Source organism: Oreochromis niloticus, linkage group LG7, assembly GCF_001858045.2.
Source record: "Oreochromis niloticus isolate F11D_XX linkage group LG7, O_niloticus_UMD_NMBU, whole genome shotgun sequence".
Classification (NCBI taxonomy): domain Eukaryota; kingdom Metazoa; phylum Chordata; class Actinopteri; order Cichliformes; family Cichlidae; genus Oreochromis; species Oreochromis niloticus.
In genome coordinates this window covers 51368918-51439758 of record NC_031972.2, presented here as the reverse complement: position 1 = coordinate 51439758, position 70841 = coordinate 51368918, and the positions used below count along the sequence as shown (strand labels likewise).

At 41.2% G+C, this 70841-nt stretch overlaps 3 protein-coding genes across 6 annotated transcripts; all 3 read left to right on the top strand.

The window, feature by feature from the left end:
* Positions 1–16703: 16703 nt before the first annotated feature.
* Positions 16704–23842, top strand: skor1b (SKI family transcriptional corepressor 1b). 2 transcript variants are annotated; one of them, XM_005470659.3, is made up of 8 exons: positions 16704–17092; positions 17482–19226; positions 19562–19661; positions 19747–19851; positions 19964–20023; positions 20616–20690; positions 22377–22451; positions 23056–23842. In XM_005470659.3, the coding sequence occupies exons 2-8, from the start codon at positions 17499–17501 to the stop codon at positions 23148–23150; spliced, it is 2238 nt and encodes a 745-aa protein (XP_005470716.1). In that variant the 5' UTR covers positions 16704–17092; positions 17482–17498; the 3' UTR covers positions 23151–23842. The 2 variants fall into 2 exon arrangements, with proteins under 2 accessions (XP_005470716.1, XP_003440374.1); XM_003440326.4 differs by having other exon boundaries at positions 23053–23842.
* A 735-nt stretch (positions 23843–24577) lies between these two features.
* On the top strand, positions 24578–35816 carry pias1b (protein inhibitor of activated STAT, 1b). 2 transcript variants are annotated; one of them, XM_003440327.4, is made up of 14 exons: positions 24578–24695; positions 26911–27343; positions 27501–27585; positions 27755–27802; positions 28839–28929; positions 29033–29167; positions 29284–29389; positions 30213–30286; positions 30528–30688; positions 31379–31512; positions 31594–31765; positions 31881–32020; positions 32852–32889; positions 33725–35816. In XM_003440327.4, exons 1-14 carry the CDS (start codon positions 24672–24674, stop codon positions 34070–34072), a joined length of 1989 nt encoding a protein of 662 aa, XP_003440375.1. In that variant the 5' UTR covers positions 24578–24671; the 3' UTR covers positions 34073–35816. The 2 variants fall into 2 exon arrangements, with proteins under 2 accessions (XP_003440375.1, XP_005470715.1); XM_005470658.3 differs by having other exon boundaries at positions 24651–24695; positions 27025–27343.
* A 2259-nt stretch (positions 35817–38075) lies between these two features.
* Positions 38076–46031, top strand: morf4l1 (mortality factor 4 like 1). 2 transcript variants are annotated; one of them, XM_005470657.4, is made up of 12 exons: positions 38076–38248; positions 40027–40073; positions 40159–40226; positions 40320–40406; positions 40931–41008; positions 41103–41128; positions 41238–41329; positions 42492–42593; positions 42706–42794; positions 42949–43121; positions 44784–44868; positions 44950–46031. In XM_005470657.4, the coding sequence occupies exons 5-12, from the start codon at positions 40953–40955 to the stop codon at positions 45032–45034; spliced, it is 708 nt and encodes a 235-aa protein (XP_005470714.1). In that variant the 5' UTR covers positions 38076–38248; positions 40027–40073; positions 40159–40226; positions 40320–40406; positions 40931–40952; the 3' UTR covers positions 45035–46031. The 2 variants fall into 2 exon arrangements, with proteins under 2 accessions (XP_005470714.1, XP_003440502.1); XM_003440454.5 differs by lacking the exon at positions 38076–38248 and adding an exon at positions 38316–38465.
* Positions 46032–70841: the final 24810 nt, after the last annotated feature.

Here is a 70841-nt window from a genome sequence, read left to right as displayed (position 1 = left end):
TCTTCTGATGTCATATTTTTCTAATCTACACTTGAAGATCAAGAAGATTTTTTAGGATTTACATATACATATATTAAAAATGCTAATATTTATAACATAACAGGCTTCAACTAGATAATAATTGCCACTGCAACATGTTTATTATAAAAAATAATTGCTGGTTGACTCTGTTTTAGGTCATGTGTTTAAATAAAAAATAATAACAATTTTTTCTGCTGATTGTATCATCTACTCCCTTTTCCTTCTCTTTGGTAAATCGCCTTAAATAACGTTCGTGTGTTTGTTGTTTTTATCATTTTCTAACTTCTTCTTTTGAGATATTTTGGCTGAGCCACCCTCCCGTTTTCATTTTGCCAGAGGAGTCATCTCTGTGGTGTAAGACAGGTTCCCGTGTTATTGGATGGAGTTTAATGGATCTGTTGGCCTTTGCATTTGCTTTGCTCCTGAAACATGTGCTCAGCTGAGACTTGGGCAGAACACCATCCATTTACACCTAATGGCCAATGCCTTTGGATGTGTTGAGTTGTGAACAAACCTCTCACTGTGCGTGTGTGTGTGTGTGTGTGTGTGTGTGTGTGTGTGTGCGTGTGTGAAAAGCTACAAGGACAAATGCATTCTGCATTTAATGAGTGTGGGCCAAAGGGAACCTGGGTAGTTAAAACTGAGAGTTGGCGAGACTATTTTGTCCCTTGTTACCTGACTCTTCTGTTGCACCTTTAAACTGCAACATGCCACTAAACTACTCTGATGGTCTCGCAGGACAGATGTAGAGGCTGCAATCCTGTGCGAATGGGATTGATGGACCACATTAAACTCTGAGCTTCATCCTGCTTAAATGCTTTTGCACTCTAAATCTTTTCTGCTATATCGCACTGTGGGAAGAGCACAGACTGTAAAAGGTTTATCCGAGAGATTGCTGGACTGTCATTTGAACTGTATATGTGGTTGATATGTGTGCCTATTTATTTTCTTAAATGCATGGGTAGAAACAAAGATGAGATTTCTTTGTTTATCTTGGCACATCTCCCAAAAGCCTTTTAAATGTCCGCCGTTCTCCTCAAATCCTCCTTACTCCTAAGATGTGATTGTTTTAATGCACAGAAATATGGATGTTGTAATTACTATTTGCGCAAACAAGACAGCAGCTTCATTGATATGCTGCCACTGATAAGACAAGCGCTTGGCAGTGAGACAATGGTTGAGGCCACCAGGGGCTCGCAAGCACCAGGGACGTAGGACCGTCCTGCCTCCTTCGTCAATGCAGACAACCAACAAAAGCGGCCTGTCATTCACGGCACACGAGCGTTTTTAATTAATTTTCACTCAGCTCTCCTCGGAGTGCTTATGTGGTGATGCTGACCCCCAGATCTGAATGTAGATCTGAATGTAGCTTTCTCTTCGTCTCTGCCCGTCAGAAGGTCAGCAGTGCAGTCTCCCTAAACAGAAGCCCCATTTTCTATAGTCCTGGACTCAGGAGGTTGTTAACATTGTCCTAACCAGGGATGTGTTAGAGGTCAGTGAGAAAAATTGTAAGAAGGCTTGTGTAAGAGCATGCAAAACATGATAAACAGTATGGACCCGAATCGACGATCTGTGTAGAATTCAGTGATGTTGCGACCTGTAAAATACTGCCAGTGCAATCTACCTATTAACCTTTACAACAACGTAATGCATTGTCACATCCTTATGTGGCATTAAGACTACACAGAGAAGGGTTTTAATGCTGCTCTCGCCCGCCATGCATGAGTGCAAATCTGGGTGGCCTGTGGATAAGCCGGATCAGGGTTGATCAAATTGCTATTGTCTTAAAGCCATTCTGATTCGGATTAGTTCACAGGAGTGGTCACACCCGCTTGGTCTGTAAATCTATAGGTCCTTATGTTTCCACCTTGCACTCCCACCAGGCTTTGTGATCTGCCAGGGCTTTGGAGGATGAAAGGAAGCGGGATCTTGTTATTCTTTTTTGAACGTACCAACTGTGTTCAAGGGAGCTTTTGAAATAAGTGCCCTTGACCTATCCTTAGGTTTATCTCTCCGTGTCTTTGCCGTCCCTCTTTTGTCTCTGCAGGGGGCTGAATTTAGTCTGATTAACTAATGACGACAATGCTGTTAGAAATTAAGGTTTTGGGGTGACCGCAGGGTTTTCTTCAAAGTCCTGTCATCCTGCAGGTGGCTCTTCACCTTGGCTTTCCATGAGGAGATTAAACTTGCAGTTCACCTGATCTGCTTACTTACATCTCACCCATGGCTGTAAAAGCAGTGTTTTGATCATACCCTCTTGACTTTTATCATTTTAATTCCATGTTCTTGCCCCCTCCCACTGCTGCACCCCTATGCAATAAAACCAAATTCAAAGGAAGAAGCTACTGAAAATATCTTTAGAGTAGCTTTAATGCCATTCTTTGAAAAATATTTAACCATTTTCTGATGAGTGTTTTTTTTTGGAGGCTAATCAAGGGTAGCATTATTTTAGCCAGCTTTTGAGTGTGGCCCGGGTGGCTGGGTAAGATGTCCTCTGGTCTCTGAAAGGTTTAGAACTAATAGTGGACCATTTTGCTCACAATTAATAGAGCTCCCCATGAGACCAGAAGCCTATAGACTTGTGGAAATACTGTAGCAGCCTTCAGGCAGCTAGCTAGATGTGGCTTTCTTCCCCGTCACTCACATTTGTCGTAATGGCACGAGAGCCTCACTGGCTATTCCCCAATGCTGTGTGTATGCATGAGTGTGTGTGGAGCCCACTGCCCCAAGCATGTCTCATTTCAAAGTGCTGTCACTCCCTGCTTCCTGGCATCTATTAACACCCACCATTATCATGCTAATCTACATTGTATGATTACATAAAGTAATTTATGCACAGCTCTATCCCATGTCTGCACAGAGAGGCATGCTGCTATTGTTGAATGTTTTAAAAAATAACATTTCACGATCGTCGCATTCACTTTATTTCCTCGCTCTTTGAATCTTCTCGCACTTTTCACTCTAGTCGTCTTACTTTATCAACAAAATCCTTAAACGCTCTCACGAAGGTTTGAAGGCCTCTACCTACTGGGAAAATAATAGCTAAAACCACTAAGTGAACCACGCTGCTTTGTTCATGAAGAGGGGATGAGTTTAGATCAGTTTCCTCGCAGTCCTCTTTAGCTCCATATCGGAAATGGCAAGAATGTGTTTTGTGTTGAAAGCAGAGGGCAAGAGATGAGCTCTCTTCCTCATTTATTCACAGCTAGTGGAGTAATTAGGAATGCAGAAGGCTGTTAAATTAAAACTGAATTGCACTTATTAACATTTTAACTACCAACCCCACCCTCTTTAGACACTAAACAAGGACAGTTTCAGCTCTAATATGCCTGAAGAATCCCGCTGAGGGGACTTTTTATGTATCTCTAAAACAAAGACGTTCTTTAAAGTAAGATCTCCCTTTTGTTTAAACAACCAAGCATTTAACATTCAGTGTAATATGCCCAGGCTTCCTCCATGCTGTCAGGAGACACACCACCAGAGCTTCTCAAACTCTCTGCTTAATGGAACACTATTTGTGGTCAGATTGGATAGCTAATGGTGCTCCCTTTGAGGGTAACTCTCCAAATTAAATAGCATGGATTCACATCTGTCAGACAAAACCAGGAGGCTCTTTGTAATCAATGACCCAAACCAAGAGAGGCTCCACGGGGGGCACCTCCGCTATGATGGCAGAAAGCATAAGGAGCCACCAGGGAAGGAGGCAGCTCACCTGCTCTAACAACCACTGTGCTGGGCTTGTGGAGAGCACGCTAGAACCTGGAAGGGAGCATCGGCAGGGTTAATGTACATTTATAGAACAGGTCAAACTACTTAAGCCAGGCACTGATTTATAATGCAGGAGTGCAATGTGACTAAACTGTAAAGGGAATTCTTGTTTTTCTGTGCAAACATTGCCGTCGGTGTTGTGTTAAAATGTTGAACCCCATTAATTTTATCACTCCCCCTCTCTTGTTTCTCTACGTCTCTAAATTTTGTTTGGAGGAGAGACTAGCAAGGCCTCCCGCTGTTGCGGAGAATTTCCTCTCGTTGTTAATTTTCCCTGCTCCATATGGCGCCACAGACACTTCACCTGCAGGCTGTAGCAGGCCGTGCAGCAGCCAGCAGACATCCTCGGGCTCAGGCTGTCATTTACACAGGCCTGTGCATCTGTCTGAGCAGAACAGAGCGCAGCAGAACGGAAACAGCTCTTCCGTTCTCACCTCACTGCCTGAGACCAGCACCAGCTACCTGACGAAATCAGATTCTCTTTATGAAATACGCTGAAATGCAATGAGGAGGCGGCGGCAGGTTAAGACAAGACGCCGTCTGTGTAGCAGGCTCATGCCCTGAACCGGCACTTTGGAAAAGTCCACCTGGAAAAAAGCCAGCGAGATCATGCCAGACGTCTGCATGAGAGTCTGTCGGTCTGTCTTTGAGCACGTGCATGCATGTGTGTTCACAGTATGTTTGTGTGTGTGTGTGTGTGTGTGTTTTCAGGGGACTTGAAGTTTGCCTATGGCAGAGCCATGGAAGAGAGCATTTCATCCTGGTTTGTCATTGATTAGAGAAGGGTCTTTAATTCCTTCCCACCCCATGTTGTGATTCATTTGCATTTGTGTCAGGAGGTAATGGAGTTTTGCTCCACGGTTTGCTCTGAAAATCTTGAAGATGTGGTCTAATGTGCATGCAGCCGCTAGCAAAGAGCTTTCTGATTTATTAGGTCTCTTGTGTTGGCTCATTTTTTCCCATCTTCCTTATCTTTGAGTAGGACTCTGTGCTTCTCAAACACAGAGGAGCGAATACTGTAAAAAAAAAAAAGAAAGAAAGAAAGAAACTCTCAATATGCTTGTAATGATTATTATTTTACAGAAGAAATTTGCATCCAAAACAGACACACAATTTTGTAATAGAACTGTAGTTTTCTATTCCGCTTACATTAATTTAAAACATTATATGATGTATATGTTTTATTTACTGCAAAATCTAAACCATTATAAGCTCTCAGTGACATAAATTTGAAAAAATATATATATAAAAAGAGGAAAACCTACAGCCCATATCATAAATATGTCAGCAAAAGTATAAAATGCTCATAACAAGCACTGTGAATTTACAGTCTTTGTTTTTTTTTCTAAAAATGATTTTAGAAAAGTGTAAACATCCGTTTTTTTAAATGATGTGACAGTTTGTTAATTAGTGTCTGATAATTCTTCGAGTCTTTTGCACTAATTTACTGCAGTGAAAGCCGTGAGATGTCCCTCATCATCCCAGCACATGCCCTCATTTCCCATGAATCTTAAAGGGTTCCTGTTCACAGAGGTCTGATTTTCCCATTATGTCGGAGATGAGATATGAGGTTAGGGGAAGCGCCTGGATTGGCAAGTTGGTCTGGTTTTCTGTGCAAAGTTGGGAAAATGTGGTGATAAAATTTGTCAGCCTCTGGGGGAGGCCGTGTTCAGGGTCACGGCTAAATCTGTGTGCCACGGGCAAAAGGCTAGCCCATAATTCCAGCACAGACGAGCGGAGAGCTGACCTTACTACAGCTGAGGCCAAGCCACACTGATTTCAGCCCACCTGCTGGATAGTCAGTGGGATAACAATGGAGGCGAGGGGAGAGACAGGGGTCTCTCACTCTCTCTTCTTTTCTCCTTTTCTTCTCGGCCAGTCTGTGGAGAAACCTAAATGTCCTTGCACATCGGCAGACTCGCAGCTTTTTCTTCATTTCCTCCTCAAAAGAATGCAGCTGTTCACATAACAGTGCAGTGCTTTTCAAGTAGCAAATGGAATTTTCAAGGAATCCCTCCACATACTCGGTCTATCAAAGAAAGAACTCAATAAACATCAAAAACGGCAGAACTCGCACTCTTACAGTTGCTGTTTATGTTAATCCACATATTGATTTTCCATTATATCAAAGTGTTGCATCAACATGCAATCACATTAATACATCTTACCTATTGTGAGTCATGGCTCATTCAACTGATAAATATGTAAATTAAGATGTTTTATAGTTGATGGCCAACATTAATCTCATTTGGATGTCTTAAACCAAATTAAATGAGAAAGAGTAGCTCATAGCAGTTTGGAAAGAGTGTTGCAAATTCATCTCTGAATTAAAAAGGAAATGAGCAGGGGACAGAGCTCGCTTTTTTTATTACAAATGTTAATGAAAAATGTTATTGACTTGAACAAATGGAAAATACACCTGGAAATGTATATTAAAACCCCCTTTCCAATTTCTCTCTCTGTGTAGTTTGCAATTATAGTTATTTCAGCAATAGTGGGGGAATTAATTTTGCGTGCAGACTGATAATGTTAGCAGTGTAAAAAGAATGGATATTGTGTTGGATAGGGGGTCTCTAGGTATTTAGAAGGAGGGGAGAGAGCAAAGCTTTATTTAATTGAGAGAATGAATCAATAACAGCTGCGGCGCTTTGTCAGAGAAGGCCTTGCGAAATGAGCAAGTAATTTAATGTGGACAATCCAAGGCCAGGTGGTTGGTTGATTGAAGGAGTGTATTTGTGGTGGAAGACCATCAGCTGTAGCTAGATGCAGGTGGGCATCTTAAAAACTTAACAAGTTACAAGGACAAGCACTTCCATTGACGCTACGTTTTTTTTTAGTGGCTGAGGAGTATAGCTGTTCTTTCTCCTCGCTAGATGATGACAAGATCACTGGCTGCTTCTTTGTCTCTTAACATATCTTGACCAAATATCCTTAAATCCACAATTAAGAATGTGAAGTTTCAAAGTATCCATCCAAGTGATCCTTTTGTGATGCCGCTTTAATGGTAAATAACAATCCTCCTCTTCATCCTCATAGGGATATTTTTTTCTTCTTGTTCTAAGTTTCTGGAAACTCTTTTTCTCTGTTAGAACAGTTCTTACTGTTTATAAGTAGAAAGAAAAATAGTTTTTCTTCACTAGTTACATCTTACAGTTCAGTTTCATTGTTGCTGGATGCTGGCAAATGTTTTTTTTTTTCTTCAGATCTCACGTATGCATCATTGCTCTCAGGCCATCACTGAAATCCTTTCTAGAAAAATCAATCTTTAAGGTAAATTAGTCTCCCTGCACACTGGCAGGCATCCCAGTATGTAAATTCATGTGCTAATTCACAACATGATTTCATTTCAACTTCCAAGCAAATGAGATTTTAATTGAAAATGAGATCTTCCATAGAGTTTCTCACTGGAGATGTGCGGCAGGGGAATGGTACTTTTCGCAGATTGTTTTAAGAGGCACGAACACTTTTGTTTTTAATCTTCCGAGCCATTTTGCACACAAACCCCCCCCCCCACACACACACACACACACACAAAAGACATTGCACGTTTCTCAGCATTTCCTCCACAACCTGCAGGTTGGCGAAAAGGCAATGTGAAATTAACATTGCACTTCAGCTCCTTGTCCGTATGAAAAGGTGGGCTATTAGCGTATGTGTGTGTTTTCATTATGTTAATGGTGTTAACACATGGCCGCAGATTGCCACCAGTGGTGCAGTAATTTTGTCTTGCTGATCATAAAGTGTCCGAGTGGGTCATTTTGATTATGACACGCTAATTACATATTGCTTTGCCTCTTTGTGTATTCTTCCCCTCAAACTCAGAGCGACCTACAGTCTTTAATGGTAAGCTTTTATGCGTTGGAGGGAAGAAAATAGCAGGAAAAGATCTCTGTCTATGTTCCTGACGGCTATGCTGCATGCATGCTTCACTGCTTCCCTTTAAACTTCCTAAATTGTGTTTCACAATAAATAGATGCCCAAGCCCTTAACTGCCAGTATTAGATTAGATACCATTAGATGTAATAGAAAATTCTCTCCCTGTAATATTTTCATAAGAGTTTGAGGCATTTGATTAATCTGACCACATTTTATTGCATTAATGATTTTTTTTCCTTCCCACTCTGCTGTAAAGACATTGTATACAGGCTAATGCTGTTTTCTCTCTCCCCACTCTGCTCGCTCTCATTCATCCTCAGCCGTTATTGCAATGCATTGTTGATGAGGTGAGTCGGCGTCTTATGTGCTTTCACTCCTAAAGTCATTCCTAATGGAGTGGAAACCTTATATTTTGTTTCCTAATGAAGCACAGGAGTGGCAGACAGCTCCGCTTGGGCTGTCCTTTGGCTGCCTGCAGGTTGAAGCCACCGGGCCGAGCCTCGCTGCTCTGAGGGAGACAGCGGGAGATGCTGGGCCGGGGCAGCAGACAGCTTATGCATGAACTTATACACAGGATGCGGGAAGTCTTAAAGAAAAAAATCTTTTAAAATACTCCATTGGAAGTAGAGGTGCGGATTTAGAATTTAACTTAAGTAAACATATGAACTTCAACACTCTGGTACAGTGGTTAGCAGCGTGGCCTCACAGGAAAAGGGTCCTGGGTTTGAATTCACCCAAAAGCTAGGGGCTTTCTGTGTGGAGTTTGTATGCTCTCCCTGTTTATGGGAATGGGTTCCCTCCAAGTTCTCCGGCTTCCTCTCATAATCCAAAGACATACATGTAGTGTTAACTGGTTATTCTAAAACGTCATTGGGTGTGAATGTGAGCATGAATGGTTGCCTTTCCAAGGTATACTGTGCCTTTTGCCCTATGATAGCTAGGATAAGGTCTAGGCCTCGTGACACTTAACTCCTATGACCCTAAACTGGGTCATACTTGGTTGGCTGGATGAAAGTGTGAGAGTAGCATCAGCAAAATATGCGTTAATTATGAGTAGTTAAAGAAACCATTAAATAGCAGATATTTTTTATGAGTGTCATGTTTTAATGCCATAATTGGATGATCAGATGTTAATCAGATTTTGTAAACGAATCTGTGGTTTTGTGTCATATCTGTCTATTACATACATAATGAAGGTACAGCCAACATGATTTTACTTTAATTGAACTCAAACGCTGGGTAAACAGCTAACCTTGCGTTGGAGAACAGCATCTCTAATTTAATTGGCACTAAAACTGAAGTGTAAAAATAAGTTGGCGCACTCACACGTGTTCTTTGTTCATGCTAAGCTAAGCAAACTAGCTGCTCAGTCTAGCTGCAAGTGCCTTAATTAACTCTCTGATAACTTGTAGCTGCATCTGTCAGATGCTGTAACATCTCCATTTTAAACAGTGTAGCAAAGTAGAAGCGGTTTAACACAGAAGAACTCAAGTGAAGTACAACTCACTTTAAATCGATATACTTTCAGGTATCAGAAACATCTGCAGTTTATAAAGGAAAGAAAATACAAGAAAAACTGAACCACTGAGGGGGTCGCTGTTTTTTTTTTTTTCTTTGTCTCTGCAAATTAATGCAAAGTTATTCTGAGTGATCACCTGCTTCCTAAAATTATACATTTATATTAAGACATGGGGGTCTGTCAGAATGAGTGGTCCCTGACTGGCTTTACATTGTATTTAACACAGATTACATCCTCTGGGAGATAACGGATACCACTCTCCACAACAATTATCCAAACACCCAGTGAAGTATCCTGAATACTTCACATAGTGGACCAACACCTCACTAACTAACTTTATGTTGTTTTTTCCCCCTTTTTTGTCACCTCTCTGTGCATCGCGGCGTTAACACATCGGATTATTCATTCAGATCTGCATCAGAAATCGAGGATTTCATGACCCCAGTCACTGCTTTAATGCTGTGTTCAGCCAGAACTGAAGCAATGATGGCTCTGCGCACTCAGAGTCTGTGGAAAATCTGAGCTATTCTGAGCTGAGGTTTCACAGCAAGGTCACTTTTAAAACAAAATGTCTCCCCTGCTATCTAGGTCACAGCACATTCTGTTACTTTCTCCGAAACTTCCTCCCTTCCTTCCTGCAGCTTATAATTAAACACACACAATTATCCCAAATTTAATGGGATTTCAGAACCAGGCTTTTATTTAAGAGGTAATGAATAATATTTTAATTGCATATGTAACTGTGAGATCGAAATGTGCTCCTCTCATCACGTGTAATTACTATGCCACATTTTTCTCGTGTAATATTCTATGAATGCGATCAATAACTGATGAACATCTTTTTTTCCTTTTTCTTTTTCTTTTTTTTTTTTGCTGTGTTTTTAAGGTCATTTTGTATCAGTTATTAATTGTGAAATGTTCCAGGAGGATGAAAAAGAAGAGGCATAGGCGCACTGAAAACATATGGACTGAGTCCTTTTGTTTATTGATCTCTGTAATTAATGATATAATGCATGTCACTAAAGTAGTTTGACCTCTGAACCGATCATTATTCGGAGTGTAGCAGCATCACTCAATGCGCTTTTCTCAGATCTATTTCTGAACACCCCCTCAGGGACAGACAAAGCACCCACTGTATCCTCATTTCTATTCAGCTGACCGTGGCCTTAGTATGAATGATTTAGACATCTGTACATCAGACAGCGACAGGATGAGAAGCAGTAATGTGAGATTTTACAAGCCGCTGCTGAAGTTCATAAAGAATACAGTGTTTGCTTCGCTGCCTCAAACTCCCAGAGAAGAAGAAAAAATCATTTCCTTTATAGGACTTTGGTGTATTTACTGATTTGTTTTTCTCTCTGTTCCACCTCGGAAACAACATGTATTTACTCGTCTTGGCGAGATGTTGTTTTTGTGTCCAGTAATGACAGGCTCAGTGGTGTTATTCGCCCTCTTCACATCATAATGACTATATGAATGTTTGCCTTTTGGATAGAGTGGCGGCCAGATTGTTTGGGCTATCCAGAAAAAGCGACATGCATCACCGCCCAGCCTGGGGTCTAGAGGTGGTGTGGTGTTTATGTCCCACTCCAGCAAGCGTCCCAGGCTCTCCTTGGGACGGGTGTATTAGAATAAGTCATTCCGCTGTTAATTTAAATGGCTTAATACATCACTCTAAGGTGGCAGAGAGATGTGAGCGGCAGAGGGAAGGAATATGAGAGAGAGAAGCCAAGGGGTGTTTCTTCAATATCAAATGAAATTGAATCCTGTGTTACCTCACTTTTGCTGTTTCTCAAGCAGCTCCCAGGCTATTAATGGAAAGCTGGAACAGGATTGGTTCAGTCTTGCGGTTCTTTAATTTCACCACAGCTCCCAGATGTTAGGTCTTTGTCTCATTGCTGATCCCTTGCTGATCTATGCTGTTGTCTTTATCCTGCCTCCAGTCCGCTGTGGCTGTGTGTTGTGTTATTGGGTCAGGTGAATCTATCAAGGACGGAGAGTTGGGCAGTTCACACACCAGGGGGATAATTACAGGGTGATTGGTGTCCTCACGCTCTCTGCTCTCACTATCTTTGTCTCCTCCCTGCTAGCCTCACCCTTACATAAACGCACACAGCATGCCTAGTATTGGAAGTCAACCAAAAAAAGGAAAAAAAAGAAAAGCTGCTTAGTCCCGGGATCCCGGCCCTCTTACCTTCTAGATCTCCGGGGCCCAGTTTGAACCAGCTGTGTTTGTTTGACAGAAAACATGTGCGTCATTGTTTACAGATGTTTTGCACTTATTTACACCACCTCATTGTGCAGAACACAAGAGACAGCACACTGGATTTCTGCACTACCACCACATCTGCTGCTATTATTACCCTAACCTCCTCCCATGGATAATTCATCACCCTTACCTTCCAACCACATTCTCTTTCTGTCTTACTCAGCCTTGATTCCTCACATCTGCACGTCCTTTCACGGTCATAATGACACACTGCTCAAGTTGAATTAATTACTTTGTAAAACCCATTCCAGTTTTCACCCTTTAAGGAATAGTTTGTCATTTTGGAGGATACCCACATTTGCGGCCCTGGTGAGAGTTAGCGACTTAGCTTAGAAAGACCAATGCCGCTCTTCTGTCTGTCCTTCAGACTTCAAGCTAGAGTCTAGAGTTATAGCTTAGCTTAGCATAAAGATCAATAGTAGCTGGCCTGGTTGTCTCCAAAGATAAAGCAAATATATGCTGTGAGTGTGTTTCTAGTCAGGACACTTTCATCTGTTACCATGTGGAAGGTCAAAGACTCATGAGGAATTTTCAGTTGAGTCACCAGCATGCTCACTTTTAACTCAGGGAAAAAGTGAAGAAACTTAAAAAAAAAGACTGATAGCTTAATAAAGCCATACAATAATTATTTGTTTTTATTTCAGTGTGAAAATGAAGACTCTTTAATACACAAGCCTAACCTCTTTACAAAGTATACTGGGTCAAAAAACCCCACCAGATAATGAAGTCGAAGCATCCCAGTGCAATTAAATATCTCCTCTGACTATCAACTACAATACAAATATTGTGAGGTCAAATAATCCCACCACCAGCTTGTATATGTGTGTGTGTGTGTGTGTGTGTGTGTATTGTATTTTGTTTTCTTTTTTAAAAAATGTTTAACAAATACTTAGCTAACCGTGGTTAGGACCCCTGTCAGTCACGTGACCAGGCAGAGTCTCTGATTTCTACCAGCTGCTTCCTCACCTTTGCTGTGCCGGTTTTAGAGTGACAAGAATGTAAATCATGCACTTAAAAAAATGTTGTCCTGTGCCTTTAAGCAGCACCTCTTTACTCTCCTGCATGTTGGATGCACCTTGTATTTCATTGTATATTTATTCGTGCGTTTTTCAAAGTTTGTAACCTTGAAAACACGCTTTCTTTGGCGAGGGGAGGGAGGCTTTTATATTTTTGTGTTAGACATGTTGCTGACAAGTATGTTGCACGCCCTCTCACCTGCATGTGATCTTGATGGAAATCTCTGGTTTTCTGTTCACGCATACGCGCGCACACACTTTGCACTTCCCGACTTTGAAAACTGTCAGTAGAGCAACAGCAGGCTGTTTCAGCACTCTGGACAGTTCCTCCACAGAGACCCGCGGGGATGTTTGAACCGGAGGCTCTCCTCAGCACCACCACCACCCCATCCAAGTAAGACTGGGGACACCAAGGCTGAGTCCAGCACTGAGATTTGCCACTTCCTGATCCTGATTGTGTGTGCGCGCACGCACAGATGACTCCACTGGAGTCACACAACCCTTCCCCCACATACGCATATCATCCACCCAGAGCTATTCTATCTGTATGGAAATTTGGGCTCCACAGCTGGAATCCCACAAAGCACTGTCATCTACTAATAGTTATTATCGCTTTGGCCTGCTCCCTCACAAAAACCCTGCAATACAAGCACATCGCATCTTTATGGTAATGCCCTACAATAACAGCCCCAAGCTATGGTGCATAGACCTTTGTTATCATTACGATAATTCCCATTCTCACTTGACTCCTCATTACACTATTGAAACTGCTCGGGGTTGGATATAGACAAATTCCTGTATCTTCCTTTATTACACTGTAGCATACAGTGATAGTGCACAGAACTTAAGGTCCCTAAATACTCAAGCAGTCTCTATAATGGCAATTTAAGAGTTGTTCTTATGAATTAGCAGCAGAGAGATCTGTGTGCTATAGCATTAAGGCGCTTTTGAACTTGGTTCTTGTTGGGGATGAACAGTGTAAAGTTTTAATGCAGATTGGATTATGTTATATTATGTTTGACAAAACTCTATTTATTTTTATTATATTGTAGAAAAGAAATTGCAAAATTATTTTGAGGTCCTTTTTTCTTTGTCAACTGCTTTCTTCGAGGTCAATTTTACTTCACACATTTAAAAAAAACTTCTATGGTTAAAAATGAATTAATGCATATTAGGTTGTTTCCAATGTAATTTAACACATATTTGCTACGCTGTTAATATCTAGAATATATTAGTATATTATTGTGATTTTTTTGTCAGCCTTATTTTTCGGTACTGGTGGTAAATATAGCTTTACATATCTGATCTCCAAGTTAAGTTAAATGCTGCTACGACCGTTTGATTTCTTTGTGTATTTTTATTTTTCTTCCTTTGATTTTTATTTTATTTTATTTATTTTTTTGTCCAGTGTCGACCAAAATCTTCATTCGCTGCCATCAAGATCGTGAACTCTTTGCTCTGAACTCTGCATCTTCAATCATGAAGCTCATTGCCTTTAGTGACTGCTTTAGCTGCACGCTCGATCTAATTGTATTACACATATTAGTATGGGCAAAATGCATCTTTGAATCAGTGTGATGTTTGCTCTCTGATGGGTGCAGAGTTCATCATGAGAAAAAAAAGGATTTGAATTTGCCAGGAGGTTTTTTTCTCTCTCTCTTTTTGGCCTGTTTTTTCCATAACAGACGAGTCTGTGATTTACGACACACGCCTTCTACGATGCGCTTCAGGTCAGCTCTATATTGCAAGCAAGGCTCAGAGAGACATGGCAGCTTGTGTCCTTGCATCTCTCCATGAATGCCCGCACAAGGCCTCTGGATTGCACAAAAAGTAATTGCGGAGTGATGGGCACAGCTTGTCCCGTGCAGCCTGTGTCCCACACTTGAAGGCTCTCCTCGGAGCACCCTCATTGTCACATAGCCTTTTAGCACCTTTGTTCCTTCCTTCCCTCAGGACCTCACAGCTCACCATTGGCAGATGAGTCCCTGTCTGTGACAAAAGGGTCCCTGCGCTCAGCCTCATTTGATGCTGTGATGAACTCCCCCCCTCACTCACACTCAACACACACACACTGCACACCTCCTCCTGCGAGAAGAAATGTTCCGTTTAGCGGTGGAGGATGTGGGGGTCAGGACCCAGGGGTGGGCTTTTAGGAGACAAATAAACATCAGAGCAGGAGAGGGGTGATGACTTGTTTACACATTAGCGAGCATTTAGCAAGTCTCACTGTTTCCAGCGCGTCTCTCCGGTGGCCTCTCAAACAGCTGATCTTTCTCTTTTGTTGTCCTTCCAGCTCACGATCAGCACCGGTGGAATCATGTTGAACAGTCTCAACTTGATCTTGATGAGGAGCCGTGCTGGCGTACCTGATCAGTCCTGGATCACGTGTCTTTTATCCATGAATTACTGCGCGTCGCCCTCTCAGAGAGAGCAAAACCGGGAAGATCCAGAATAATTAGCCTGCAGCACTTTTGCCGGTGATTGCCATCAAACAGTCTCTTGCACATTTTGCGCTGCTCTTACCCTTCCAGTGTTTTTTTTTAACCTAATCAGGCAAACACACACATACACGCATTTGCACACACTAACTCACAAACTGCATCTTTCTAATACCATCTAATGAGGTGATGACCAACCACTTGTTATAATTGCTTCAGTCTCCTTTTAATTTTCAAGCTTATTAATCATATGTAGAGTTATTTAAGAATGCATAAATTAATCTTAGATTAAAAAGCCTATCAAAGCTTCAAAACAATTAAAGAGTAAGGTAAGATTTCCCCTGGGCTGGCACTTTTATTTTAATAGAGTGTTCAGGTGATTATCATACTTTGATGCAGCACTGTGATTAATGCAGACACACTTTTAAACGAGCTGTTCTGGCTTGCACACATAAAAAAGGTAGAATAAGCACGAAGCTGACGATGACCTCACTGACTTTTTTTTTTTTTTTTTTTTTTTTTTTTGGAGGGTGGGCTACTTTTCTCATTTCCTCGCCTGTAGGTGTGGTTGAAAATCGCTTTTTACACACCACTTCCTGCAGAGAGGGAGTCCTGCGAAATAAGTCTGTAGCATTAATAGGAGAAGAGGGTCGTTGGCAGTCTTTTGAATACTTGAAAGCATGCTCATTTGGAGTGGTTCAGTCTGTCAACACAACTTTTGATTCATCTGAATGTAACACCGGCTGTTAAGGAGGTTTACGCTGCTGCTTCAGTGATCAACGGATATTGCCATTCAATCTGAATCTGGTTACTCATTTGAGATGAACAACACCATCTTCTTCCCCTTTTTAGCAAAAATAAAAGAATATTTTTTTATCATACAACGTGGACATTAATCCCATTAATTTGCATTCGGCGAATATAAATGTTTCCACTTCCACATTTAACTCTGACCGGACAGAAATCTGCATTAAATTCATAATTGTGATATCAGTAATATGCATTTTTATTTGCATTTTGCAACTGTTTTATTATTATTATTATTATTATTATTATTATTATTATTATTATTATTATTCGCGTGGCATCACATGGTACACCTCTCAGAATAAGTGAACAATTACGGACAAGTTGTCATTACCGCTCTGCCCCACTGAAGTCGATGGGGCCAACGGGATCGCGTCCTGTTACCTTCATCAATATTACATGACTGCCTGTCGCAGCACTTGTGCCAGATGAAAACAATTAATCCAAACCTTTATTGGCTTTTAAAGGGTAAATGTTGGTCGTTTATGGCACGAGGTTTCCTCTCGTGGATGCCTTTCTTTCAAAAAAGAGGGAAGGACCCAAGCGAGAGATCACCAAAGTGACCTTATAGAGCAGCTGGTGATTGTCACAGCGCGTGTTTAGGCCGGGGAGCTGGTAAACGGCGTGTCCGTGGGAACCTAGCACATGATGAAGGCCTGCGCGCCGTATTCATAGGCGGACGCGCACAACAATGTGTTTGGGGGGTCCCTGCTGTTTTTAGCGGAATGCCTGATCCCACTGCAGCCTCCTCCGTGCATAATGCCAAATAACCCTGAGTTTCTCAACAGGAAGGAGCAAAAAACATGAAACGCGTGTGACCGACATATCATGACGGAATTATGATAAAATATTAATATTTTTATATAAATGTATTTTTTTTTATCATATTTAAAATATAAGAAAACCGTTTGCTTTCAAAAAACAACGATTTTTATTTATTTATTTAATGTATCTTTTGTAAACACTTTACCCAATAAACCTCCAGGCTTCTTTAAGACTAAGCACTCAGATCAGCTCATCTTCATTGGTCATGAATCCATAGTTAATTCAGACTGCCTGTGTGAGTGGGAGTGTCTTGCCATAAGTTTTGCCGTCAGTTGATTGCTATCGTTGTCGTGGAGTGGGGAGGGGAGGGGGGCTGTACCACAGTCTGCCTGCCATGTGGACTCTGCTGCTGCTGGTGGCGCAACACAAACCATCCGCACACACTGAGAGGGGAGCAGAGAGGCGGGAGGGAGGCGGTGCTGCACGGACAACTGCGTCCCACTCCTAAAGCAAACATCTTCAAGTCCTCCAGCGCGGAGTTGTCATTGCTCCGACATTCACTTGATCACAGCTTTGTCGTTCACGGCGGAGGGGAGCTGCGCGAGCGTCTGAGGTGAGTTTGGGAACAGACTTTGGGCAGCAGATGCACTGAGTGTTTTGGGGGTGTTCCTTATTATTTACGCGCAGTCTCTTTGATATAATCGTGTTCTTACACTGAAGAGGTTTAAGATATTTAAGCAAATATAATTCCGTGAACTTTAAGCGTGGAATAGCTTATATGATTTCCCTACAATGTCCTAAACACGAGTGTCTGCTTTAAAGACTAATTTCTAAAAATAAAGCGTCAGCTTCGTGTGTCTTAAATTAAAAACGCAGGCCTGCAAATGACTTGTCCTCGACCTAAAAACGCTGCAGTGAAGGCTAATTATAAAGCTGGAGTTTTGGCGTTCGTTTAACTCACGTGTTCATATCAATTCTTGCTTTTCTTTTTTTCCCCTGCAGCTTCTAGGCCTCCAAGGATGGACTCGATACCTGCGGGGCGAGACTCCACTTCCTCGCCAAACTCCAAACAAGAACTTTCCTACCCGAGCACTAACTTGAAACCCAACCAGGTCGGAGAGACGGTGCTGTACGGAATACCGATCGTGTCTTTGGTAATAGACGGCCAGGAGAGACTGTGCCTCGCACAAATATCCAACACCTTATTGAAGAATTATAGCTATAACGAGATACACAACAGGCGTGTGGCGCTGGGGATCACTTGCGTCCAGTGCACCCCTGTCCAGCTGGAGATCCTGCGGAGAGCAGGGGCGATGCCCATCTCCTCCAGGCGCTGCGGGATGATCACTAAACGGGAGGCGGAGAGACTCTGTAAGTCCTTTCTAGGAGCTCACTCGCCCCCTAAACTTCCGGAGAATTTTGCCTTTGATGTGTCCCACGAGTGCGCCTGGGGGAGTCGAGGCAGCTTCATACCGGCCAGATACAACAGCTCCAGGGCCAAGTGCATCAAGTGCTCCTATTGCAACATGTACTTCTCCCCAAATAAATTCATATTTCACTCCCACCGCACGCCGGAGTCCAAGTACACGCAGCCAGACGCAGCTAATTTCAATTCTTGGCGGCGGCATCTAAAACTAACAGATAAAGGCAGTCCCACGGAGATTTTACACGCGTGGGAAGACGTGAAGGCCATGTTCAACGGGGGGAGTCGCAAGAGGACGCTGCCAGGCAGTGGGTCCGAGTCTAGCTCTCCTTTGAAATCACACGAGCCCAGCCGTCCACAAAGCTCCCCGGAGATCCCCGCAAAGATCCTGAGCTGCGAGGGCAGCCGGGGTGCTATGACGAGCACGCGCAGCTACCCGGTCATCCCGGTGCCCAGCAAGGGCTTCGGGATAATGCAAAAGATCCCACCGCCCCTCTTCCCTCACCCATACGGGTTCCCGGCTTTTGGCCTGTGCCAGAAGAAAGACGACGGTATGATGGGCGAGCAAAGCAAAGCCGGCCTCCCGGGTGTCCTGTGGCCTGCCACCAAGGACAGCGCCTACCACTCCTTCCCCATGTTCTGGCCCGCGGCCGGCGCGCTGCCCATGCCCCCGTATCCCCAAACACAGCACAAACCCCCTCCAGAGCTGCTGTGTCCGCCTAGGCAGACTGACATGGACATGTCCGAGCACAGTGATCGCAGCACCAACACATCGAAAGACAGCGCGGTCGATAACGACCGATGCTCCAGCACTCAGTCTCTGCGCAATGAAGACGACAAGTCAGGGGACGAGGGGAGGCCGGCGGAGGGGGTGCCGCTCCAGCCCCGGAAAATCAGCTACGTGTCGGCGTTCAGACCTGTCATCAAAGACGCCGACTGCATCGCCAAGCTGTACGGCAACAGGAGCGCGTACAACGGCTGTCGCACCGGTTACTTATCGCCCGACTTTTTAAGCGAGAGTTCGAGCTACCGCTCTGTGTCCCCGTGCGTGGACAGCGAGGGCGAGCCAGACGTGGACGTGGAGACAAACAAAACGCAGGACGAGGAAGAGGAGGAGGGCTCCCGGCCTCTGTCTTCGGTGTGTCCTCGAACTCCCCCAGCTTTGACACACACCGTTTCACCACACGATTCTGACTCTAAAGGCCTGCAGGAGAGCAGCCTGGTCGATTCCCAGAAAACGAGCCTGCACGTGGCCCAGTCCTCTGAAAGAGAACTGCAGACCAAGCAGTTATCAGAGAGCCACATAGCTGCACCTTTCACCGAAGTGAGTGACTTCAAACACGGGCGATAATTCAGAGCTGTAATTTTCCCCTGAAGATCGGGTTCTGTTCTTTTTGCCTGTATGTGTACGTTTCAGCAGAGAAATGTGTGCTTGTGGGGGAATTTTCTGTCTATGTTAAAAGAGTGTAACAGTAACAACAAAAGGCATGTCCACATCAATTAGGAGGGGGAATAAAATCCTTTATCGTTTCTCTAATAAAATATCTATACATTAATTAAAGGTTTTCATTATTCATTTTTTTTAATGTTTTACTCCATTACAAATATTATTTTTTTTTTTACCAAACTTCAAAGAAGTGGTAATTCTTTTTCCTTTAGGTTTACACACCGGAGAGGAGTGAGCTGCAACAAAGGAGCAGTCCGTATCAATTCAGAGCTGCGAATTACCCGCCTGGAGTAGGCCTACTTACAACAAACGGTTAGACTTTTATTTTCCTGCCTTTGTTTAAAAAAAAAAGTTGAAAAAAGGGAGGAAAATTGATATCGACTTATTTTGTCTTAAGATGAGAGTGCAAGTAAAGAAGAGCCGTCTTCCACAGTGGAGGAGATCGAAACGAAATCTTTTAATGAACAAAGCAGCGAGGAGCACCAGCGAGAGCCGGATGAAGGTAAGTTACACCGAGGTCAGAAAAAAGGGATTTCAACAAAAAAAAAAAAAAGCTCAGGAGATGTGGGACTACATTTTTGCCGAAGAACTTAATTTATATTATGTGTACTCAGGCGAGGACGCGCCACCCAGAGCTCTACCAACACAAAGGGACATACAAAGTCTGGCAAAAGGTAAGCTATCTACTGCTGCTATTATCATCATTATTATTATTATTACTATTATTATTATTATTACATAAAATTATTTACATTTGACCTAGCCTACTTTATTGTGTTTTTCTCCATCACATACATTTATAAATATAAAAAAGCTAATGAGAGGTTGTAGATAAGCGGGACTAAATTTAATAAATCAAGCAAAACTTGAGTCAGTTTCAACGTCCTGTCGCTCATCTGCACCTTCAGAGTCCACCTGGAGCCTTTGTATTTCCGAGTTGGAGCGACCTTTAATTAACAAATTAGAAACACGGAAGTTAAAGTTAATAAGACAACACCTCAGACTTTCCACTTTCATCTTTTGTTACATGAATGTGGGGTTTGGCGGGGGGGTTCGTTCGCCTGCAGTCCAGGAAGACCTGCTCTGAATTTTCAGTGTAGATGATGATAATAATGTGCTCGTCACTGTCATTAAAAATAGCAAAGTGTCCTACATGGAAGCTGATGGAAAAGCCCGCATCTTTTCTCCTTCAACACCCGTCGTTTTTGTTTGATTTCTATGTATTTATTTCTTTTTCTGTGTTTATTTATTTGTTTATTTTTGCAGAAGAGCTACAAAAGCAGCTCTTGGAGCAAGTGGAGCTGAGGAAAAAGCTGGAACGTGAATTTCAACATTTAAAAGGTAAGCTAATCTCTGCCACGGTGCATGTAAAGGCAAATGTTCCTCCTCTCTGTGACTGAGGCCAAAACACAAGCCTTAATATATCAAATCCACCTCAGCAGTAGTTCCCATGTGCTGCAGCGGAACTGAATAACTGCTATTTTTAATCTGATCTACCTTTTGCCCTTTTTCATGTTGATATACTAAGTTTATATATATATATTAAAATATATGTGGACAGCAGAAAAAAACAAAGGGTAACTTTAAAAAGTCAGTGTTTGATTTTTACGAAACACTAACTGAAAAATATCTATACTAATATATTTAGATATAAAACTGTTGCCCATCCACCACAATGAAAAATGTTACAGAACATTCCCATCTGCAGTCCATACATTAAGACCATCTGGATATGACACTAACAGCTTCACACTGACAATGTAAAGATCATGATTTTGAAAATGAAACTAACCATGTCCTCAAGAAGCAGCTGCATTCAGGTGATTAATCAGGTGAATATCAGATGAGATATGAGCAAATATTTTTTTGGAACTTAAAATAATTTTATCCACCTTTTCTTACAAATAAATAAATACCTTTTTTTCTGAAATATATTTTATAGCAATATGAATATTTGGCAGATTCATATAAAAATTGAGAATTGATGTAATACCCAAAATATGTGCACTGGTTGCAGTACAGGTAAAGATGAATAAAAATTAAGATAAACCTGCAAGAATGGAAACTAAATGATGTCACATATAGGTAGTTAAGTGATGATGAAGGCTTACATATATAAAACTATTTGTTTTTCAAAATTGTTGGAAAGAAATTAAACCTATATGTGGCCCATTTAGCATATATATACATATATATAATGGGGCACCTATTTGCACTTATTGACCTTATATTAAATATGCACATATACTGAGGCGGAGCCATCTTTATTTATTATTAAAATTATTATTAAAAATCTAGGGACAAGACAGTAAGACTTGTTAATATTAACACTGTAATATCATTAATATTGGACACTATTTTTTATTTTAATTTTGATTCCTAGCATAACCACCCTATTACTATATCTGAAAGTAAGACTGTTATAAATATAAGAGCGGTGAGGAAACATTATCAAACAAAAATCTGAGCAGATGCTTATAATATAACATATTTTAAGGGTATTCCTTTTATATTTCTCCTAATATAAACATGTCCTTGCAAGTAGTTTTTTAAACATTCATCAGTAGCATCAGTATTTTAATTATAGGTCGGATTTATTTTCATTTAAATGCTATAAAATTAAAAAAAAAAATATTGTCATAAAAAATGTTTTTGTTTCCAGCTGAAGGCATGCCCGGGTGTTTGCTGCCGTTGATGCCCTTGGTTTGTAGCTTTAGCTTGAGAAGAGCGCCCTCTACAGGGTGTTCAGCTGCCCGACAAGTTTAATACATGTATCTGTTACGAATGGCATCAGCCTCTTAAAAGCCTTAATTTATAAGAAACTATTGCCTCTCTCTAAACAAACATTCCACTTTGTTTGTTTATGATGTGGAGGTTACATGAATGTTAGAAATGACAAAGATCAGAGGTACAAACATTTCCTACATGGTGCTGTCAGTAACTTTGGGGGCTAAAATGAAGGGTTTTTTCTGTCTGTGAAATAATTGTGGTTGGTTTACTGACTCAGATCTTTCATTTGCTTCTCAGATAATTTTCAGGATCAAATGAAAAGGGAACTTTCCTACAGGGAGGAGATGGTCCAGCAGCTTCACATAGTCAGAGGTGAGAAAAATAAAGCAAAGGCAGCGGACACAACAGCGTTTCAAGATGTTTCTAACTGTAGGATTTACAGATATTTTATAGCTTATTTTTCATGCAAAATCACCGACGACAGCCTATATGCTCAATTAGGTTTATTTTACTGTTTTCATATATAACGGGCAAGCCTGATTTTTCACATGATGTCTGTTTTTGGCTATTTTACAAATGCATCAGGGGTGCAAAGTGGTGAAGAGGATCATAACGTAACTTTACTACGATTTATATCAACAGATATTAGTGGCCAGCTCTTGCCTCTTGCATGCACACTTTCCCCAGTGAATTGCTCCAGAAAGAGAAGGTTGAAGGGTAATTGTGGATGGACAGGCTATTTAAGTGGATGGTCCACAGCCTCTTAAAACGCTTCCAAACTACTTGTTTTGAGCAACTCCGACTCATATCATGAATCGATCATATCATCATTTAACTGTAAATGTGCAGATGTGTTTAACTTGTCTTATGTAGGTCTAAATATTTAAACAGCAGCAGCCTCTGTAATCCCCAGCAGGGTGATTTACGCTCACATGCGAGTGCACTATTGATTGTTTGATCTCCTTCTTCATAGAAGCTCACGACGCTTTACACCATTTCTCCTGTAAGATGTTGACTCCTCGCCACTGCACCGGATCCTGCTCCTTCAAATCGCCTCTGCTACCACCGTGAATCAGACACAGGGGCGCGAGGACACATCCACAGCTTCTGTTAAAAACCACATCACGGGAGATTTAAAAACCACCACGGACACTCTGAGCCAAGCTGAAAGTAGTCTAAAGTGTAATTACCTGTAATATTAAAAAAAAAAAAAAAAGTGGATCTCCACCCTCAGCGTTTATGTATCTCGCATACAGTGATTTGTTTTATTGAAATTATCCCATCGATTATTATTATTTGTGGCAAAGTGCAATGACAATGTATGTCTGTTGTAAAGGTGGGTTATTATTTCTTCTTCTTCATTTTTTCCTCCCCCTATCAACAATAGCAGCTTTGATTAGACGGTCCATTGCTCCTTATCCTCTCAGTATTGTAAATAAGCCTACTAATTTTAATGTGTTCTTCCATGCAGGCCAGTAGCTTACCTTGGATGTTATGCACTTTAAAACGAGTGGTGGGAATTACAGTAAAAAAACAAAACAAAACAAAGTACAAAAAAGCCTCCGCGTTGGAATACAGCATATTTATTTCTGTAGCGGTCAAACTATGCCTATTTGCGTTTGGAAATTTGAAAAACACAGAAATTAGTAGGCTGAATTAGTGCATCTGCGACCTTGTAAGCAGTGACATATCCTATTAAGAATAGCCTATTCCTCCATGTAATATTTGTTTTTGTCGCTAATGAATAAATCATTTTATTTAAAGAAGTGTGATTTATTTCCCCCCTCAGTGTTGTCAGAAGGCATATTTACTTTTTTTTTTTTTTTTTACCTTTTGATTCCCACAACTTTTTTTTCTTTTTTTCCTGCAAGTAATCAATCCACACAGGATCTCGGGAGCCAGTGGACTCCTAATTTAGCAAAACCCACTTATGTGAGCGCACCTTTCACCTTTGTGAATGAATGAATGAAGCTATATGCTGTAAGCGTTATTTAAATAACTGTTTGCGGAGGGGGAAATAATGCCATATCCATGAGAAAACAGCTTTCTACACGCCGAAAACAAGCAACCCTCGGCTATTTTGAGTGTGGAATATTTGTCTAGTTAATCGACGTCTGAGACCTACATCCAACTTCCCAGAGCCCGAGGAGACAACTTGAAATGATCAGGTGTTTAGTTTTTTATAAATAAAGTGACGAGACAAGGAAAAGGTGGCGGATTCCCAAGTTGAAATTGCCAATATTAATTACGCCTAAATGACTTAATTATAAGGATCAAATATTGCCATTGTCAGTTGACAAATTAAATAAAAGATTTACAAAATATAGCACGAATAAAGGGAAGAAACACTGCGTCTTAAGCCTCCTCGCGACCCTGTTTTATCTTTACGTACTGCAGAGCAAAACGCATCAAACCAACTAAGATCTGAAGGTGCGCACTGCTTTTGTTCAAAGTAGTCTGTAATACCTCGGAGACGCCCTGTGGTCGTTTGTGTTCCAGCAGCGCCCCCTGCTGCGCACTGTGGAGAATGAAAACTGACTTTTTTATGTTTCTTGAGGATGGCTGTTGCGCCTGCGCAACCAGTGTAACAAGATGGCGGAGAGTGCGGAACTGAAGGTAAAGCGAGTACCTACGTTAGCTTGATAAATAAACGTTTCACACACTGAGATTTCAATTTCAGGTGATCGCGCCGTTGACACTTAACAGTAGACACCCGAAGAGTGTTGTTATGAAGGCATATGATAAGAAAACAGCAGAGCAGAAACGACTAGATAGACAGTTAGCTGGCGAGCTAGCTCGCTAGCACTAGCTTTGTTATTGTTGCACACTGCGTTAGGTTCTGTCTGTGGTTCACCTGTACTTAAATAAGGCCGGATGTGGGCTTTAGCAAGAGATGAAGCTAATATTCCTGTCAGCGTGTGAAACCCAATAGCATTGTAATGTTAGCCTCCTAGCCTTATCAGTAGTTCACCGTGCGAACCGCAGTGTGTGTTAAAGATGGGCTCTGTCTATTCCCTGGAATCTGAGTACAGGTTAACTTGGATTGGCTATACTTTTGACATCTAGTCCAACAAATTACAGACACTGTCCACACTCCTGTTTTAATGTAATCCAACGCGATTTGTTTTTAAACACAAGTTAACACAATGAAAAGTCTTGTTTTGATTCAGTGAGGTCACACCATCATCATGCGAGCGGTGTTAGCTAGTTTTTACTTATTAAACCACCGCGGTGTGTCCTCACTTTCTAATTTTAATATTGTTAATGGATTATTATTCCACTGTGGACAATTACACTACACGTAAAAGGCTTTCATTTTGATCTTCACCTCAAATGAACTAATATCTGCGATACTCACACCTTGCATTCCCAAAGGCGATCGTATCAACTGTACTGTAGCAATCATTGATGTTGATCAGTAAGTGTTACTTTTGTACAGCATAAAATGCATTTGAGATGAGCTCATTAAAGAGTTAAATCTATCTGTAAATTCTAAGAGTGCCGCTTTTGAGTTAAGAGTTGGATTTGCGCAGTACTACAGTACAGTTCTTTAATCTGGCTACATCATTATGTAGGGAATGTGTTATAAATGTGTTTTCATGCGTGATTCTGATTTGCACTGCTGGTGTTGCAGTTAAAAGAACACACATTCTAACACTAGTTAGTCATTTGGTTTTTAAAACAAACCAAGACTGTCTTTATTAGTGGTATATACTATACTGAGAGAGAGAGAGAGAGCTCTCTGTGATCTCTTATTCTTGAATATGGCGGGCACCACCCTGTTATGGGAGTGTGTTACAGAAAAAAGAAATGCCATTGTAATCATCTCTAAACTATGTTTTAAGTTTTCTCAAGCCAGCTTAAAAAAGTACATATGATTATGTAACTTCACAGTATAATTTGCACCTCTAAGGCGTCATGAGAATATTTTCCATTGCTTAAATATTTATCCCGGGTAGGTCACGGATTGATTGTCAGAGCAGATTACCAAAATATTTGCATATGGACTATATGATTGTAGCCTGTCTTTTTAATGCTGACGTTGCTTTATTTGTCTGCAACGCAGTCATCCACAAAGATATTACAGCATAGAGTCAGCACAAGAATATGAGTGGAGGCTTTACAGTATAATGTAACATAGTACAAACTATTTAAAATTGACTTTTATTCTCTCTGTGTCTCAGAGGCTGTCATGCAGGCTAGTGTTGTTGCTTTGCTTCACTGCATTTCACTCTAAAATATTTGTTTTGTTTTGTTTTGTTTTTTAAACAAACATAAAAGAAACTCACGTCCTGCTAAATCCTTGAAAAAAATAAAACCACCATATAGTTTAATGCAGTCTGTTGCAGTGTTGCCACCTTCATTGTCAAACATTACCAGAGTTAGATTATCTTTGACGATGTCTCAAAAAGTTTCTGTAGTGGCTTCCATTATTTTATACAGCTGACCATGTCCACATCCTGTTTTACCACGAGCAACATGTGCTGATGTGTTATGAATTAAAAGTACAAAGAAGTTGCATTTAAAAATGTGCATTTCTGCATCTAACCAAAAGCCTGTCTTTTCCATAGTCATCTCAGAGTGGCTATGTTTACAGACAAATATTAATGACGCAATGAAAATGTTGTGTGTGGACATTGCAAGCTAGCAAAGGATTTAAAAGCATTATTTATTTATTTTAAGTTTTTTTTTTTTTTAAAGAAGAAGAAGACATGGTTTAACAGTTGTATTTAATTGATAAAATAGTTTTTTGTTTCTTTATGTCAGATTAGACATTTTTGTTTTTAAGTTGTTATAGATCTTTTCTTCCTCACTCTTCATTTTTCACCAGCAAATGGTAATGAGCCTTCGTGTTTCTGAGCTCCAAGTGTTGTTGGGATATGCGGGACGGAATAAGCATGGGCGCAAACATGAACTTTTGACCAAAGCTCTCCACCTACTCAAGGCTGGTTGCAGTCCCGCAGTGCAGATGAAGATCAAAGAGCTCTACAGGCGGCGCTTTCCAACCAAAATGGTTTCGCCAGTGGACCTAGCTCTTCCCGGTGTCCACGCTGCAGCCAGCTTGCCCACTGGCCTCGCCCAGCTGGGGTTTGACAGCCACGGTTCCCCATCACCGCTGCTGCCTGTTTCTTTACTCGGGCCTAAGCACGAGCTGAGTCTGCCTCATCTTTCCTCCGCTCTGCACCCTGTACACCCTGATGTCAAGCTCCAGAGATTGTCATTCTACGATGTGCTGGATGAGCTGATAAAGCCAACCAGCCTGGGTGAGTCCACGACTTCCTGTTCTGCTGTGTTTAGTGATAGCACCTTTCCATTGGGTGCATCCCATGAAAGCACCGGGTAAAAGTTCAGCATCTGTTGACCCCAGTCATTTCTCTAGGTTTCCCCACTGACTCTGTTTTTCTGGTTTCTTTCTCATAGCTTCAGACAACAGTCAGCGGTTCCAGGAAGCATGTTATGCCTTTGCATTAACACCGCAGCAAGTTCAGCAGATCAGCAGCTCCATGTAAGTGAGAAAGCTTCTTGGTACATTCGGCGAGTTAAATAAATGAGAAGGCAAATAACTGTCACTTTTAAAGCTTTATCGCTAATTAACCTTTTATAATCAGATATCGGAGAAAATCCAGTCATTCGTGTGTTGTGTGTTAAATATTTCTCTTTTTTGAATTCTTCAGGGACATATCTGGGACCAAATGTGACTTTGCCGTTCAAGTCCAGTTAAGGTATGACTATGATAGCCTTTTCTTCTGAGCGTCTGTTTTAATCGGTGTGATGTGGCGGTGTGAGTAATGGGTCTGTTTTTAGCTGCTCTCCATTTTGAATCAGCCAGAAATAGTAATGTCACATGAACAAAAGTTTAGAGAAAAAAGAGCAACTGTGCACACATCCAGACAAACTTTTCTTTTAAGTGACAGAACAGAAAAAGGTTTGAAAACTAAGTGGCTCCAAGTAAAACACTGATACACAAGCAACATTTTGATCCTCAAGCGTGCCAAAGAACAAAAAGCCTAAGAGAGCTCATGCAGCTGGAAACTTGTTTCTAAATGTTTTAATCCTGAACAAAAGTTGCGACAGTTTTGTTTGTTTTAAGCATGCTTCTACTGTTTTTCTTTTCAAATTTAAGAAATGAAAACCTCAACCTGCTAATTATGATTTTAGTTATCATTAATGATATGTGACAAAGATGAGATCCAGCCATCCATGCTCTTCTGCTTATTGTTATCAGGGTCATGGGGGGGGGGCGGGGGGGCTGGAGCCTATCCCAGCTACGCAAAGATAAGAATTGAGTTGAATTACATCAAGGTCAAATTTATATACAAGGCATGTTTTTCTCTTGGGGGCTCAGGCTTTTGTTTATATTCACAATGAACATGAGGGATTACAAGAATAACCAAAGAAAAGTACAAAAATATTTGGATGTGGACACATTGTTACCACACTGAACAGTAAAGGTGAAGTTTGCTTTAAAGAACACATCATTTATCCAGTCATCGCTTAGGATTTCCCAAGCCAGCATATATATGACAGAGAATACTTAATGACATAAAATTGGTGAATGACATCCGTTAAGAAGTGCTCTCCTGTATCATAGATGGAGATGGCTGTACTTGACACAACCGAAAACCTAAAATAAGCAAGAAAGAAAGAAAGCCAGCCTTTTTGTCAAAGTGGTAACTGAACAGAAACAAATTGTGTTTGCCATTTTTTCCTCAACATCTGAACTTATCCTCGATGCAATTTGTTTTCTCTTATTTTCAGATTTTGCTTATCGGAGACGAGCTGTCCCCAGGAGGACCATTTCCCCCCAAATCTGTGCGTGAAGGTGAATGGAAAGCCTTGTAATCTTCCGGTGAGTCCTTGGTGTTTGTTTTGTTTTTCTTTGCTTGTCATAGAGCATTTCCGGTGTTTAATAATATGACTGTGAGTTACTAAATTTGTTGTCTTGTTTACAGGGATATCTTCCTCCCACCAAAAATGGAGTTGAACCAAAAAGGCCCAGTCGCCCCATCAACATAACGTCTCTTGTCCGGCTGTCCACTACAGTCCCCAACACAATTGTGGTGTCATGGACTTCAGAAATTGGCAGGGTAAAAACACTGGATTCTCATTTTTTTTATGATTAAACAAATGGTCTACGAAGTTGTGAGGAGAACAAGAACCATCAGTGTGACCTGCTTTGCTTATTATTTCTTCTTTTTTTCAGTGTTTTTCCATGGCTGTGTATTTGGTCAGACAGCAGTCGTCAGCAGTGTTGTTGCAAAGACTACGGGCCAAAGGAATCAGGAACCCTGACCACTCCAGGGCTCTGAGTAAGTCATGATATTAATTGGGAAGTACAAAGAACTGGATCTGCCCCATGATTTGTGAGAATGACATTTAAGAAACAGAAGTTTCATACAGTAACTCTCCTACAGTTTTCTAACTGGTTTGACCACAGAGTCAAAACAAAAGTAAAAGTACTTTTCTTTGCATTCCTCATATGTTCTCTGGAAAAATCCCTCTGCTTGTTTATGTGAACAAAGACCAATGGTGGAGCTTACATTTTCTGCTTCACAATTTTGTAGTCCTTACTGTATGCTGTATACTATCAGAGTAATTCCCCTGAGATTGCTTGTTTCAGTTTGGTTTTTAATGTTTAAAGTGTTTAGTTTTTACTTTAGCTTTGTTTGTTTTTTTATATTTGTAATATGAAAAAATTTGTCAGTAGCAAGGTCACAATTGTTCCTTTAATACAGACACATTGGGAAGGATGTTTGGTCTCAGTAAATCTATGTAACATCATCGTGCTTGTTCAGTTCAGTTCAGTTTTATTTATGTAGCACCACATCACAGCAACAGTCGCCTCAAGGCATTTTATATTCTAAGGTAAAGACTCTACAGTACTATAATGTTTTAAGAGCTTTTCTTTGATGTAATTTTTTTAGGTTAGTTTTTTCAACTTTTTTCAATACATGTTAACTTTTTTCCCACTTTTTTTTAGTTTTGTTAGGTTTTTATTAGTTCAACAAACTATAATAACCTTAAAACATTGTTACACAAGCAACATTTTAAGCCTTAAGTGTGTCAAAGAACAAATTGCATTAAACATTAAAAAGTTGCGACTCTAGCACTTAAACTTTGTTTTGCTTACAGTCAAAGAGAAGTTGACGGCCGATCCAGAGAGTGAGATTGCTACCACAAGTCTAAGAGTCTCTCTCCTGTGTCCTGTAAGTACCATTCATCACTATCCTCCTTGATGTTAAGTTGCTTCTTAGCCTGCTGTTAGAGCAACAAGAAATACATTTACAGTTTTAGTGACCTGATGTTTATTTACAGTATTTGGATGTAAAGTGGTTGGGGACTGTTGCTTCTTTTGTTCTGTGCTATTATATAGTATAAAACTGATCACTGTGTCAGTCAATGGAAGCAACATTTATCGAATTATCTTTCTTTTGTTTTGTTTTTTAGTTGGGGAAGATGAGGCTGACAATCCCCTGCCGAGCAATGACATGCTCACACCTCCAGTGCTTCGATGCTACTCTTTATATTCAAATGAATGAGAAGAAACCAACATGGGTTTGTCCGGTCTGTGACAAGAAGGCACCATATGAGCACCTAATTATTGACGGGTGAGCACAACGTCTTTTTTAATTTATTTTTTTAAATGTCAGGTATGGTCCATCCGTTTAGTATGATGTAGTCAGAAATGCTCTCCTTCCTCTACTGTGTGGAAATGTTAATCCAGTCGACTTCTGACCAGAAAGGGTGGAGCAGGTTTCTTTAACATTGGCAAAAACGGGATGCGCTGAATGCCTTTTTAATTTGATTAAACCCACTTGTTCTGGGTGGATGTTGCTGATCAGACAGCTTTAGCAAAAACGGATGCAGTCGTCTGGTTATAAAGTTAAAGTTGGCTTAACTTTAACATCCCGCATTCCTGATTTTTATCAGGATAATCCTGCAGCTGGTCTGACAGTTGTCAAGATAAATAATAATAAAACTGCATGCTGCATAAATAATGTGTAGCTTTATAAGCAATTAAACTCAATTAAACTTCTTGTTTTAACTTGAAACAGACTTTCTTTGGTATTATATTTTATTTTTTGTCTCCTGACTATCTTGAACACAGCTGTTTCTGGACTGGATTCTTGGACAGGAATTGCCAATAATACAAATCCTTGTTTATGTTTATTTAGTATCAGTTGCTCAATCTGCTCATGATGAATCACAGCTGTATTGTAATTCTGAAGTTTGAGTTTTAAGTGACTCAGAAGTACTTAAGATTATTGTAATAGAATTGAAATGGCTTGTTTTTCTAGGTTGTTCATGGAAATCTTGAATAGCTGCTCTGACTGTGATGAAATCCAGTTCAAAGAAGATGGAAGCTGGGCCCCTATGAGGTCAAAGAAAGAAGTGCAGGAGGTTGCTGCTTCCTACAACGGTGTAGACAGCGGTATGTCAGTTGATTTTAATCTTTAAATCTAATCTTCCCCTTGATCTGGGAACGCAGACTGACTTTGCTGTTTCCTTGTAGATCTGTCTCGAACAGAGGCACATGAGCAGAAACGGTCTAATGACAACTGCAAGAAAGTAGATGTGATCGATCTAACACTGGATAGCTCCTCAGAAGATGAGCTAGATGACGAGCCGCCTCTTAAAAGAGCCTGTCCCTCGCTGTCACCCGTCTCTCCACCTGCAAGCAAAGGGTAAGTCATGAAACTGCAAATCAGGAAGTGAGATGACTGTAAAAAATAATTTGGGTTTTCTGTGCTCAACTCTGTCTGCTTTTGTCTCTAAACATATGATGTTATTTCCTCCCAGAGTACTAAACCTGCACAGCCAGGCCTCACCTGTGAGCAGAGCTCCCAGCATGCCACCTGTGGAGACCAGTTACATTCCTCCCCCACCACCTCTTATCCAGGACTACCGCCACTACTATCACACAGCCAGTGACCTGCCAGGTAGACCCGTCAATTTCCCTAAAGCATAGGTTTTGAATTTTATCTCACTGCCATCATAGCATGTATTTGTTAAATTCTGTCATCTGACTACCAGCATGAATGTACCTCCTGATAGACAGAACTAGGGATAATGTTGATGTCTTACAGTGTAGCCATGTCATAGGGAGATTACTTCACAGTGATTATTGTAAGTCATTATTAAGTGTACATTAGTCACATAGGTTTGCGCAAGGGTGAGACAGTAGAAACAAAAACCTGTTCATTTGGTTGGTTGGTTTTTTTTGTTTGTTTGTTGGGGTTTTTTGTAAGCATGGTGAGAAAGATAAGACTTTGGTTTTTGCTACAAAGGTTTCCCTATCAGGACACATTTATTGTTGTAATGCATTATTTGGCTCTCTAATCAGATAATTTATCAAATGTATCAGTGTAAGTAATTAACTGGGGAAGATGTTTTTACTTCAAATTTTTACTTTAAATGCTACTTTCCAATAAAAAAACCCCCAAAAAACCTTTTTCTCATAACTTGTTTTTCTCACACTCTGAGCGAAAAGAAAACAGAAAAAATGGAGAACATGGAGGCTTTTTGGCTCCTGACAGAATTCTCTAATTTGTGGAGGGATTAAAAAATAAAGAGATATTCAATTTACCTCCGTAAAAATATTTGGCTCTAATGTGTCGATTAAATTGAAAGAAAGGTTTTTGTTCTGGGAAATATTCCATATACTGGAGACCTGGGGAATTTTCATTGTAATACGTCTGTTGTAAATTATTCACCCGTAATGACTCCATGCCTCTGAACGCAGCTTGTAAAGTCTTTTCTTTTTCTTACAGATCAAAATTTCTTCTCCTTCCTCCAAGGCGACAATCAGGTACAGTTACTCATTCTCATCCAGCGACCACAAACCCGCCTAAATAGATTGTAAAAGAATGACATATTTTCAGTAAGACAAATCTTTAGATCTGTACATTGAATTAAATAAATTTACAGATGTTTTTTATTCAGTGATAGCTGTGCAAATCAAAACTAAGCTTTATTTATACATTTAGTGCTGTAGGTGACTTGTACATACAGCAAACTCACTTTTTCTCACATACTTAAGTTACTAAAGTGCTGTTTGAATTATTATCTCTCTAACAAATAACACTTGCCAGGTGTACGCTGAGGCCCGTGTCAAATCTGAGGTCATTTGGAAAACTGATTCTCACATTTCTGCTAAAACTAGTTTTCTGTTATCCTCTTACAACAACTGGTGTCTTCATGTGAGGCGTTTAGTGATTGTCTTTGTAGACTGTTACTAATGAAAGTAACTTGGTTTGCATCCCTCTTTCCAAATTGCACAACTCTCTGCCCGCACATGACTCACACACAGCGCCATTCAACACCACAGGAAAACATGCCGGTGACATATGGCAACAACTATAAACTTAATATTCACTAAAACAACTTAATTTGCCATTTTGCTTCTATCTTTAGCAGCTGTTAGTTGAACTACTGTATATTATATTAAAGCACGCATGCAGTCAGACAGGCACAGGTCTTAGTAGTTTGTCTTAAAATTAAAACTTGGTCATCTGTTTTTGCTTCTTGGTTTGTTTTATTCTCCCGATTCTTCAGTGTCATGAAGTTTTGTAAATATAGCACTAGGCTGTAACATATTTCTTCACAGTATGCTTGACTGTTGTCACTCTTCTTTGTCCTGTTAGCATTACAATATGGTGATGGCTGCTGCAGCAGCTGCGTCGGCTTCAGCCTCAGAGGATCGTGACCTGCTCCTCAACCATTTCCTGCCCTACAGCTCCCCTCAGCTGTTACGTGAGCAGCCAGGCACCCCGGCAAGCAGCACATTGGCTGCCACCAACGGAGGCAGCAACAGCGGCAGCACCAGTAGTTTGGTGTCTTCGAGCAGTCTGCGGGACCGCGACAAAGACCGGGATCGGGACAGAGACAGGGACAGCCATTCCATTTCAGGATTATCAAGGTCCTCAGTGGAAGCAGCTGCAGCTGCAGCGGCCATTTATGGCTCCATATCTGACATTATCTCTCTTGACTAGATCCACTCAGAACTGAAAGACAAGGGAGACCTCGAGAACAGGAGTTCTTTGTAAATAAAGAAGAGGAAGATGAAAGAATACAGTGCTATGTACAGAGAGGAAAATCTATTTTCAATTTTACTTATCATATGTATATAAACTTAGGACGCTTCCTGTCCGGTGAGTTACTTCAGTTGATATTTTTCTGTGAATACTGAAGACTTTTTCACACCTCTTCATGTGGTCCTTTGATTAAATTGTACCTTTTGTACCTGTTTTTACAGTTTTGTTTCGATAATTCATGTCAATGGCATTATTTCAGTATACATGCACAGAACGCAGTGGGGGTCACAACCTTATGGAGCGTGATATTCAGAATATAAAGAAAAAGGGCATTGTTATAGATGTACAAAAGGCAGGTCTCAGCAAAACAGGAAAATGGGTAACACTTTCTTTATTTTCTAAATGGCTTTATTTCTGTTGACATGCTGTGGGCAGCAGAAAGATCTGGCCATTTTTTGCCATCACTGTAGAATTTTTTCAGTAGAACATTCATGCTGTGGTCATTATTTTAAATAATTATTTATGATGTAAGTTATGTAGGATGCGTGCTGTTTTTTTGTTTTTTAAAGAAGCATTCCCTATGCCTCTAGGAACTGTTGCCACTAGAAATGCAGGAGTAAATGCTAGATCCTTCTATTGTCATAAGTGTTCTCTTTTCCTCCTCACTTCTTTAACTCAAATCAAACATGAACAATGTTAAATTGTTCAAACTGTACCTGGATGACATAAATTGGGAGAAGTCAGTATTGTTAAGACAACGCTTTTATTTTAATTTTATTTTGTTGTTGTTGTTGTGTGAATGAAGGGCACAGGTCCAGCAAGAACCACTATCGGACCTTTTATATAAATCTTAGATTTGCAGTATTGTGTAATTTTTTTTTTTCTCTCAAAGTGTAGTTGTTTTACTTTGCATATTATATTCTTAAATACATGCAAAGAAAAAAAAAACACAATTGGTGAGTCGATACCGATAAATTTCTGCTCCACCGTCAATGGGAGACTAGTTTCTGGTCCACTTGAGGTGAAATGTTATATTTGAAAGGTGTAAAACTGTTCACTGAGTGCAATTGGATTAAATACATTTCACTGGGTTTGATTTTAGCACTTGCTGCTTTTTGTTTTTTAATTTCCAGAGAGTCTGTTTGGAGCAGTGAAGCATTACAATGCGCACTTGAGTAGTTTTCAGCTTTATGTGTGTCTGCAAATTACCTGAAAGCTCACCTGTTTGAGTGCTCTTCCCTATGGAGGTGACAGGACACAGCCTTTTTTTGATGTTTAATGTATTTGCAGCAGCCTCTAAGATAACTGTGATAGAGCTTAGTCTTCGATTGAATCACAACACACTTTTTTTTGGCCCAGAAGTCAAAATCATCTATGTTACTTTGGACTCCTCCCTTTCCTTTATTTTATTTGACTTGTGCTTACAATTAGAATTATTTATTATCATATATATTTTTCAGCATTTGTTTGATTAATGAACATGCATTGCTGTCATTGTATGTGATCATTTCTTTTGTAATTATATATAATTAATGCTATTTAAAGATGTCATTGTTGCTTGACATGCATTGTAACATTTTCTGTTTGTCTGTTTTGCTATCAGATGATGTCAATAACTCAATAGAAGCTTTGATCATTTTGAACGGCTGCGAGGTCTACTGTGCTGTTTGATATTTGTAAGAATTAAAACCAATACAAGGAAGTGCATGTTTTGTAGATGGCGTGAGGACAGCTCTGTTTGCTTCTCTGGTAGCTTTTGAGAGCATTCAGTATAGAAACAAAATCACTTGGTTGAATGTCGCCAGCAAAAAATGTACCGTCTCTGAGGAGCGGCAGAGGTGTGGCGCTTCAAAGAAATCTGCATTGTTTATGAAATTGTTTTTCAGTATCGAGGTCTTAGGTTACAAAAAGGATAAAGCTACGTAATATCATTGGCAGTTATTATTAGAAGAAGAAAGAAAAGCAACATTGTACACATTTGCTTGTGAGTAGTTTTCTTGATTTTAGAGAAGTGGAAATGGGCTCGGGGTATCCCAGTGTTTTAATGGTTAATTTAAACTAGGAGTGATGACATATTCAAAAATAAAAAATAACTGAAATGATATTTATGTACTTACAAACCAAACTAAAATAAAATATTAATGCATATATATACAGGAAATGTCACTTTTTAAGTCTTTGTCGATTTGGTTGAGTATGTAAACCTGACAAACTGCCGCAGGCTTTCTGCATTTGTTTATTCAGTCAGCATGGTCAAAGTCCACTTCCCTGCTGTGTTTACCATACAAAATACATTATTTATCCTGTATTTAGAACTTTTTTTTCATGCAGTTGAAATGGACAGGTTGCCAGTCTGTGGCAGAGACTCAGACGAGCATTCATGCTCACATTCACACCTATAGTCATTTTAAAATCTGTATTATAGGACTGTGGGAAGAAGTCAAGGTACCCATAAGGAACCCGTGCAGGCACAGGGAGAACATGCAAACCCCACTCAGACATGCCCAACTGGGGGCGTGATTACCATGCTGTCCTTAAAAATACATCTGCCAGATGACGCTCTGCCAGACAGATAAATTGTATTATAGATGATAGTAGCATGAGATATAAATTATTTCCTGTATCTTTCTTTGTGGTAGTGGAGCTGAATCAGTCTGTTAGATTAGGTGGACCTCAGTGATATTCCTGTCCATCACAGCTTTAAAAGTGTCCTGTTTGCAATCAATCACAGAGCCACAGAAGCAGATGATTTCTTCATCTCAACAAAATCATTTACTAGTCAACAGTCAAACATGATGGTGGTAGTTTGGTGGTCTGGGGCTGCTTTGCTGCTTCAGGATGACTTGCTGTAATTGATGGAACCATGAATTCTGCTCTCTCCTAGAAAATCATGAAGGAGAATGTCTGGCCATCTTTTCGTGCCCTGAAGCTCAAGCACACTTGATTTATGCAGCAAGACAACGATCCAAAACAAGTCTACCTTTGAATGTGCTGTGCTGGCCTAGTCAAAGTCCAGACTGAAATCCAAATCAGATACTTTGACATGACCTTATACAGGTTGCTCAAAAATGCCTAATTAAAACAGTTTTGCAAAGACAAGTGAGCTAAAAATCCTTCCCAGTGATATGAAAGACCTATTGCCAGTTACCACAAATGCTTGATTGCAGTTCCTGCTGCCAAGGGGCACACAACTAGTTATTAGGTGTAGGGGACAATTATTTTTTTTACACAGGACCAGTTGGTTTGGCTATCTTTTTCTTTTTTCCATTAATGAATGAAATCATCATTTACAATTTATGTTTTGTATGTATTTTGTCTTATATTATGCTGGAGAATAGTGATCTAATTTGTTAACTAATGCCATTGTGCAGTAACTTGCAGGTAGTGCAGTTACATTCACATTTGCATTGTTTTTATTTATTTTCTATCTATTTATTTATTCATTGCCATTTTTAATAACTATTGAAATTATAATTTTGGGGAGTATAAGAAAAAATATATGTTTTTAAACTTTTTTTTTCTACCCGGGTCTCTGGTTTCTGGAAAAGAAATTAACTGGTGAACATTGTATACAGAATCCAGACACTGAACATGGCATACCTTGTTGACATTTTACCTCCTTTTTAATTCTGTTTACTTATTTATTTATTGCGTTGGCTCAAATATGTTAATGTCATTTCATGATCAATATTATTATTTATTTTTACAGTATTGATATTAGAGGTTCAGTAACTATACTGAACTTCTGAAAACCTGCTTTTGGTAGTTATCCTCACCTCCACTTTAAAATAATAATAATAAGAAGAATGATATTGGGGGAAAAAACAAACAACTAACAGCAACCAGCCAACCCACTCTGAAACTTTTACTTAACGTAAACAAACACCAAATAAAAATAATATATATATATATATATAAAAAAAATCACCAGTCTTTGGAGCATCTGTTCATCATATGACACTAATTAATAGCACACTTGCGTCCGAGCCAAACCACAGGTCTCTCTCAGAGGACATGGGCACAACCAGCTGTTTTTAGCTTAAAGCCGTTTCATGACTTGTTGTCTAGCCTGCATTTTATTTTTTAACAGACACCGATGCTTAAAAACTCCAACAGAAGGCAGAGACGTGTAAGGTAAATGTGAACAGAAATCCTGTTTTGCATTCATTGCTGATTTGGCGTGTGGATGTGGGTTTAGTCGGGGCATTAAAGCGTCATCGCGACGGTCATGACGTTTTTAGAAAGCGGCGCCGCTGCAGACTGGAATGGGAGCTGGCGATTTTTCCCATATTTTGTTAGTTTAATCCGTGAATGGCGCCGAAACAGGACCCGAAACCTAAATTTCAAGAAGGTAACAGTTTGTTTCCTTCTTGCTGTGTTAGGCTTGTACCAGCAGCGAGTGCTGGAGTTGCTGAAAAACGCCAAAGTGTCAGCTAGTTACTGATCGAAACAAACAGCTAGCCGTATTAGCTCTCATTGTTGTTACTGTGAACACAAAATGGGACTCGGGAGATTTTATTCGCAGCTTTGGTGGTTTATTTCGTCCTGTCATTACTACACAAACCAATTTCAGAAGTAAGAAGCTACATAAACTGTGTTTTCGAGATGTTTTAGTGAACTGAAAGCTATATTTTCATTCATGCAGCGTTAGCTTCTCATTGACTGTTAGCTGAGTCCTAGCTAGCTTTTTTTGTACACGGCGTGTTAGCACCGCCTGCTGCTGACTTGCCGCTCATTTGTGGAGTTACATACAAGTGGTTTAGTTATTAAATTAACTAGCTGGACTACGTTAAATTTAGTTAGTAAAAAGTCTTCTTTTTTTATTATCAGTCACCAGAATGTTCTCTTGACAGTTAGTCACATAGTGAGATTATAGTCGAGTTTTTATGTAAACTTCCTTAAATGTACAGTTGTGGTCAGACGTTTACATGTAGTCGTTATGGGCATGAAATGCCATGGTACTGGAAACTGCTGCAATACCCCCATTACTGTCCACAGTGAAATCAGTTTTGCATCACTACGGACTGACAGGGTGCCGACCAAGGATAAGCCCCAGCTCCAAAATCGGCACCTTCAAGATCGACTGAAATTTGCAAATGGCCACATGAACAAGTCAAATGTCTTCTGGAGAAAAATTTTATGATCAAATAAGAAAAAGATTGACCATCCCCTTGAACTAGTACATTGTTCAAGTGGATGAAATAATGAAGTAAGACGACTACCTTCAAATTCATGAACTTCACCTCAGATCAAGAGCTAGATGGTTGAAACTTGGACGCATTTGGATGGTCCAACAAGACAATGATCCAAAGCACATATCAAACTGGTTTTGGAATGGATAAAGCAGTCTAAGATTAAGCTTCTGGAGTGACTCTCCTAAAGCTCGGACTTCATCCCTATTAAAAAGTTGTGCCGTATGTCTGGGCCAGGAAACCGACAAATTTATATTGCCTCTACCAAGTCTGCTAAGAAGAGGGGTCAGATATCCAGTCAGAAGCTTGTTGATGACTACCAAAAGCATCTGGTTGAGATGGAGCTTCCTAAGAGACATAAACAAATATTAGTAGGAGTGTATGTATACTCTTGAGCCTGTGTGGCTAGGAAAACATCCAAAATAAATTCAAACGTATGCACCCAAATCTTACGTTTTGTTTTTGTTTTTTTAATACAGTTAAACATGCATAGAGATGTATGTTGTACAATCAGTCAACCATGGAAATGGGAAAGTTCAAATTATTAAATGCCCAAAGTTACTATGACACGACTGTAGTTCTACACGTTAACTGACCTGCGGAAGCATTCATTTAGCAAATACAGCTGCTGTGAAGTTGTTTTTTGTTTTCTTTTGTTTTTTCTTCTCTCCTGTCAATGCCTTACTCGCGTCCTTATTTTATTGACTGATATCTCTTCAGGTGAAAGAGTGCTGTGTTTTCATGGGCCATTGCTCTACGAAGCTAAGGTAAGCTGCCTTAATTAAGCGCGTCTCTCATTCAGTCGTCTTCTTTGTGTCTGTGTTTGACAATGAGTCATACCTCTCTTTGCAGTGTGTTAAGATAAACATCAAGGACAAACAAATCAAATACTTTATTCATTACAGTGGGTGGAATAAGAAGTAAGTTTTTGGTTCCAATAAATCCAGATTAACGTTTGTACAGGAACTGTTTAAGAAGTGCTGCTTACATTCTTTTGATGTTGTGTGTTCCAGCTGGGACGAATGGGTTCCTGAAAGCAGGGTGCTTAAGTATGTGGATAGTAATCTGCAGAAACAGAGAGAGCTTCAGAGGGCCAATCAGTACGTCAATACTCTCTCTATGTTTTTATTTTCACTGTTGACTTTGAACTGACTGTGAGTTCCTTATGACTGTTGGAGCAAGTTAGGCAAAATCCTTCATCTAATTTCAGTAGTACACATTGTGTGCTATGTTTTAAACATATTGGGACACAACAGGGTTTTAGTCTAGCTCACAATGGGCCTGTATGGAGTCAGTATACAAGTGAAGATCATTCAGTCTTAATAGAAGTACAAATATTTTCCTGTAATTTTATTTACACATTAATCTGTTATTTTTATCCTCGAGTAAATGTCCCACTTAGAAAAACTGGTTAAAGTGTTTATAACAACCCCTCCCCCTTTATTTGTGTACTAAATCCCTTTATGCAAGTGTCAACACTAATGTGTCATGCCTATTTATAGTACTACTTGGACATAACAAAAACTGTTAGGTCACATGCTACAGTGATTTTTAAATCTTGTGAAGCGTAATGAGTGTGGTACAATTTCTGTATTCCTGAACATCTGAACTTGTTTTAATACAGAGACCATTATGTAGAAGGAAAAATGAGGGGTCAAGCGCCAAATAAGAAGATACCTGCTGCATCGCAGAAAAACGATGTGTGAGTTTTTGTTTTGTTTTCCTCTGTAACACAAGCTGCCAAACTGCTTTTCATATAAACACTTCACACTTAATTTGCTTTTCTTTGTTTGTAGGAAAACCAAAAAGAACAAACAGAAGAGTAAGTACATCACATTGTCTAACAATGTTAGAATTCATAAACGCTATTCTTAAAATTTACTGTCTTTATAAGACAAGAGTGGCAGTTAACTAAAACTGTGTCTGTGCAGCTCCTGGAGCAGGAGAAGGGACTAGTTCAGGAGGAGATCCAACCCATCCTCCACGCAAGAAAAGAGCTCGTGTTGACCCAACTGTGGAAAGCGTAAGTTCAGAGAACTGCTCAATTTTTTTTTTCTGCTGGTAATGTCAAATAATACCAGACTGTGCGAAAATGAACAGACTTAAGGTGCCAATACACCTGCTGCAGTGGTCGCTTTGCTCATTGCTATGCTATCACACAGATGCAGCCATTTATGCCTGCCGTTAAGGCGCAAGAGGTTTGCAGTATTCTCCTAAATGATAGGTTTCGCCACTCAGACACTATCTTGTCATATGCGCTGATGGGGAGGAGGAGAAGTCAAAACCGGAAGCCAAAGCTTTGTCAAAAGTTGTTTTGTTGTTGTTGTTTTATTTGCAAAGTTCCTTTCACAAACTCAGCTGAGCACAACGCACCAAGTCGCAAAAATCAAGAGGTGCATGACCGACCAACATGGCACAAGATGTGAAGTGAAAATTATCACGAGACGCCTACGACACAAGCGACGCCGCGACCATAAAAAGGCTGCTTTGTTTTCTCCTCATGTGGTTCATGAGAACAAAGTAATCGCACTTGGGTGCAGACCAGAACAACCGCACTGAAACCCTTTGGGGGAGCTGATCTTTCTTTGGTTTCAAACAAACTTCAGAGCAGTTTGTTTATGGTTGTTTATAGGTTTGAGTGGAACACCTTGCTGTAGCCGAGAATGCTTTGCATTCTGGAGTGTTGCAGCGTGTATAAACTGTGAAATATTAACCAGATAAAATACAAATGTTAGGACTAAATTTTCCATGTTATCCACTATTCCAGACCACAGCACCTGTTTCCTGTATTTACTTTTGTTGCTCTTACTCCAGACTCGTCGAGCGAGTAAGCATACCGAACATTGCTGCATCGTTTTTAGTGACGCATTTTGGCTCACTTGGAGTTTGATTGGCATCTTCTGTGTGAAAAGAGACGAAACCATGGGAAAAAGCTCCAAGTTTACAAATTCATGAACTGCATCAGACCAGAGTAAACAAACTATAGGTGTAAAAAAAAAAAAAAAAAAAAAAAAAAAAAGCCTTAGTTCACTGCAGTTGCAGCTGTGTAGCAGGAACTACATTTTAAACCACTGTTTATGAAATGTTTCTGAGGCTTGGATTCCTTTTAGGTGTGTAAACATGATTGTTAAAAGCTTCCTTTTAATTAACTTTTTCTTTTTTTCCCCGCACTCCTGTTTACTCAGGAGGAAACTTTCATAAATCGAGTGGAGGTCAAAGTGAAAATCCCAGAGGAGCTGAAACCCTGGCTTGTGGACGACTGGGACTTGATTACACGGCAAAAGCAGGTTAGTAAGCACTGACCTTAAACTCAAGTTTCACTTACTTCACAGCATTTTATACATTGTATTTGTCTACAACATTTCCAAGGTTATTTCTTTCTATTTTGTTTTTCTTCAGCTTTTCCACCTACCTGCCAAAAAAAATGTTGACGCAGTCCTTGAAGATTATGCAAACTACAAGAAATCAAGAGGAAACTCAGACAGCAAGTAAAAACTTCTACTTTTCATCTTCTCAAGCAAAACTGTTTATGGTGCAAGCAATGCAGAGAGAGAAAATGTTTTATTTAAAATGTTTCTAGGACATGGTGAACAAATACTAAGAATAAAGATTTGACTTTTCTTTTTTCTCTTCGCTGCTCAGGGAGTTTGCTGTAAACGAGGTGGTTGCTGGTATCCGTGAATATTTCAATGTTATGCTGGGGACACAACTTCTCTACAAATTCGAGAGGCCTCAGTACGCAGACATCCTTGCCAACCACCCAGATACACCAATGTCTCAGATCTATGGGGCTCCTCACCTACTCAGACTCTTTGGTAAAAGCACTTACACATGATCATGTTTGGTGAAAGAACTAGACGACGAAAACGGTGTAGAAGAGCTAAAGATTGTCCTGTTTCCTTATCAAATTATTCATATAAAGCCATTAACAAATTGTATATTATAAAAACTATCAGATATGTGTTGTAGGTCTTAATGCACAAAAATGATTGAACATGTTTTTGTCTAAGCTTTAACATATTAAACACAGAGCTGTTTCTAGCATAAAACTCCCAAATATGCAAAGATGCTTTTTAAAAAAGATTATCTTCCTTTTCACTTGTGTTGAAAGAGCTGACTGTAAAATCTCTTGATGATTCAGTTGTTACTGGAAATGAACTCTTTGATCTGGGGGAGGTATCATTTCCACTGTAACCACAGTTTGAAGGCACAGCCAAAAGTTTTTCATCTTCATCATCTCTCGACTTGGGCTAAGCCCAAAATAACTCCATTTTGGCATTAATTGTGACCTGTTAGTCATAATTAAGGTTGTAAAAGATTTCAGTCATATTAATGTCATTATTCATTTTGCTTGTAGGTCAGATTCTTTTCTGGATTCGGTCTGTCTTTTATGAATGCTTTGTGAAGATAAAATTGGGCCTAGACAGGTTTTTAGTGTCAGGGCAGTGTCTGAGAAATCAGAACAATATGCCAGCATCAATCATAAAAAGGAATTGATAGCTTAGAGGCTGTTTATACCCCATCTAGGGCTGGCCCGGACAAAACACGAAAGGCATCTCTTTCCCAAGTTCCAAGGAGCCACAAGAGCCACTTGTTAAGTTGGTGAATTAACTCCGGGGTGAGCTGAGGCTAGAACATCAAGCAAATCTGTCCACAGATTCAAAATGGAGATAATCCAACCAAAAGAAACAAAAAGCAAAACGCAGCAATTCATGTACCCAATTGACATAAATATGAGAACTGTTCAAAATTGAAGGCAGCCCACCCTTAGTTATTCACACTTGAACACAAACACATGGCAAGAGCTACATGTGTGTGGCAGGTTGAAACTTGAAGGTGGATGAATTCTCTGCCCAGTTTCTGTCATCCAGCTGGAGCCAGTCATCCGCAAGCAGCTGAGACCCTCAAAAATTGGGGGGGCTTGATAGAAAAATAGCTGCAACTCCTAAATGATTAATACATTTTGATAAACAGTTATAGCTGAAAGTCTACGCTTCAGTCATATCTTAATTTATTTTAAAGTCTCCTGTGGCAGTGTACAGAGACAAAACTGCGAAAGCTGTAATCGGCCAAAAGCTTATAGACCTGACTGCGATGCCATGTTTATTACAGGTTATGTTGTCTCAGTTAATTTCTTGTCATAACAACACATTATAAATAAAGTCAGAATGACATAAACTCGGTAAAACATTTGTTGAGATGAGTGTTGCACACACGCCTCTTTAGATGGTGTTAATTTTTGCTTAAGCAGTAGTAGTGTAGAGGTCAATTCACTGTTGACCTTCTCTGTCTAGTTCCTACTTTATCCTTTAGTGCGTGAAAATATATACTCATGCAAGCATCAACACTTAGAAATAAGGGCTGCTTTAAATTGAAAGTGTGCAGGTGAGACATGGTTTTGCAATGAACTGTTACAAATGAAACGGAGGTCAGTGGTCACATGACTTATAAAGGCTGTCATTGTTCGGTTTTGAAAGTGAGAATCGGAGCCATGCTGGCGTACACTCCCCTGGATGAGAAGAGCCTTGCACTGCTGCTCAGTTACCTACAGGACTTCCTCAAGTGAGTATTCAGGAATCTTAACGAGGCTCATGATGATTATCAAAGTGCAGCAGAGATGAGTAAAATGTTTCTTCATTTCAGGTATCTTGTAAAAAACTCTGCATCGCTCTTCAATGCAAGCGACTATGAAGTTGCCCCTCCAGAGTACCACCGCAAGGCAGTGTAAGGTTTTTTATTTTCGGATCAGAAGGCTTTGTGTGTTGACGTTTGGAGACATTCTTCCCAGTTGAAAGGATGTTTTCACAAAACGCCTTTGGAGAGCGGATTGTGAGAGATCTGTTGACGATGTAGAGGAGAATTGGAGCAAGATGTCACACTAATCCCTGGACAAATCCATTTTCTTTCATGTGGAAAGCTGCTGATTATGCTGTTCCTGTACTGGTATGTTTTTGAGTACCACTTTGTAGTTTGTTTGTTTGTTTTTTTTAATTTTGTTTTTGTTTGGGTTTTTTTCTCTCTTTAGAGAAAAGAATTTCACGTTCCCTATTTTGATTCAGATGCTGGCTTAATTTGTCATGTAGGCTGTCACCATTTTTCTAATAAAACCATTCTCCAGATGTTTGTCCTTACATTTACATTTTGTTTAAAGACCTGTTTACGTGAAGATCCTTTGTTTTGTTTTTTAAATGTAGTGCTTTATGGGAGCGTTACAAAAATCAAAATGAAGATGTGATTCGTTGTTTACAACAAAGGTACAGATTTCTTTTCATATATTTTGTTGAAATATATGAAACCCGTTAAGACAAGTCAGTTGTATAATATGCTGTAAGTATTTTTAATAGATTAAATATTATTTTGGACTTTTCGCTCAAGTTTAATTTTACTTGAATTTCACTCTTTTACCCAGCATCATAGTTAATGAACAAGGACCAATAACAAGAAAGCATTTCTTTTATGCAATTAATGTATGCTAGGTCTTTTTCTTTCTTGTTTTTCGTAATGCCTTTTAGGAAATGTGTGCTTAATAGAAGATATTGGTGGGGTTTTTTTAAAAAAAAAAAAATCTATAATACAAATGGAGGTTTTAAGTGCAAACATTAGTGCTTGACAGCTTTTTTTCTCCATCTTTTGATTCTGCTCTCATTTAGTTTTCATTCATTTCAAGTATTTTATGTAAACATGTAAATTACTCAACACTGAAAGACAGTGAGCTTTTAAATGCACAACTTGGTCTTTAAAATGACTAAATGTACACATTTTTAATTAGTACATGGTGTAAAACAACACATTATTTTAAAAAAAGTATTATGTCTGGGGTCTGCAGAGCCAAACCAGAAGGATTAAAGTTACATCTAGTTCTGTCATGTGAATGTGGGCCATTTGCCGGTGTAACAAATGCAGCAGTGCCGTTGCACTGAAATATTTAAAACCATATCTAATTTTAACTGGTATTTTGTGCCTGTTTGTAATCTACAACACTTACTGTTAAAATATATTTATATAAAATATATGCTATAGAGAACAAGCTTTATACTGTTGTCACATTTGGTTGTCATTTTATCCTCTTGGCTACAATTTCCCATAATCAGATCATCTCAAACTGGTTTCTTGAACATGACAAAGTGTTCACTGTATTCAAATGGCCTCCACAGATCTCAGTCCATCTGTGGTTGAAAGGGATATTGACATCATGGATGTGCAGCCCTCTAATCTGCAATGGTGTGATGCTAATATGTCAATATGGACTAAAATCTGGCATCTAGCCTGAAGATGGAGTGGACCACATGAGGCTTGGTTGTTTAAAAAGATCACAATCTAAACTTTGGTGCTGTTCTTGGGAAAAAAACACCACATTGCACCCAAACCACAACGATCAAAGTCTGCACTAAATAACTGAAATAACCTCACTAACCATAACAGTTCTTCCAAGTGAATTATTTGAACTTAAACATTTGGATACCCACAAGTCTTTGCACTCCCTGAAGGAGGGGGGGGCAGATGCATTGTGTCAACCAATTGCTGTTAATACCTTTTGTTCAAAGTTGAAATTATTCAACTTTATTCACAAGAACATTACTATACAAAATGACCTCCATTACATTTACAGAGATGTGTTACAGTGGCATTGGGACAGGGCTGGTGTATAAAATCAATTGTGCCTGAATTTCAGCTCAGTTTCAGGGTCCTGGTTTTGTGCACGTTTGCACGCCGTCTCGTTGTCATGACTCATTGTTGAGCTATCAGCAAGGTTAGTAGCAACACCTGTGCTTTTCTTATGATCAATCAAAACGCCTACTGTGAAAATATTTGTCTTCAGCTAGGATTAACAACGATTTAATTAGTCTTTTAAATCATTCTGTCTCGGTCTGTGCTGTTTAGACAGGGATATTTGAGTGTCAGCCACACCCGGCCTGTTCTGCTTTATTTCAGCTAAGTGCCGGATCAGGGCCGCAGCCAAGATTCCTTCTTTCCTGCAGAAATTAAATGTAACTGATGACTTACTTAGTATGAACTGGACAGATGGTCTTAATTTAAACACCTAAAAGGCTGTTCTCTGTGAAGCCTTTAATGCTCCACTTAAAGAATAATTTCAAACAAAGTGGGTTAACGGAGACACCTGTCTTTTTCCTCTCACGCTGGATGAGATGATTTTCCTACTCTGATGATCTGAACAAAGGGAGCAAACCCAACTCTTTTACTGCCAGCGGCAGAATAACATCTGTGTGATGGAAAGCATGTGCTGCGCTCAGGCCTAAGAACACAGTTTTTGGCCACTTGAGGGACAATTTATAGGGCCACAAATTTTCAAGCCTGTCTTAAAACAATAATCAGGGGCCCGTGTGCAAATAAAGTCTCACTATATGAACCCCGAAACACGCTTTCATGCTGTAATCATTTCACCTTGTTGAGGTAAGAAATATAATAATCTATCCACATCCAGAGAGCCTTCCTCCACTCACCTCTCTCCACTGTTCAGCACAATCCCCTCCAGCTGGCTTGTCTTCCACTGTTGTGACTGAGTCGACATGAAAAAGAGAAGCTAAATATTAGTTTCAGGCTGATTTGTGGTTTCATCTGTCAGCTGCTTGCAGTTGTTATGGCAAGAACGATGCCGAGCGTTTCAAGAAGAATTTCTTTAATCCAATTTCCCCCAGCCTCAACCAGAACCATATGTGTTTTCACTGCAGTGCGCTCTGAGATCACAGCGCCCTGATGGCTTTTAACAGCCCATCAGGAAGACTGACATGAAACTAAGACTTCTCTGCAGATCCGCTCAGGGAGACACCTCAGCGCCTGCTTCTTGCTTTGGCGTCATTTACTGCTGTGATTAACGCGTCACGCTCCCAGACAGAGGCCGGGTCACCGAGAGGTTTCCTCTGGTGTGAGGGCTTTCATTTGACCCAGGTGACAAGTAGCCTTAGTGCTGTCATTGCCTGACAGATGAGAGAGACATGTGCGCAATGTGGCCTTCACCAAAATGGGACAGATTGAAGTCTGAGTGATGTTTTTTTTCCTTCACATGTCTGCTCTGATCTGCCAAGTAAAAGAGACACTTCAGAAAGTTCTGCAGAATCCACTTGGATCAGAGATCACAAAACGGCCCGAGTTCACTGCCCTTTGGGAATGATCAGAGTCAGGATTTACCAGAGTATTCCAGCATCGACGTGTGGTTGTGTTTTATATATTAAAGCAAATGAGCCTTTCCTCTTGTGGAAAAGTTAACCTGTTTTTACTTTTACTCGTCCGCATTTTTCGTTGTTATATTAAAATTATAATACAAAAGTTTCAGCTCAACCAAAACACTATTTATATTTAACTCATATACTGACATGTAGCTCATAAAATGATCCTCTGGAAGAGCCCATTCAGCACTCTTACGTGCAATTTGCAGCTAACCCATCAGCTGCCTCTGCTTTTTGTATTCAGATGTTCAGTGGTGAGGAAGTGGGTTTGTATTTCCACGCTTGCTCACTTGAGAATCTCACCAATATTGTTTTGATAGTAAACAAACATTTGTCTTCTGTCTTGAAAAGATCATTATGTTGTCAGTGGAAAAGATACAGGGCTAAATCCAGATCTAATCTATTTCACTACAAAATCCCCTCATTTTTTGTGCCCACCAAACAAACAAAGTATGACTCACTGTAATGTTCCGTGAGAGCCACCAGATGGCAGGATTTCACAGGATAAGTGCAAAGCCAGACGAGACTTGAACGGTCCAAATCAAGATATTCTGGTTTGCGGTATACTTATCAGCTTTGCTGGCTGTTTTGCTTTTTTCTCCCAAATAAAGTTTTCTCTATCAGAAGCACATGTGAGGCAATCACTCCAGAGAAAGATTAAATTACTGTAGAAATGTAATGCCAATAAAAAGAAAGAAGACTGTCATCCAGTCGTCTTCTGTCCAAACTGTCTGTCCACAGTCCAAACTGTAAACTCGAGACAAACTCCTGCAGTGATGGCAGAGAACCCCCTATTATTAGAAAACAAATGTTATCAGTTTAACTGACTGATGAAAGGCATTTGTGCTCGATTACTGCCTCAGAACGTATCCATCTGTTTCAGGCTCTCTGAGGTGAAAGACTGTCAGTGTTTAATGTGGTTGTGAATGTTTCCCCAGACTAGGATTTAGTGGTAGACTAATTACACAATGGGCAGGCAGCCTCAGCAGCACACTGCTGCCAGAGTCTTGTGTGACTGTATGTCATTAGTATTGGAACAGAGCGTTTGCCACAAAGGGCTGCGGTCACTCTGAGCCATTAGAACATGAAAGACGCCTATCCCACTCTTCTGGAGAAGGAATTTGCAAGACATAAACAGCCTGTAAAATGGAAAACTACATCTGTGTCCATTTGTTTTCCTGAAAGGCGGCCAGATTTGGTAATTCGTACTGAGATTCTTTCCAATAACAGAGCGCAGTCCAAATAAAGGATAAGGACTATTTGATCCATCTGTTTTCAATGTGGCATAGTAGTGGTTTTGTGCACAGGATCTCGATCCAGTGGGAGAGTAAGGAACTGTGAGGGCTTCAGAGTATTGTCTTGATGCATTCTCAATCATCCAGGAAAGTAAATCTCCAAAAGTTGAATCTGTTCATCTGGACGTAGCGTTTTGTGGGAGAAACGTTTCGTCACTCATCCAAGTGACTTCTTCAGTCTCAGCTGACTGAAGAAGTCAGTTGAGAAGAAGTGGGGAAACCTGCAGTCAGCTGAGACTGAAGAAGTCACTTGGATGAGTGACGAAACGTTTCTCCCACAAAACGCTACGTCCAGATGAACAGATTCAACTTTTGGAGGCTTCAGAGTATGTTGGGGCCTTTGCTCAATTTGCACTCAGAGGTTTATTACATGTGTGATGTTTCTCAAGTGAAACACGAGCCACCTCAGTGCATTGCTGGAGAGTAACCCATTTACTCAACTACTGTATTTGGGTCTATTTACACTGCTGTATTACTGCTTATACAGGCCTAAAGTGAACATACCAGCATTTTTCCAGGGAGTCAAGAACTTCCATAATACTTTGCACAATCCGAAGAATGTCGTCGTCACATTTAAAATTTTCCATTTCCATAAAAAAAGAAGAAGAAAAGGAGAAAGTTTGGGGCCTGTAATAGCTGTATTTATTTTGTTAAACAGTAACTGTATTGTCTCTTTTAACCACATCACAGTCATTTTGTTATGCTCTAAATTTAACTGACAGCTGTATGAGGATAGGTTTTCTCTCTCTGGCAATCAGTCCTTGTTATTTCCAAATCCTGCGAGTTGTGTTGCCTATTGGATGGCCTTCTAGGTGATGTATTTTGGGAACATGCTGGAGAGATTATCTATCCTGGCTTGCCCTGGAGAAACCTCTGTATTCAACCTAAGAAAAAAGGAGATGGTAGGCAGGGAGAGGGAAGTTTGGGATAGCTACGCTGCCCCTGCGATCCATACCCAGATAAGGAAAGGATGGATGTACAATCACTGGAACTGATTTTCAATTTCCAGAGCAGCAGTTCATGACCATACTGGTTTGTGGGCCCTCTTCTCACTGATTGTTCAATCACTAACTTTTTGCTGTTGTTGTTTGCTTAACTATATGCTTTTCCCAGAGTTTTCTGGAGTAAATTATTGCTTAGTTTTACTGCTCTACTGCCATGCCAACAATTTTGTAAAAACTTTGATCATTGCTAAGGTGCATACAATCAGAGTCACACCTGTAAAATCGGGCTATATTTTGTGCTCTTGCTTGAACCCAAACTGACCATAAATGCACAAAATTTGATAGTAATCCATCAAAGGCAGCATAAAAATGAGAGGAAAGTTAGTGAACTTCTATTCATCCTTTTGTTAATCTTCTTTTAGACCCCCTCAGATTAACCACATGACTCCTCGAGGCGCCGATCTTTGCCCTCAGACTGGGAACCCGTGTCCCTCACTGAAGTGTGAAAGCGTTGAGAGGAAAATGTAAATGAGCCCTTCAGCGAAACAGTTAAACGTTAATTTAACCTGCAGGGACTTCACTATATTAGACATTACCTTGCCAGAAAATTCAATCTTTCTTTTGATGTTGAGCAGGGGTGTAAAAAGACTGTGAACTGGCAGCTCTGAATATCTAAAAAAGATAAGCCTCTGTCTCTCGCCCTCATTAGGCTGAATGCTGAGCTAAAACAGCTTTTCATGTCACCTTAGTAAACAGTTTAATGTGTACCTCTTTCATCTGCTATTCCCCCGTGCCCCCCCCGCAGCTTTGATCCACGCCTCAGCGTCTGGGTACGTCTGCACCTCTTCACTGTAGATTTGTCTCTATGCTAATTGAGATATTTTTTGATGAGCTTGTTCTGAAAACACCCACTGAGATAATAAATGAAGGGCCGGAGTGTCGTTTAACCTCTGACTCCTCTCGAGATTGAGATGGAATATCCTGATCATTCATTGTTCGTTTACTTTCTTTTTTCAGTCAGATCATACAGCCCTACGTTATCAGTGTTAGGTGTGTGTGCACCTTCAACATATTTCAGCAAACCACCATAAAACAAATCATAGGGAGATTTAATTAAAAACAAATACGGCATATTGTGATGACTAACAGGATGGATTATACTTTAAAGTTTCTCTGTGAGGATGAGGTGCTGTGCTTTAGTGCAGTAACCTTCTTATATAGATTGTCACTTGAAACAGTAAGGGGGCAATTAGTGGCAAATCTAGTCAGCTCATGACCTTCTGAGCGGCCTTCTTCTTTAGTGATGAATAAAAATGAGAGAGCCACCTTCACGTGACATTTCATTCATTGCACAGTGTCAGGGATCGAACCATCAGCCTTCCAAACGGCTCCACCTCCTGAGCCGCAGCCATAACCAAGTTAAAATTAGAATTAAAAGTCAGCTGCATAAAACTGTTTACTGTGAAATCAAAATCAGGTGGTAAAGCTGTCATATTTGTAACCTGCAGAGGGCAAGCTTGGCTGAGAAATAAGCATCAGAGCTGAGAGCCTCACTCAGCAGCCACTTTATTAAGCAGACCCAGCTAACATATTTCTGTATATTTTACATAGTCCTGCATCAATTTGTGTCTTTTTTCTCTGATGTCAGCTCGTTGCAGTGTTTAGTTTTTGATTAAAGTGTTTCAAGTATTTTATTTTGACATTTTTTTTTACACCTCATTCATCTGATGGTAGATTAGATCTTAAAATTAACAACACCAGCTGTAGCCTCAAAAATTAACTACAAAGTTGAAACAGCAGATCTCTAGGACATTTTTTTTTTGACACAGCTGAGCATTAATAGATTCATGAAGGTTGAATTAACTACAGAACAGCCGCTTTGTATTGGTTTTTATCTAGAATCTTAAACTATCTGGCATTCAAGTGTATGATGCACTTTGAGGTCCACTGCTAACAAGGTAACAAGATCCAGCTTTCTCAGCATTCAGCTTCAAGAATCAGGATTTATATTCAATAAATCAACACATAATCTTATTAGACTGTGGTAAAATAGAAGGCTTATGTTTTATATTAAAAAAAATAGTTGCTTTTCTGAATGCATTTCTCAACAGGAGACCAGATGACGTATTTTAGGTTTGCAGGAGTCTAACGGCGATATCTCATTAGGAGGAACCGTGACAGTTACATCTCCTCCGACTGTGCTGCTGGTCAGTTCTAAGCTGAGTGATTTTTCCTGACCCCGGCGTGCCACAGCAGTGCCCTCAGTGCTCAAACCATCCATGTTGCTTGTTGACAGCAGCTCCTCTTTGGGGCTGCCGGAGATCGGCCCGAGGCTGACCTCCCGTCAGTCTGCTGGAGGAAAGCAGGAGACCGGTTTGGACTGGGAAGACAGGGTGAAGCCTAGAGGAATAATAAGGAGGGGAGGGGAGAGCCCGACACACAGACAGTGAATTGCGCACACACACATTTGACAGAGTTGATCTGAGGTTTTTCTAGGCTTTCCTCCCACACATTTCCACCGCGTGAGTCAAAGGGCAAACTGTTAATTTATTAAATTACTACTTTCTTTTTTGCTTCCAGGTATGTTTTCAAATGCTATAATTAACTGTCAGGTGTATAATGACACAAATATTTTGATGGTTGTTATTCATTTTGTAAGTTGATCTAATGGTGCATGAGCTGTCTTCATGTCTAACTGGGTTTGTTGACTGCAGGAACAGGACAGCACTGTGTTATTATCAGTTGAGAGGAAATGTTAGGTTTCATCTGCGCTCATAAATAGTCTATCATCACAGAGCAGCGCATAGTGGGGAAAAATTAGTGCAGAATTTTGTGCTGTAGATCAAAGAAAAAAATGGCAGAGAATCAATTAATGATTAATATGCCATCTGTTGGTGGTGGCGTTTTGAATATCAATATGACTCCCCTCGGATGTTTAATCACCTGATACCATTGTGTTGGAACACAACAACGGAGCTGTTGAAAGTGCCGTAGTGTCAGCGAGCCCAAATGTTTTGATCCACCTCCACGATATCATAAGATATTCATCGCTCCAGTGGAGAAACACGTCTTCGGGGCCCCGACAGCGGAGCACACATGCAGATATCTGCTGTGCGTGTGGGGCTGCTGTGGAGCTCCCACCCAAGGCAAGGCCCCATTCGCTCTCCAGCACGGAGGATGTTGTGGATATGGCCTTGACAGCGCGTTCTAACCCTGAGGCCCAAAGAGGGACAGGAAACAGTTGGCTCTTGATCGACTGAAGTGGTGCCTGGGACTTTCCCACACGCCTCGGGATGCTCCTCGTTGAGCCTGGTCTGTGGTTGGAGCGTGTGTCTGCACCACTTCACACCAGGGAGAAGAGGGAGGGGAGGGAGAGGAGCGGGGCACGCTCAGCCTTACTGTAGAAGTTGGAGAAAACTTTTCAGAGGGGATTCATTGCCCCTTAGCTGAGAGAACAGCATAAATTATTTGCGCTGGCAGATGTTCACAGACCCAAATATGCATGAATTTGTAGAGCTGGCAGGCTTCCCTCAGTCAAACGTACTAGTTTTCACGATGCGTGCAGGAGCAGTTGTTATTCTGGCTGTTTTACAGAGAGCATTAATCTGAGCTGTCAGCACCACCAACCACTTTGGTGGAAATTATTTCACTCCTTAATAAGGGAACTCTGGTGCTGTATTACATATGGCGGTCAGGGTAACATTCTTGGTGGGTCTGTCATCATGTAGCTGCTCTCCAACAGTGAGCCTTCTGTGTTGGGCCTGCAGCACACTCTCTAACCCAGAGATGAAAAGAATACTAACTGGGAATTAAACGGAATAACTACCTCTCACATTCTCTCTCGTGGCGAAGATGAAGAAAACCTCCTGCTAGGAAGAACGAGAAACTCAATATTAGTACTATATTGACCTATTACTGTGCTTCTCTTATTATTTATTATGTATTATATGTTTTTTAATGTAATGTGGCATAATACATTATATAAACCCAATTTAATCAAATTTAAAAAGTTGGGGCGCTGTCTAAAATGTGGATAAAATCAGTGATGATGACAAAGTCTCATAAACCTATATTTAATTCACAATGGCACGTTTAAAAAAAAATCAGATCCGATGTTTAAACTGAGAAAGTTAGTGTCCCATTAAAAAAAGTATTAGCTCGCTTTGAATTTAACGGCAGGAACAAGTTTCAAAAAAGTTTAGACAGGGCCATGTTTACCTTATGAAGTTTGTGGTTCAGCATTGTCTTGCTGAAATATGCAAGGCCTTCCTTGAAAAAGATGTCATCTGGATGCGAGCATATATGCAAAGATAGAATTGTGTATGTCGTTCAGAACTGATGGTGCCTTCCCAAATGTGCGAGCTGTCAATTTCAAAGGCACAAATGCATACGATCAGGAATGCAGGCTTTTAAACAGAGTGCTGATAACAAGCCAGATGGTCCCTCTCCCGCTTTCAAAAATATTTAAAAAATTTTTATTTGCCTGACCACAGAGACGTTTTCCACTTTGCTTCAGTCCATTTCAAATGAGCTTTTGTCCACAAAAAGTGGTGGCGTTTCAGGATCATGTTCATACACAGCTTCTTGTTGGTGTGATAGAGCTTCAGCCTCATTTATGGATGACAAGGTGAACTGTGTTCACAGACAGTGATTTCTGGAAGTGTTCCTGAGTCCATGCAGTGATTTCCACGACTGACATCATGTCTGTTTTTAATGCAGTGCTGCCTGAAGGCCCGGAGGTCCGAAGGTTAGGATGATCAGCCTCGCGATTGTGCACACAGATTTCTCCAGATTCTCAGAATATTTTAATGATATTGTGGGCTGTAGATGATGAGATTGTCAAAGTCTGGACAATCCTACATTGAGGATCATTATTCTGAAATTGTTCCATAATTTGTGGATGACATTTTTTGCAGATTTCGGAAGCTCCTTTACTTCCGAGAAACTCTGCCTGTCTAAGATGCTCTTTTTATACCTAGTCACGACCTGTTTCCGGTTACTTAGCCTCCCAGCTTTTTCCAAGTTGGGTTTGTATTATAATGTTATGGTATTACTGTCTTTGTAAGTCTGTATCCTTGCAGACTCATGTACAATCCCAATGAACAGTATTTCCTGTGCCATATTTTATATAAAGTAATTATTCTATACTTTATCTTAAATACATATGTGCTATTTTTAGTTTCCATACTGGTCTGCCTGTCTGCTGGAATCCTACTGTAGATTTGCTGATGCTCTAGTTCTTTTTTTTTTTTTTTTTATTGTTTATAACTTTTTAAAATAAACTGTATGCTTCTTATTTCTTTCTCCTCTCTTATGTCATCTCTTAAGCAGCTCAGGTTTTAGCTGAAATGTACAGACCCGTTTTCAGCTAATACATAAATCTGAGTACATATTTTTCTTATTTATTGTAAAAACAAACTAACCCCTGAATGCCTCCCAGGCCAAAAAAAACTTTAGTCCTGATGATTTATTTTTATTTTTATTTTTTACTGCTGATAATTTTAGCATTACAAGCTTCACGAATGTGCTATTTCTGCAGGACTGCTGTAATTACATAAGACCACAAATGTGCTCACTACATATGGGCATAATGAAAAATAGATTAGGGAAATGCATATTGTGGTGCCTTCTGTGGTCGGTTATCCTGGCCACTCTAAGCACTCTGGTCATTATATGGGCTCTAATGTAGCATTTTGCCACACATGGAAAGCCAGTGTTTGCAAATGATCGTGTTTCTATTTTCCAGCACCTTTTATAGGTGGTATGTAGTCATCAACTAAAACCGTGTGACACCTGCATGTGAAGCACAAAACATTAGACATTGTATAATCAAGCTTTCATCGGCGTTCCAAGAAGTAAATAACAATAATAAAGGTGGATGAGACAACCTGTAACTGTCACGCTGTATCTAACTGTGGAGAGAGAAGTGACTTAGAGCCTTTCCAACAGGAGGGCTTTGGCAGACTGCCACTTAGTGTGGTCCCCCTGAGGGCCCTTACTCATGAATCAGAGAAAATGGGAATTACACATATTAAAGAGGGTAAACGTCAGTAATCACAGCGCTGGGAAGGATGCTTGAGGACTCATCAGGCCCACTGCTGCTTTTTTAGAGACACTTGTTTCAAGGAGCCACTGTGTTTAGTGGCTGGCAGCAACACTGCGACGGGCTAAATTACAGATTTCACCTAGAATATTCAACGTCAGCACACCTGCATCTACTCCCAAGCCTCCACGAGTCTCCACACTGATGGTGCGCACCACAATAATGTCATGCAACACCCCCCCCCCCCGAGTCAAGCAGCAGGCAGGTCGAGTTACAGCCTGTCATGTTCGTTATTGTCTTATGTGCATTGGTATTTCCTGCATGTTTGTCCTACATCGACTGCCTTGTGGTCCCTGATAGAGATGGGCTTGGTAGTTTTGACACGGAAAAGTTTGTTTGTTTGTCTGTCTGGTCAGCAGAGGTCACGCAGCAGTATGTTTGTTTGGCGGGTCAATTGAGTCTACTAACAGAGGAGGCCAGTGATGGAGGGAGAAGTGCTCATTAGTGGCCCTTTCCTCCTATGTGTTCCTCCTCTGGTAGAGATGGGAAGACCACCAGGCCCTTTACCCTGACTCCCAGATAAGATGTCTGGAGTCGCTCCACATGACTTAGTGTTGTTGGTACTTTGACAGAAAACAACCCTCAAGGGAAACTCAGGCAACCATAAATATTTAGGCACCAAAGAGCTTTATGGAGTTTGTTGTAAAAGGATTTATAGCAGCCTGGGAGGCAATGCATCAGTGTCTGAGGGCCTTAAGCATCCAGTGTTTACAGGACCTCATATGAATCCTCCCAAAACTCTCAGCCAAGCCTGGAGAATTGGACCAAATAAGCACTCCAGCACCAGGAATGCAAACACCACAACTCCTCCAAATGAGTTTCAGAAAACAGGTGTGAGCTCAGCAAAAAAAAAGAAACGAAAAAAATGAGAGGGAGAGAAAACTGTGATGACCTACAGATGATTATTCACAAACAAGTCAAGTTACTGGCCTTATATGGACCGACTTGGAAATATTGGTTCTGTGCCTTGTGAGGATTTGATGCAATTATTCGCTGTGTAAACTGAGACCAACAGCTAGAAAGGCCGTCAATAAGCTTGTAAAAAATACATTTGGGGTTATGAATAGTTCAGAATCTGATTTACCTAGTTCAGCTGTGTATTGTTTAATGTAATATCTGCACTTGCTGTCTGTGTCAGATAGGAATTTCACCCCTGGACAGAGCCGAGCTTGGTGCTTCCCTCTTTTGCCATCTTTACACTGAGCAGAGCGATTTGAAAGATCTGAGCTGTGTTACAGTCAACAGGGAAGCTAAGAAAAATGGTTATTTTTGCAATAACTCATTTTTGGGTCAAGCTCGTATGTTTTAACCATCCAGCAGACACTGAGCAATGTTAGCATCCATTTAGTCGCCTGCTTTCCCCCCTTTTTTTGGTCTCTTGTGAGGCAAAAGTTTGTGTCTTTAGCTACTTACCCTTTCTGTCTGTTGTTACGGCCCTGGTTCACCTCGTTTTATCACTGACTTCCGCAAAGTAAGCGCCGTTACTGTCCCTGACTCTTACCCACTCCCTAGAATTGAGGATTGCGTGGACAGTATTGGAATGGCCCAATACATGACTAAATTAGACCTTCTCAAAGGCTATTGGCAAGTCCCCTTAACCGAGCGTGCTTCTACCATTTCAGCTTTTGTAACGCCTGACACCTTTTTGCAGTACACTGTCATGGCATTTGGGATGGGTAATGCACCCGCGACATTCCAGAGATTGGTGAATACGGTCCTCTATGGCCTTTCCAACTGTAGTGTTTACCTAGATGACCTGGTAATATACACTAAAACATGGTCGGACCATTTGTACGCTCTGCGCCAAGTATTCTACCGTTTAGCTCAGGCTTCTTTAACCCTCAATCTAGCTGAATGTGAATTTGCTAAGGCCACAGTGACTTATTTGGGCAGAGAGGTGGGACGCGGGCAGGTGCGACCTCTTAACGCCAAGGTTGCAGTGATTATGGAGTATCCCACGCCTACCACCCGGCGGGAGTTGCGCAGATTCCTGGGAATGGTGGGTTATTACAGGAACTTCTGTAAAAACTTCTCCTCCATAGTCCAGCCGTTGACCAACCTGCTAAGCCCTAAGGTTGATTTCCTATGGTCTGATGAGTGTCAGGATGCCTTTGAAAGTGCAAAAGCCCTCCTATGCCACACTCCCGTGTTAACTGCCCCCCGACTTGACGCGTCCATTCAAATTAGAGGTTGATGCCAGTGCTGTTGGGGCTGGGGCAGTACTGTTGCAAGAAGCCTTGCAGGGATTGGACCATCCCATTTGTTACTTCTCCCGCAAGTTTAACAAGCATCAGGTAAACTACTCCGTCATTGAAAAGGAGACATTGGCCCTGTTGCTAGCTCTTCAGCACTTCCATGTGTACTTGGGGTCTGGCACATTACCCGTTGTAGTGTACACTGATCATAATCCACTTGTGTTTCTTGCCCGAATGTTTAACCACAATCAACGACTCATGCGATGGGCCTTGCTGCTACAAGAGTACAATTTGGAGATTCGGCATATAAAAGGATCAGAAAATGTGCTAGCTGATGGCCTCTCCCGGGTGTGAGTATGACTTGTTTTGTTGTCTGTCACGAATATTGAAGTCTGTGTCTACAAAATGTAGTCTTGTATTTTAAGGGGAGGGGTGTTACGGCCCTGGGCCTTGGAGGGAGTGAGACTGCCTTTTTGTGTTCATGCAAATCCAAGTGTCCCATGACTTGTGGGTGATTGGCTGCTGGGAGTCCTGTGCCAGCCTTCTTTTATGCAGATCAAAGTGTGCCAGACCTCGCGGACGATTGGCTGCCTGGAGATCCCATGACCACTCCAACACCAATTGACTGGCTGATTGTCTGCACCTGGGAGTATAAAAGGCTGAAGATCCTTCACACTATGGGGAACTGCTGCTCTAAAGTGAACATGCAGTGGCCTCCTCGTCTGCGCTGCATGTGTTGTTCGCTGTGTTGCTCTCTGTTTAAACCTGATATACAGCTGACCTTAGTTTTACTAGAGTCTTGTTTGATTTGAACTGTGTTTGTAACCTCTGATATTCAGCCGACCTTAGTTTTATAAGAGTCTTGTGTTTGCTGGCTTACCTTAGTTAATCCTTAGTTTTATTCTTGCCTGTTCTTTTCATTGTGTATTAATTGTTTCCCCGGTGGTCTGTTGAACAGCCCCGTCAGTTTTTGGTTTAATGTTTGTAATAAAACCCTTTATTAACTCAGATTTCATGAGAGGGCTTGTGTATGTTTCTTCCCTCCTGTCGCCTAGCAGAGGGGGTCGTAACACTCTATTATTTGGTGCTAAGCTGTCAACACTCACTGAGTTTTTAGATAAGGAGTATTGAACACATAGCTCTGACAAATATAATGGTTTTCTGATAGAAATTGCACAAATGGCAGAGATATTTTGTGGACTTTTCTCAAAGCTTTGGACCAGGAGGCCCTGTGGTGCATGGAGGATGTTATAAAAGTGAGAGTGTCTTAACTGCTTACAGTCTTGCCTTACCACACCAACGTGGGCCAAGGATCTGCATAACTTGGATCTAAAGTTTGACTCCCCCGATTCAGACTTTTTGAGAAAGGGAGCAGAAATCAAAACATTTACATTGTGGGCTGTAGACCATTTGAAATTTGAACATATGCAAACTTTTCAGACATATGGGAAGTTTGGTGATTGCTCTCTCCCTTTAGTATAAGTGACACCTTTCACATACAGGTTGAAGTGTCCCCTGTTAAAGCCACTTAAATCACTGGAGAGCTGTTTGTTATTCAAATTCAGCCTCAGCATGCCATGGTATGATGTGTTTCGCAAAAGGCCTTTACGGATATATGCTCCTATAATAATGGCTCGTTGAAGCAGGCGTAAATAAACAACCGTGGCGGGTAGCTGATTAGTTATTGTTTCCTCTGTGGCAAACTATTCTTGCACTAAAACAACAGCACTCTCTAAACAAATCACTTGTAGCAGCAGGCTGTCTGGGCAGCCTCCACCGCAACTCTTCCTTTACATTCACTCTCCTCATCAATGTTGCATGAGGGTGTTATCTGCATCCCTCTCATCTCTCCCTTCCTCCCCAGGTTTTTATCTGCCCAAGCTCTTTCATCTCTATCCTTAAGGGGAAGCCGGACATCTCGGTCCACTATCCACGCCGCCCCTGTCTCTGCTGGCCTAGCTGCTCCGCTCTTCATCCTCCCGTGCTGCCCTTTACTTCCTCCCCGCAGGGTCACAGGGCTGCTTTGTCCCAGATTGCTGGAGGATCAGGATTCCTCATTATCCCTTTAACTGTACATTTATCTGACAAGACAGAGGAGAGAGAGCGACCCCCGGCATCATTAAGCTTTAATAGACAGCCTAGAAATGAGGGAGAAGCCATAAAAGCAGGAGCCGAACCAGAGTTTCTCTTTAATGTCTCTGATCGTCCTGACAGGATTATTAATCAGGAACTAAAGGAATTTAAAACCTTTGCTCTTGGCTTCCTCACTTAGAGTCTTTAGCTTGCACCATTACATAGCAACCCAGGGTCAGGAGGTCTGTAGCTAATTGGTTCTACAGGGTTTTGAATAACAATGAGCTGAGCCCAATTACTGAACTACAGAGAGGCGGAGATGAGAAGAGAGGGAGGGGGACCCGGTGGAACAGGCACATGGAGGATGCAGGGAGGAGGCGGAGGAGGAGATGAGGTGGGGGGAGGCTTTTTCACGGCTGCTGTCTCCCTCCTCCTTAGAGTGGGGATATTAATGAGATCAGTAAATGAGTGCTGGCATAGATGGGGATGTGCTGCTGTAGAAAAACAGCCGCCCTGCCCCTGCAGGACAGCAGCAGCAGCAGCTCCTCATTCACTATTCCATTTGACTCGCACGAAATGTGTGCGCCACGTTCTTTTTGTCCCAGATTTTTTCCCCCTTCTTTGCATCACATGTTCATTTATTAGTGATGTATTTTCCTTTCTTTGCTCTGACACAGGGGATCTGTTTCTGTGGTCTTTTGATAGCTCGGCCGTATAGCAGTCTGCCTTGTTGAGCCTTTAATGTTGTCTTCGGGGGTTTGTATTCAGCGGTGGCTAATGCAGTTAGTCCCAGCAGTTTAGAGGCAGTTTGGTAGTAAATTCACAGTCACTCCGAGGCATAACAGCTGCCGATTGTTCCTTATTTTTGTGACCCCTTCTGCTTTGGTCCACATCAAGACTTGTTTTTCATCCTCTTGCTTACCCATCATAACATGCTGCTGCTGCTGCTGCTGCATATCCAGTGGGTAGATTAAGCCGAGCTGTATCCACACAATGTCTCTCCACTCTAGTGTGTCATGGAGTGTCCCCCTTGCCCTGCTTGTGCTGATGAAACTAGTTTGGATGGAAGCATTATCAGATTTAGAGAGCTAATTTGTTGCAGCAGCAAAAGGACCGTTCATCCTGTTGAAGGGATGCTTTTTTCACTTTGGTGGTGCTCAGTATTTTTTATTTTATTTTTTTTTTTAGCCCTTGAAACATTGCATCAGTGCTGAGCTGTAAGACTTTTAAATTGATCTCTGCTTAAATAATCTCTTTCAAATTCATGAATTCACATCGAGCAATCCCCTCTTCTGAGCATTCATCACTTTCAATAAACCCCCGAGAAGCTGTCATTATGCCTCCACCTCCTCATCGTGCTCTAAACTGCTGTTCAAGGGCTGCAATTTAGAAATGTGATTTAAATATTGCTTGAAATGGATAGCTCGTATTTACCTAAGCCCCCCCCCACCCTTCACGGTGCCAGACTCTGTCATGCGATGAAAGCCGGAGGATGTCAACTGCACTTCCTGTGCATGAGTTGTAGATATTAATTGCTGCTAGCACAAAGTTTAGCCCTGACCTTTCCAGATCACAAGGCAAACAGAATTCTCTGTGGGCCTGCTTTTCCGCACGCTTTTGTCACTCCTTCTTCATGGCTGGATTTCTCCGAGATGAGAAAGGATTGTCTTTGCTTACACTTTTAATCGGCTATAGAGCGCCGAAATACTCCAGCTGGAATGAGAAGGAGATAAAGGCCTTCTTAACTCCAGGCTGCAAATGAACTACAAATCCTTGAGCTGGATTGCTGTTCATTCTTCAGTTATGTAAGCCCCAAATCAGTTTTTTCCCCCTGTTCCCACTCAATGGTGTCACTGTGTATATACAAATAAATTCTTGACAGACAAGGCTTATAATCTCTTTCAACTTTCAAGTACAAGCATTAATAAGAGTACGAGTCAATTTTTCCCAGGGTTTAAAAGTAATCAACACGCTCGCTGTGTGATGATCAACTCAGGATGGCTTTGAATATTCATCACCAGTGATTGATTGGCTTCATATAGGTTTGTGCGAGGCTGTCTTACAACTACGCCTTTGAAATTCCTCCTCAGCAGCGTGCTTGGATGTGGATTACGCGTCGAATCTCATCTCTTTAAAAATGGTTGCGAGTGCCATTCATTCCAAACAATCCTTCTGAGCCCGTAATATATTCTGAACTCTTGAATCTGCATATTTGCATACTGTAACCGAGTTGCAGCTGTGGTCTCAGAAGAGTTTATCATTATTTCACATTTATTTTGTCTCCCTAATTACCTAATTAATTCTGTTGTTTTGATTGTGGTGTTTACCGTTTGTTTTGTGGAGGCGTAATCCTGTTCTATTTGTCTGTTTGAAGAAGGAGCAGTCTCGCTGAATTATTCATGCTGCACTCCAGCGACAGCACAGCCGTTTAAATGATGAAGGCATTTGTGAAATCCTCTCTCTCTCTCTTTTTCACACACACTTTCTCCCTTTCTCACTCTAGCCTCTCTCTCTCCCTTTTTCTCTCTTTCTCTCAGAGAGGGCCTGAGGCGATGGAGTGTAAGGAGGGGAGAGGATTTCACAAGGCGATGAGGCGATGGAAAAACATGTCCCTCTAATGTGTCTCACCGATCTCAGAGAGGGCCGGACCCCAAAGCCATGTCTAACCTGACGCTATAATTTGACCTTTTATCTCCACTTCTCACAGGAAACAGTGCTCCGCCCTGCTCATTGTTCACGCCTCTATGAGTGTGTGTGTGATTTTTCTGACCGAGCCAAACCCCCACTGAGCAGAAATGTGGACACTTTAGCCGACACAGGCCCTCTGGAGTGCTGCTGAGGTGTCAAAACGTTGTTCACTGATTGGATATCACAGAGTCATGTGGTGGCTCGGTGTCCACTTCACACCTTCAGCTGTGACTTCTTTCAGTGTTGACGAGACTCGATAGAGCACGAGTCAGCAGAGGCTGCGGATCTCTTCAAGGTTTACTGACATCTGGTTTGATTTTTTTTTCCCCTTTTTTAAAGAAAATGCTTTGTCTCCGCTCTCAGTGTGGTCTTAATGGTGTTCCCACTCAAGGAGGAGGAGAAGGAAGAGGAGGGGGGGGTGATGGGGCTCTCTGGAGATTGTCTGTTTGCTGTGTTTACTGCCAAACCCTTAAGGACTTACAGGCACTTTCATCAGCACTCAGCAGTACATAATACACACCTCCCCCCCTGTGTTCGCTCAGCTTCTAATGTCTTATTTCCCTCTCACACACTCTTATGCGTTTCAGAAAAACTATATATGACACCTTTGAGTCCCAGGGGTCACTTATGTCCGTCTGTAAGGCCTGATTACCATCTTCTAGTGGCAGCACACCATTATACATTTACATGAAAAAGATCTTACACCAGACATCATTTGTTTGAGCTTCCTTTCAGGGTTTCCCTCTGGGGCGGCATTGTCCTTAAAATGCACAAATCTCAGATAGTAGCTCCGGTTTTCAGGAGGCCTGTTTCTTTTGACGATGGCGAGCTTGATGGACGTTATCAGCCGCCATGTGACTCCAGGCTCAAACAAAAGCCTTGAGCAAAGAGTATGTATGATTTTATTAAAAATCTTTTCTAATGTGTTGTTTTCTCTCTGTGGGCCTGTGGATTTTGCATGCTATTTGATCTGCCCTAAACATACATCTTTAATCTTGGCTGCAGGCTGTGTGAGAGGTAGTGCGTGTCACTGCCTCTCCACTGAGTCTGCGGGCCTGCTTTCACACCACTGCAGTCCCTCTGGGAGGCCTGCAGAGGGCAGCATGCTAAACACAGCATCCTCTCCTACAGCAGCTCCTTTACACCTGCGCCACCTCCTCCTACTCCTCCACAACTATCTCTATTAAGGTACATCTTCATTAGCTCACAAGAGGAAGCAAAAAAAAGAGAAGAAGAAGAAAGAAAGAATAATAATAATAAAAAAAAAAACCAGCCTGAGAATGAAACCATCATGGGCCCGCGGGGTGTTCTACTGTTTGTACTGACACAGAGGACGAGTTATGCTAATTGAGAGTTCTTTGCATAATTAGGCAGAAAAAACTTTATCATTATTATTAGTGGAGAATAGCCAGACAGAGGGTAATTTCAAGTTTCCCAGCAGGGTGCTGCCAGAGAACAGAAACAAAAAGGACACACTCTCAATGTTATTCCTGCTGTCTTTTGATGCAGGGAGCATAATTCATCTAAGATACTTAGCCTGAGTACGCTTTAATGATGATGACTTTTCCCAATGTGATTTTTCAAAGTGTTTTAATGTATTGTCTTCATAGTGGATGTGTTTGCTGTGGTAAATTCGAGGACTGCATATTAAGTTATCCACCTAAATGAGATATTTTTTTCTTTCATGTTTAATGAGCCTTCACTTTTTGCCATTTTTTTTGCAGACATCTTCATTCTGCTTTTGTGTGTGTGCGAGTGCGTTGTGGTTTGTGGCACATGTTCGGTCCTGTGTTGAGACTGGGAATGTGTGATACCACTGAGAGGTGATGCAGCTAGCCACTCAGCTACACAGGGCTGTGAGTAAGTGGGCCGTGGTTATAACAGGCACACAGGGCAGTCACAACAGAGTGCTGAATCTATTAGTTCCTCAGCAGGATTTCAGCAGGTCATTAGGGTTCAGTAAGATCCTGTGATATCCTGTTATGCACTTTTCCTCTTCACTTAAGTTTGATGATGCTACAGCCAGTGTGTGTAGGAAGATGTCTTTTCCCTAGGAGCGCGGGGCCTGTGCTTGCTTGAAGACGGTGAACGATAGTTTATGCCGCAGTAAGTATTCCTTTCAAAGGCTTTACAAGGCACTGGGGATTAAGAGACTGTACCACACTCATCTCATTTGTGTCAGAGCCGAGAAAAGGGAGCACTCTAAACACACACTGCACCAATAAGCCGTATAGGATAGAGTGGAGATGAGGGCTCTCAGAAACATTGCACCTGCCCCAGTTGTTCTCCACCAACATGGCCGTCTGTGCACCGCCTGCTTCACAAATTCAGGGAACATTCCCTCGCTTCAAAGGTTCCCCTGCATTTTTTCATCTCTGTGCACCAGCCCACGGCCAAAACCACAGATTAATATTTCAAAACATGTTTCTTGCTTGCACCCCGACTCCCCCCTGTTCCCATCTCCCCGCTTCTCTCTATACCTCCCCTCCCTCCTTTGCCTCAATGATGCCCCCCCCCACCCAACCTCCACCCACCCACACCCCCAGCATCATCTCTCACACATGCAGCCCATTCCCTGTTCACCACTTATTCTCCTCTCCCCCCCGCCCCAACCCCAACCTGCCTGCCTCCCCGCCTGCTTGCTCGCCAAAATGTGTGATATTTTTCCATATCTCAAGTTTTGCTGCTCCACTGCTCTCTTCAATCCAATCACCAGTGCAGTATGTTTTATGGATTAATAAGAAATGATCTTGGAAGGTCCAGTCAAGGCAGCTGAGGAGCCAAAAGCAGAAGGATGAAGCGATGAAACAGAGGGGGAGAGGGGCAGGGTGCCGTCTGCAGTCGAATTTTAATGAGTACCAAGGGGAATATCCAATTTTTTTTATTTTTTTTTAATGGGGTATCCTTCTGGTGCTTTGCTCTAAATCACTGTCACACAAACAAGGTATTTCCCATCATGCCTCTGATTTGGCTTGGTAACTGTGTCATCCCGTGGCAGAGGCACCTCACCGACGCACCTGCTCCGCAATCCTAATTGAACAGATGATCTGCCAATTTGTCATGTTTATCTTCAGAGGCGTTCTGGCGTCAGTGCCCCTGCTCTGCTCAGCCCCCTCAGAACACAGTGCAGATGTTAGCAGAGCCTTTTTTTATGACAGATCTTGTAGTCATTACTGAATAATTCATTGCAACATTAATGTCTTTAGATAGCATCTCCAGCATCTTGCTCTGCCTTTTTGGCTCCCTCTCTCTCTTCATTCTCCGGCTCCTCACAAGGGAAAACTTTATTATTCTCTCCACTGACAGCAAAGTATATGGATAAAAGATAATTGCCTGGCTTGACTCAGCCATTGATATGAAAATAGAATTGAAATTATTCACCGTGTTTTAAAGGTTAGTTGAAGGTTATTATTCAGGGAAAGGTGTTCAGGAAAGGAGTGTCTATGCGCAGCCCAGTGGCAGACCTGACAAGACATTTCTGAAAGGCTAATATGCTATGCATGCTGCAAAGGCCATGCAGTGAATAAACAGAAAGGGTCTCCTGAGATCTTAACACAAGAGAAGTCAATTATTTATGAGCAAATTATAGCTCACTCTGTGCATAAATATGATACGCTCCGAAAAAAAAGATGTGGGCTTGATTGTGAGCACACCCCACTCTCTTTTATTCACTATATTGTTTGTCGTTTCATTCGGGCTTCCATGCATGGTGGAATGTAATATGAACACTCTAATGAAGAGCGAGAGGGTTTTCTCAACCAGTTTAATGTATTCGATCCGTTACGTGCTTATAGGCTTGTTATGGTTCAGATGGACTTTGAACATGGGCTTAATAAATCACCTCCGCCAGCAGTCGTCTGATGTTTCTGCTTAACAGCTGCTCTGATGTCTGTGGTTGGCCCATCACTACTTACGCCACTCTCTATTACCATGGCAACTGGGGGGACGTATGCAGGTAGCATGCTGGAAGCTGGAAGAAGTCATGGTGTGCTTTTTGATAGCAGCCATAGAGCAGCAGACAGCCCCCTGCCTGTCTGTCTTTCTGTCTGTCTGTCAGCAGGCGGCTGGTCCGCTGCACATGTGAGCTAATATCTAGTCAGGTTTGTCTTTTCAAGATTCCTTTATGCATTTTAAAGCTTTGTTTTTCTTTGTTCCCTGACTTGAATGAGTGAGGTGTAATGATATTGTTTGGTTCGTTTTCAATTCACACTTCAAAATCAGTTTTAGAGTATTTATGAGCAGATTTCCTCTCATATATCTTTATTTATAGGCAGGAGCGTAAAAGCAAAGTAAGGCTAAACAAATCAGTTTTCACACACTTAGATCTCCATTTGGTGATTGGAGTCTGACTTCCATGTAAAGACATCAAAGAGAAGTGAGACGAGAGGCAGAAATGAGCACTTCTTCTAGGAAGATGCTGTGGTTCACACCTCCTCTTCACCTGTTTCCTCAGCCTCTCGTTCGATCCTTTTTCTGTTCATCGAGCTTCGCTGACTTCATTCAAAGATGCAGGTGTGATCACTCACCCATTCACTGTTAGTTAAGACCACCTCTTCTTATCCCAAAATAGACAGTTCCAGTTCCTTCCATTAAAAAAAATACCTTGCTTTTTAAATATTTCATATAAATTTTCCATTTGTCAAAGTCATTCAGATACTTGATTTGTTTTGTTTTTTTAAAGAAATGCATAAGCATGGACAGAAAGCGCTCTCTAGGCTCAGTATTGCAGAATTGTGGCTTCCCATTTCTTAGTTTTGTTTTTGACACCAGCTACTGTGCTGCAAGTAGGGATGGGAATTGATCAGAATTTATCAATTCTCTCATGAATTGTCATTGGGTTCTCATTGGCTCCATTTTGAGAGTCACTACCATTACTAAGCAGAAATAAAGAGAGATTCGTGCAAATTAATTGCATGCTGTGGGTCAAATGTCTTGACAGATGCTTGCAAAGAGCTGAAGTTCTGTTAGCAGCATAATGGGGTTGTTTCTGTCCTGGATGCAGTTTTTCACTTTACCATTTATCTCGTCCTTTTTGTGCAATAAAAAAAGTCCATATTCATGCTCTAGACTGCATCGTTATTTTCCTCCTCTGACATGCAAACTGAAATCAGCCAATTGTAGTGCAAGTGCAAGAACCAATAAGCAGAATCGATAGGCAGGCAGACTAACAATTCCAAGGAATTGGACTACTGGGAACCAGTTTTTCTACAAGAGCCGGTTCTTGATTCCCATTCCTAACTGTAAGGATTGGTTATTCGATTGTGGGCTAAAACATTCAGCACTGCTGCTGTGCTTTCATGCAAGTGTTTCTACTGGATCATACAGGGGCAGATTTAGGCCTCCACTGCTGATGACAGACGGCATCATGTCGATATCTGTCTGCTCTTCTGTGTCAGGCCTCGAGTAAAGATCATTGACACCGTATCTCTCTCCCTCCCTCCCTCCTCCTTTCCTTCAGCCCTGTCTTGCACTGTGGAAAGAAATTGGATCCTCTCCTTAAAGCTAAGCACTTCAGGATGAAGTTTTTCTGAAGCCAAAACTGCTTGTGTGATTACAGACAGATCGATACCTTGTGGTGTCTCCAGCCAGCTCACCCTGCTGGCACAGGAAATGATGCGATCCATGCAGCTCTGACATTGACAGGCCCTAGGGAGGCAACAGCTTCACTTACTAGAAAAATGCTCTCCATTAGCTCGGCTGGGTGGCTTTGCCCTGTCATTGTTATGCTAGCGAAACTGTGACATTTATGTTATGTGGATGGCAAATGCCTTTCTCATCATCTGCTCACAGCACAATTTAAATTTTCATCAACTTTGATGGACAGCTCCTGAAGAATTATCATCAAGAAAATGAAATCTTTCCTGACCCTAAATGCCACTGCTGCTGCCACTCCTTGACGGTGTCCCACAGTGCTGCTGACAAAGGCTGTAGACAGTCACACAGTGTCTCCCTTCAGGCTGCTGCCCTTTAGCTCTTGTGTTCATGATCAGAGGTTAAACCTTCTGACTTTTCTCATAGTCGTGGAGAGGCCTGGTGAGAGGCCACGTCCTTTCTCAGACCTCAACAACACCCAGACCCCGTGCCCTCCCCTCCGCCCAGGAAGTGGTGCTCATATCCATGTCAGAGAATAGTGGTACTTTAGAGCACAATGTGTGTGTGTGTGTGTGTGTGTGTGTGTGTGTGTGTGTGTGTGTGTGTGTGTGTGTGTGTGTGTTTACGGCTGAGCCAGCATCTCTTAAACCCAAGCACTTGTATTGACCCACCTCCCATTTCTTTCCCTCTCTCTCCCTCTCATCCCCCACGGTTTCCTTGTTTGAAACAATATAGCCTGCCTGTTGTTATTGATTCAGAAGATTGGACCCTGGTAAGTGCTCCTTCGAGTCTGGTGTTATATTAAGCAATTGTTCCAACAGCAGATGACAGGGCTGAGAAAGTTTTGGCTGGCTCTAATAGGGCTGGTATTACGTGTGTGTTAATTGATTGGATAGCAAAAGGGGTGGGGGTGGGGTGGGGGGGTGGGGGGGGGGGGTGGCTGCGCTGAGAATTCAGGGCTAAGCAGCTGATAGTTGGACACTAATTCGGAACATTCACTTACACAGTGTGACAAAATAGCTGTGGTCCCAACAGTTAAATATAGTCGCTTAACGACACAGGCCACTCTCTTGTTTTGATGAAAAGTGCCTTGAGGCAACTTCTGTTGTGATTTGGCGCTATATAAATAAAATTGAATTGAATTGAATTGAATTGAATTGAATTGAATTGAATTGAATTGAATTGAATTGAATGAAAGCACATGATAATAACATGACCGTACACAAAAAGAAAAGTTTACAACTTGTCTAAGGGGAAGATCAATCCATACCCTCAATCTTTTTTCTTCTTCTTGGCATTAGTGAAGCCTAACTTCATCCGGTCGGCCATGCTGGGTGTATTTGCCAAAGCGCCTGAGCTGCACAGCCAGTATCCAGACACTGTCAGCAACACAGGGGTAGTATTGCATGGAAGGTTGTTTTATGGAAGCCACCCGAAGTAAACGCTCCATTCATCCTGTC

What these genes read in the sequence shown, in the direction of transcription:
- skor1b (XM_003440326.4), top strand. Translation starts at nt 17,499, where the DNA reads ATGGACTCGATACCTGCGGGGCGAGACTCCACTTCCTCGCCAAACTCC. An exon ending in TAGCTGCACCTTTCACCGAA is followed by an intron (nt 19,227 to 19,561) that starts GTGAGTGACTTC and finishes TTTTTCCTTTAG; the next exon opens with GTTTACACACCGGAGAGGAG. An exon ending in TGAATTTCAACATTTAAAAG is followed by an intron (nt 20,691 to 22,376) that starts GTAAGCTAATCT and finishes TTTGCTTCTCAG; the next exon opens with ATAATTTTCAGGATCAAATG.
- pias1b (XM_003440327.4), top strand. Translation starts at nt 24,672, where the DNA reads ATGGCGGAGAGTGCGGAACTGAAG. An exon ending in GAGCACCTAATTATTGACGG is followed by an intron (nt 30,689 to 31,378) that starts GTGAGCACAACG and finishes TTGTTTTTCTAG; the next exon opens with GTTGTTCATGGAAATCTTGA. An exon ending in TCCTCCAAGGCGACAATCAG is followed by an intron (nt 32,890 to 33,724) that starts GTACAGTTACTC and finishes TTGTCCTGTTAG; the next exon opens with CATTACAATATGGTGATGGC.
- morf4l1 (XM_003440454.5), top strand. Translation starts at nt 38,426, where the DNA reads ATGGCGCCGAAACAGGACCCGAAACCTAAATTTCAAGAAG. An exon ending in CATTGCTCTACGAAGCTAAG is followed by an intron (nt 40,074 to 40,158) that starts GTAAGCTGCCTT and finishes CTCTCTTTGCAG; the next exon opens with TGTGTTAAGATAAACATCAA. An exon ending in GAGCTTCAGAGGGCCAATCA is followed by an intron (nt 40,407 to 40,930) that starts GTACGTCAATAC and finishes GTTTTAATACAG; the next exon opens with AGACCATTATGTAGAAGGAA.